Source organism: Pinus tabuliformis, chromosome 2_2, assembly GCF_031772625.1.
Source record: "Pinus tabuliformis cultivar Carrire ecotype Pingquan chromosome 2_2, CPIR1, whole genome shotgun sequence".
Classification (NCBI taxonomy): Eukaryota; Viridiplantae; Streptophyta; class Pinopsida; order Pinales; family Pinaceae; genus Pinus; species Pinus tabuliformis.
In genome coordinates, this window is record NC_142300.1 from 277,781,512 (window position 1) to 277,853,600 (window position 72,089).

The 72,089-nt window shown below is 35.3% G+C and overlaps 2 protein-coding genes and 1 pseudogene across 2 annotated transcripts; 1 reads left to right on the forward strand and 2 right to left on the reverse strand.

The window, feature by feature from the left end:
* Nucleotides 1–19,373: 19,373 nt before the first annotated feature.
* LOC149192382 (uncharacterized) lies at nucleotides 19,374–22,880 on the reverse strand. Its single transcript, XM_089406369.1, has 2 exons — nucleotides 22,314–22,880; nucleotides 19,374–20,585 (listed from the first exon to the last, which is right to left on the reverse strand). Exons 1-2 carry the CDS (start codon nucleotides 22,817–22,819, stop codon nucleotides 19,508–19,510), a joined length of 1,584 nt encoding a protein of 527 aa, XP_089262495.1. The 5' UTR covers nucleotides 22,820–22,880; the 3' UTR covers nucleotides 19,374–19,507.
* A 12,299-nt stretch (nucleotides 22,881–35,179) lies between these two features.
* Nucleotides 35,180–44,578, forward strand: LOC149192383 (uncharacterized). The gene is made up of 2 exons (XM_089406919.1): nucleotides 35,180–35,895; nucleotides 44,512–44,578. The coding sequence occupies exons 1-2, from the start codon at nucleotides 35,180–35,182 to the stop codon at nucleotides 44,576–44,578; spliced, it is 783 nt and encodes a 260-aa protein (XP_089263045.1).
* A 23,002-nt stretch (nucleotides 44,579–67,580) lies between these two features.
* Nucleotides 67,581–68,605, reverse strand: LOC149192384 (ATP synthase delta chain, chloroplastic-like; annotated as a pseudogene).
* Nucleotides 68,606–72,089: the final 3,484 nt, after the last annotated feature.

The window sequence follows — 72,089 nt, forward strand, 5'->3', positions numbered from 1 at the left end:
CCACATAGTTGTTGGTTGCCATATGGTGTCGATAGTCGGGAAGGAATTTGATCTCACCCACGATCCTTTGGACATGCTCACACAGAGCTCTGTCTAGTGTTGGTGCCTAGGACTCAGAGGGGCCCCTGCTGAGCTCTTGTAAGATGTCGAAATGGATGATCTCGTGCCCAATTCCATGCCAAGTTGCCACCACGTTGCACAAGTTGTGGGCCTTTTGGTGATCTAGGAAAATGCTCTCGGTGTGTATGATGTCGAATCCCTTGTCTAGGTTTCGTTCAATTTCTAAAAATTCTCCAAAGCTTCACTCACGTTGAGGTACATTTGTACATTTTACAGTTCAGTTCCTCTCACAAAAATCAAATCCTTCCATGGATGTAAACCATGGTAGTCATATTTGAATTTGAATAAGATTTCAGTTTAAAAGAATGCATAATTTATCCCAAAAAAACAAAACAGACATAAGATTTCATATATAAAAGTATATATGTGATAAATATCGAGATATCTAAATTTGTTCCAAATATGAGAAGAAATTCAACATCAAGATTACTCATAGCTTATATTAAAGGTATAAATTCAACATCAAGATTACTCACGGCTTATATTAAATGTATAAATTTATAATTTTTATATTAAATGTATAAATTCATAATTGTTTATGGATTAGCTTAAATGTATAAATCTAAGTGTATAGTTTAGCTTAAGTTGATTACATATTGTGATTTTTTTTAACAAAGTTAATTGATTATCCTCACTTTTTTTAATAAAATTTCAAAATATTATGACAAAGTTAATTGATTAACTTCTCTTCTCTTAATAGAATTTCAAAATATTCTAGAAATTTACCATATATCAAAAATCCCTTAAATTCCTCTCACATAAATCAAATCCCTCGATGAATCGAAACCGGGGTAGTCATATTTGAATCCGAATACAATTTGGAGAACAAAATTGTATGATTAAAAAAAAACCAATACTATTTCAATATAGAAGTATATATCTAATATATATTAAGATATTTAAATTTGTTTTAAATATGAGAAGAAATTTAATATCAAGATTACTCACGGTTTATATTAAATGTATAAATCTAAAATTATCTATGACTTATATTTAATGTATAAATCAGAATGTATAGCTAAATTTAATTTTATTATAGATTTCGAGAATATTTCATTTTTTAGTCAACTTCCAAAATATTCTAAATATCTTTTGAAATCAATATAAAAGCAACTATGAAATGTTTTTAATAGTTTTATTATTCTATAGAACATGAAAATATTAGAATGGAAGAGCTCTGCAGCTTAGGGTTTCGGGTAAGCTTTACAGCATCTAATTCTCTCTGAACTTCGACAGACCTGCAGAAACTCAACATCTTTGGCAACTGCACAACCTAGCCTTCAAATCCACTGCTATGGATCGCCTTCTGGGGTAGGAAGCAGTGCCTCCCCCAAGAGGCAGTAGCACGATACGGATCCGCAATGAGACTGAAAGGGATTTTGACATGATAGAGCCCATTAGCACTGCAAAGTAGACTGAAACGGCAGAGCAGGGGAAACAAAAAATACCACAGGACACGGAGGCACTGCCTCAAACTCAACAGCAAGACAATCCGACATTGAACAGAGAGGTCCCCAAAGCTACCTCGGCCACCTGCAAACCTATTGCAGCAGAGCGACCCAAGATAGAACTACCTGGTCACCGGATCAATGCTCAAATCCAATTTATGAAGGACCACACTCTCATAGGGAAATTTATCAGCTTCTGGCTGACAGAGAAAGCTTGTGGCCAAATGGAAACCCAAAGGACATGTAACCCTGTAGCTCGGACCTAAAAGGCTTCTTTACGGCTGTCTTCAACTACATAGAAGATCGTAACAGAGTTCTAGACAGTGGCCCCTATTTCTTCAACTCTGCGGGCTTGTATCTTAGAGACTGGATAGAAAGATTCAATCTGGACAGAGAGGATTTCAGTTGGGCGCCTGTTTGGATCCGCCTGTATTCCCTTCCATTAGAGTATTGGGATGAAGAATCTCTAAAAAACATTGGAAATGGTCTGGGTGACTTCATAAAGATAGCCGAAGAAACGAAACTAAGAAGGTATACTTCCTATGCTCGCGTCTGTGTCTACATGCATCTAGACAAGGCACTTCTGGACTCGGTAAGTCTATATCACGATGATTTTGAATGGATTCAGCCTATAGACTATGAACATGTTCCTTTTAGATGTATAAAATGCCATGCACATGGTCATCTTTTCCGTGAATACCCCCTAAACGTAAATCCCAAAACCAATACCACCTCAGAAAAAACTGATGAGGAAGGATTTACCAAAGTCAACACCAGGAAAAAGCACCACAAAAATACCGCTTCAGGATCCAAAAATCCCACAGCCAACTCAACCATACCCTCCACTAGCAACAACTTTGACATCTTAGCTCAATCAGCTTTAAATGACTCTGAACCCTCCACCTGCAACGAAGATATACTCGAGCCATCTTTGGTAATCCAGCCATCAGCCACTAGGAAAGACTCGAAGCCATCTCAGACCCTGACAAGCCCTACATCCAAGCCCACCAAGGAATCCGAATCGAGGAACAATGGAATGGAAATGGATATCTTTCTTCAAAAACTAATGCATTCAAATGACTTAGTAGCAGGAAGCAGTGAGCCTAAACATATGGAAGAGGAACCTAAAAGTATTGACATTGGGGATCTCGACATATTCAGCCTTGCGCAAGTCTGTAGAAGGAAAGAGTTTGATAAAATCTCGAATAGACAACTATAAAGTCTGGAGGTAATCCTTTCTAGAGCACATTAGCAGCGAACTCTAGGGATTCAACCGGGCAGTCAATGGGATGGGAAAAACCTCCCCAAAGATACCAAGAAACGAGGAAGAAAGATAGATTTGCAAAGAGCCATCATCATCGGGGAAATGTTGGTGGAGTTAGGAAGATATTCCAAGTTAACAAAGTACTACAGGCCACTACCCAATCTTGAACCATGAAGCTCACATCTTGGAACTTAAGAGGGCTAAATAGCCCTGTGAAGTACAGAATGATCAAAAACATAATACAGCAGGAGAAACCTCACATTTTCTTCATGCAATAGACAAAATGAAACAATAATACCCTCGGAACCATTCTCTCAAAATCCTAGCCAGGAAGCCAGTCAGTAGCAGTGGACGCTTCGGGAGCTTCAGGGGGACTGGCAATAGCATGGGCTACACAAGCTATTTCGCTCACTGATCACTAAGCTTGAAGAAAAGAATGGAGGTCGGGTCATACTAGATATGGAAAGCAGCCACTTCAAGGATTTCATTCAAAATAACTGGCTAATCGATCTGCCTTTTAACAATGGAATGTACACCTGGAACAATAAAAGATCAGGCTCGCATTAAATAGCCTCGCGGCTGGATCACTTCTTGTTATCTGGCAATGCAATTCATGTAGGAGGAGATTTTACTGCCTCAATCTTGCCACTTTCAGGGTCAGATCACTGGACCATACCATTGCAATGGCAAAGACCTGTCAACTCCACAAGGAGACCCTTCCGCTTTGAAGCATTTTGGCTTACCCACCCGAATTTTAGTACTATGGTCATCTCCATTTGGAAAAGTTTCATACCTCCAGAAGAATAAAAAACGTATCAACTTCAACAACGACTTAAACATCTCAAAGCACATATCAAGCAATTGAATCAAATGCCCTTTGGAAATATCTTTCAAGCCCAAAGAGCTCTAGCACAAGAAATGATGGAAATTCAACAACAAATAATTACTGACGGAAGGACAGAAACTTTGGTCGAAAAAGAACAAAACATTCAAAAGCAACTAGATGAAAGAAGAAAGCAAGAATAGATCCTCTAGAGGTAGAAATCTAGAGTAAAATGGCTAAAAGAGGGAGAGAGGAACACAAAATTCTTTCACCTCACCACCATTCAAAGAAGAATGCACAATAACATCACTCAAATTCAGAATTAGTAGGGAGAAAGGATGGAACAATACGCTGATATTGAAAGAGAGTTACTCCAGCATTTCAAAAACGTTCATCAGGAACCACAAATCAACAGACAACCAACAATAGAACAAATTCTCCAACATATCCCTAAAATCATCACAGAAGAACATAATCAATTACTCCTTAGACCAGTTACTCTATTGGAAGTTGAAACAACAATGAATCAACTCAAAGAGGGGAAAGCTCCTGGACTAGATGGATTCACCTCCAACTTCTTTTATAAATTCTGGGATCTCATCAAAGTGGATGTTTGGTAGGTTGAGGAAGAATCTCGAACTTTGCATTGGTTGCTTCCATCTCTAAATGCCACCTTTATTGCACTCATACCTAAGAAGATAATTCTATAACTCTGGACAAATTTAGGCCAATAGCTCTCTGCAATGTTATCTACAAAGTCATATCCAAAGTCATAGCCTCCTGCCTGAAACCGCTGCTTCCCATGCTAATATCGCCAGAACAATCGGGATATGTAGAAGGACGACAAATCATTGACGATATCATCCTCACACATGAGATCATTCATTCTTTAAAGCACAGCAAAAAAGCAGGTATGCTTCTCAAAATTGATCTCTCAAAAGATTTTGACAAATTAAGCTAGATATACATGCAAAGAATGCTTACTGCCTTTGGTTTCTCTCCTACCTGGGTCAGATGGGTAATGAATCTTGTCTCCTCCACATTTTTCTCTATTTTAGTAAATGGTATTCCCTCTCGTCCTTTCCACCCCTCAAGAGGCATTCGCCAAGGAGACCCTGTCTCTCCCTTTCTTTTTGTGTTAATGGTTGAAGGGCTAGGATGTCTAATAAAGAATGCTCTTCATACTCAGCAGATCAGAGGCATCTCTATCCATGATTCCCCAGCCATCACTCATCAACAGTTTGTAGATGACAACATGCTGTTTGGGCATCCTTCAGTTCAAGAAGCTTTTAAATTTAAATCTCTGCTTGATGAATATTCGGAAGCATCTGGAGCTAGCATCAACACTGTAAATCCCAATCTTATCTTTTCACACTCCCCACTCCACTCAATCCTCTATATCTCGCATCCTTGGATTCTCTAAAGCATCCCTTCCCTCAAAGTATTTAGGCGCCCCATTAACTGATTCAACTATTAAACATGCCTCATGGCATTTGCTCCTGGAAAAGTTTGAAGCCCGCCTTTCTTCCTAGACATATAGAGCCCTTAATATGGCCAGTCGTATGGCGCTAGTTACAGTCGTTTTACAATCGATGCCTCTATATCTTTTCTCTGTGTTAGCAGCACCAAAATGGGTGCTTAAAAGAATCAAAAATTTGCAATGTAACTTTCTATGGGGATCCTCAGGCCAAAATAGAAAATGGGCATTGGTTAAATGGACGACAGTTTTCCTCCCTAAAAAATATGGAGGGGCAGGTCTCCGTGATCCTCAACATAGCAATGTTGTTATGGGAGCAAGGATATGGTGGAAATGTCTATCAACTCCACACACACCTTGGGCAACACTATGGACTGCCAAATATGCAAATAACAGGCGCCAGATGAATTAATCAGACTTCTTCCCACTCAAAAGGGCTCCCTAATTTGGAATGCATCAAAACAACATAGCAACATGATACAGAAGCACAGTTTCTGGGAAATCAGAGATGGCAGTAATGCTCAGTTCTGGGTTGACTCTTGCATCAAAGACCACGACTCAGCTATTTATTTAAACCTCCACATACAGAGGATTGGGAAATGCAACAGGAGGAAAAAGTCAATCAGCATTGGACTCCAGCCCTCAATCAAGGATATAGGCAATGGCTAAATGCAACACAAATAATCTGATAAGGAACAGAGAAAATCCATAATGAGCTTGACACAGAACTCATGAACAGGAAAATCTGATTCTCAGATAAGAAGGATATCTTGAGATGGGGATATACACCATGTGAGACTCCCACTACAAAGGAGGCGTAAAATCTCTTTATTGGCGATCAGGATGGAAAAGACCCAATTTGGGACAAAATCTGGTCTCCAGTTATTTGGCCCAAGATCTCAACGTTTCTCTAGCTGCTATGTCAAAATAGGATTCTCACCTGGGACAATCTGAGGAATAAAAGCTTCCATGGGCCCTCTCGATGCCCTAATTGCAACCAACATGAAGAGACAATCCAGCATCTCATGGACACATGCCACCTTGCCAATAAAATATGGGAAAAATTGAATTCAGATGTCAAAAGAGGGGTAGAGTACCAGAGGATATTACAAACACGATTCAAAACTGGATAATCGATCCTTACAAGAGCAGATTGCTTAACTCTCTCTGGAAAATTATTCCAGGCCTACTTGTATGGACTTTATGGAAAGAAAGAAACAGGCTCATTTTTAAGAATCAATGCACTCCTCTAGATACCATATGGAATAATTTTTGCAACAATCTATAGGAGACCTTGGCTCTTCAAAATTGGCATGAAGAGAACTTACCTACCTTACCTCAGGAGAAGAACATATGGGAGAATTGACATCTTTGCATCTCCCAAACCCATGAGCACTCCAGCAACCTCTATCAAAATTCCAACGCTCCAAGTCAATGGAAACCTCCTTCCCAAGGAATGCTACAATTAAATTTTGATGGAGCCTCCAAAGGCAACCCAAGTAAGGCAGGCTATGGAGGAATCTTCAGGGATCATGAAGGCATACCTCTCTTGATATTCTATGGATCAATAGGATGGGACACAAACAACTCAGCAGAATTAGAAGGACTATGGCAGGGACTATGCTTGGCTCAGCAACATGGTTTTTTCCTATAATAATTGAAGGAGACTCACAAATCCTTATCACCATATCCAATCAAATTCTTCAAGGTACACCTGTCCACAAAGTAGCCAGCAGCTGAAGATTAGCGGCATGTTTAGAGATCATAGAAAAATGGCTCTTAACCAATAGAACGATCACATTTCAACATATCAAACGAGAAAGCAATAAAGTGGCGGATCTCCTAGCAAATCTAGGGGTGGATAGTGAACGAGTTTTAAATGATGGCTCACTTAACATTTTAAATGACAGCTCTCATTTACAGGAATGCATCAATCTGGTGCGGAGAGATGCAGAACTCCCGGATGTGGGTGATTAATCGTGCTGGTACAGCGCAGCTAATCTGGGCTGGCAAGTGGCATGGCCACATGGCCACCCACGCTTCCACCCAGAAGCCCACTGCCATAATTAATGGTGTTTTAATGTTGTGTGAAAGCCAAAAAAATTTAATGTTGTGTGAAGGTCGAGGATACCTCACACTGATCCATAAGATGGCAATTTCGGATCGCCTTCCCCCCGTCCTGCCTCCTTTGGCCTGTAACTACCTCCCCGCTGCTGCAGAGCCGAGCTCTCGCACGACTACGGGGAGAAGGTGCCAGATCCTCTGTTGCATTGAAATGGTTGAAGGTGCCCACTTCTCGCATAACCTGATTTGTTGTTTCAAAACTGCTGCTTCGGCCCTGAATTCTACTTCTGATAATCGAATTCCCCATTCTCCTGCCTCCACTGGCCATTCCATCCCTCATCCTGCTCCTCCAAGCACCCGTCGAACCAATTCCAACCAGACCACTATGCCTCATTTGTGGCACAGGATGAGATGTAGAAGGGGTAGCAGCAGAGGCAGAGCACCTCAGCCTCCCTCGCTGTCCCTCTCTGCTTCCACTCCTGTGGATTCCTCCTCGCCCTCGACAGCTGCTCACTTCACAGGTCGGTATCCCACCACCCGCAGTGGTAGGGGGCGTGCCCAGACGACCGACTATAGGCGTGCTACGAATGCCCAACAACCTCATGATGACTCTGACACGATGATGCATCCCTGCATTCTAGTCAGTTCCAGTTTCACTGTATGTTGGAGTGCCCGTGCATTATAGCTACCATTTATGTTGCCTTCAGAGAGGAGCCACAGAGATTTGTCAGCCTGGAATGCCTCATTCAGGAAAGGACCGGCACCAGTACACGGAAACCTCCTGGTAGCAGCTCAGGGACTCGCAGAACTCATGGTGAAGCTCTGAACTGGACGGACACAGCTCAGGTACACAATACTCCAGGCGGAAATGCAAAGATGGAAGCCACAACGAACGAGAAACAACACGATGAAGAAGATATGGATGCCTACAGGTGTCTCGTTGTGGAGGAACCTCTGCCACCTACTGACACCTAGCAAGTTAAGGTCTTGTTCTGGTCCGTTTTGAAGTTTTGTTAAAATTGATGTCAATTTTGTTGTTTTGGTCAAAAAAATCTACTACAATATTATTAAAGGTTGGTTCCCCTGCGTGGGAAGCTCAATCCTTGAATTTTGGACTAGTTTCCCCTTTGAGGGCAGTGATTTTCAGTTACTGTTGGTTTAAACATGGTAAAATTTGAGACAGGATCTGCAGAGGACAGTACCTCCATGTATTATTATTTTTTGTTTCATTAATAGATTTAGTCATATTCAGAAAAAAAATATAAAAACAACTATATATATATAAAATCTATTTTATAGTTCAGTTCTTGTCACAGAAATCAAAAATCTATTTTACAGTTCGGTTCCTATCACATAAATCAAATCAAATCCCTTAATAAGTCTAACTGGTTTGAGTTTAAAACAATAAAATAAGAAAAAATAATATATATATATATATATATATATATATATATATATATATATAAAGTATTCCAAAAAAAATTCAACAACAAGATTACTCACATTTTATTAAATGTATAAATTCAAGATTAATTATAATGTATATTAAATGTATAGTTGAATTTAATTTAATTGTAGATTTTGTGAATAATTTTTATTTTTTTTTAACAAGAACGGTTAATGTATTTATTGCCAAAAGTAGAGCATGCTCCTATTAAAATCGACAATAGCTTTTAGAAACTGAGCAATGAGAAAGAGTTGATGACGTAGTCCCTTCTCCTATGCTTATATTCAAAAATTCAGTGATTTCTTTGGCTATTCTTGTTTTCTGTCTTACATATTATCTTTGGAAGAGCAATTTCTACGACCTTTTCCTTGTGTTTTTCTTTTTGTTGTTCCTTAAATTGTCGTTCCTTCTGCTATTATTCATTTTGCTTGCTGTTCCTTCGGCCTGTTGTTCCTTCGGGTGTTGTTCCTTTGGCCTGCTGTTCCTTCGGATGTTATTCCTTCTGTTGCTGTTCTTTCGGCCTGATGTTCCTTCTACTTGTTGTTCCTTCTGTTGTTGTTTCTTCAGCCTACTGTTCCTTCGGATTCTGTTCCTTCTGCTGCTGTTCCTTCTACTTGTTGTTCCTTCTGGTGTTGTTCCTTCTAGTGTTGTTCCTTCTAGTTGTTTTTCTTTCTGCTGTTGTTCCTTAATATGCTTGTTGTTCCTTCTGCTATTGTTGTTCCTTCGACCTACTGTTCCTTCTGATGATGTTCCTTCTTCTGTTGTTCCTTCTGGTGTTGTTCCTTCTGATATTGTTCCTTCTGGTTATTGTTCCTTCTTCCATCTGCTGTTATACATTCTGGTGCTATTCCTTCTGTTTGATAATCCTTGTGCTTGTTGTTCCATCTGCTTGCTACTTGGCGATCCTGACTTGTTGAGAATGCAACAAGATGATGGATCTTAGTGGAAAGGAGTCGCCTTCACTAAGTGGGCCCGCAGGCTATTTTTGGCGCAAAGTCTATTTTTAGACTATGTCTATTTTTAGACATATGGATCATGGTCTATGAGTTGCAGGATGCTTTTTATGGATGATTGGTCATGTTGGGAAAAATAGATGGACTTCTATTTTTGGTTCATAGCGGAGTGATCAGAGTCTATTTTTAGATTGCCAGGCTAAAAATAGAAACAGTCAAATATTATTAGCCCTTAGTAATATTTGGACTCTAAACATTATCTTATTCTCTTGGAGCACTTCAGTTCGAGCTACAGATGTGGCACATGCAGCTAACAAAAGGAATCATGTGGTTTCTTATGTGTTAGTTGAGCTATTGCATGGAGGACTTCAATTAGAACTCATGCATGTGAGTTTTGTGGAGTTGGATGTGGAGTTGATGGAGTTGTGTTCAGTTTGACTTGGTTAAACTAGTTGTATTTATTCTAAATGAAAATAGACTAATGATGAGTGATGTGAATTAATTGTTAAACTAATTCACTAATTATTAACTCATAAAGCAACTAAAAAATACATCAGTTAACTCAGTGCATGGACAGTTCAATAGAGACAATTGTTAGAGGTAAGTGAAAGGGTGAGTTGTGACTATCAATTGTGCATGAGATTTTCACATGCATGGAATTGAGTTATGCCAATGAGGACTGCATAGTGTGGGCCAACATCAAAGCAATTGTAACCTGTGCTCACGTGATTTTCACTTGGCATTGTGCAGTAGAGGCAGGCAAAGCAGCGGAGGAGATTTGAACCTGTGACTTGTTCGGATCTGAGCTAGTTTTGTGTGTAACAGGTGGAGATAGTACTGAGTACTTGTGAGGAGTATTGTACTATGTATTGTTACATGTTTTCAATCATTATAATATACAGATAGTGTGGGGTTTTCAGCTGTATGCTTTCCCCGGGTTACACATTGTGTTAATGTGCGCATGTGATTGATGTTTCATTGTTTTTAATGCTGCTAAATTGATGATCAACATAGAGGAGGTTATGTATTATGCATGTATTCCACAATAGTGTATAATCGGGATAATCTCTGTGAATAAGTGTTTATTATTCAAAATTTCTACATGACTGTGACTTTCAAGGTTCCAATTAGCACTCTCACTCTAAATATTGGGGCCAGTGAGTGCGGATCTGCCTTCTGTAGATTGTCTAAGGCAAAGGATGAATTGAGCAGGGTCCTCCATTAAGGCTAAGATTACCTTGAGACAACAGGCAGCCTTTATTTGCCAGCGAGTCTGCTTGCTTGTTTAAATCCTGCAGAATATGATATGAGTCAACTGTGTCGAAGTCTTTCAATGTGCTTCGAATTTTCTACAAGGTTTTGTTTAAAGCTAGGTTAGTAAAATAATCTTCGGAGTTTAACATCTTAATCAGAAGCTCCGAGTCTCCGAATATTTGGATTATTTTATATCCTAACTCCTTCGCAATATGGAAAGCTTTTAGGAGGTTGTAACTCTCTGCTTGATTGTTCGAACTTATGCCTAGGCCCCAGCTGTAGCTAATTTTATTTGATCTATCTGGGTAAAGAATCAATCCCCCTGCGCCTGCAGTGCCTGGATTACCCTTGGATGCTCCATCAAAGAAGATAGTGGCTTTTGGGGTTCCCTGCCACCACGTACGAAAATCACCTTCAGAGAGACACAGGCGCCAAGTAGGAGCTTTCATCGGTTTGTTGATTGAATCTTTCATTTCTCCTATCATGCACGGTCCTATCCACGCAGAGACTTCTGCAGATAAAATAAATGCAAAAGTTGATTTGTCTATTATTTCCAACAAGAGAGCTTTTACTTTGGTAGCCACTTCCACTGATTTCGGGATCTTGTTGTTAAAAACACACTCATTTCGAGCCAACCACACTTTCCACCAAAGGCATTTTGGAATAGCTTGCCAAATGTTTTTCCAGCCTGTGTTTTTAGTTTTTTTCTTTGGGTTTTGATCTGCCCAGATGGTGTATAGAGACACGACTGAAATCTGGGAGGGGGTGGGTACGCTAAGTTCGTAGAGGACCATCTTCCAGACTTCTTGTGTGAAAACCCAGTCAACCAATAAATGGTCAAAGGTTTCAATAGCGGAAGTGCATAGGTAGCATCTAAAGGGGCCGTGGAAGCCTCTTTTGTTCAATTTTCTCATTTTAGTGCATTTTTATGCATGAGTAACCAAGTGAAGAAGTTCACCTTTGGTAGGCAAAAGGGAGACCAAACGGATTTCCAGAGCTTTTGTGTTAGCAAAGATGCATGTGTGACTTGTAGAGAGGAGAATCCTTGAGTTGTTGTATAAATTACGGTTTTTCCCCACCCCCATTTATCTTTGGTTGTACGATGGACAGGGGCGAGGCCAGAGAGTGTTGCACATAGCAAGTTTTTTTTGTGCTTTCAGAGGGTCAGGAATCCCTGGAAAAGTCCATCCTGCCCAATTCCCTTTACTGTCCCAAGAACATATGTCTACAAGCCGGAGGAGTCCTTTGTTCACTAGCCAGATCTTTAAATCGTTACAGGAATTTAGGGTGGCCAATGGGGCATTCCCTTGAATGGTGTCCTCCCATACTAATGTTCTCTATCCATTACCCGATATTCTGTATAAATGCTGCTGAATATGGTCGATACTTCTTCTAACTAAATTCCATATTGCTATTCTTGTTGGAGTAGAAGCAGTTGTGAGGTTTCTCAGGGAGCCTCCCTTTAGGTATTTCTTCCAAAGGATGTTCCTCACAAGATGATTTTTATCTGCATACAATTTCCATATGATTTTTCCACCGAGAGCCAGATTTGCTGAGCCTGGGTCTTGTATCTGTAACCCACCTTACTGGAAAGGTCTATTCAGCATATCCCATCTTACCAGATGTAACTTGCTTTGATTGCCCTTGCCCCTGTTCCATAGGAAGTCCCATAGGAGTTTGGAAATCTGTTCCGTGGTAGACTTAGGAGCTAGTAGGAGGGAAGACTGGAAGATGGGAAGGGCGGAGAGGACTGCCTTTATCAAAACTAACTTTCCAGCCATTGTTAGCCATTGGCCTCCCCAATAAGCTATTTTTTATTTTATCTTGCTAATTACTTCAGTCCATAGGGAGGGAGGGCTTGGTCCCAAGGTTAAGGGAAGGCCTAGATCTTTGATCTTTTCCCACTTGTCATACCTAGGGAATCCCAATATGCAGGCAATTCGAAGAATAGTTGGGTGATCTACATTCCAGCCATAAACCACACTTTTTCTTTTATTGATCAAGGCTCCTATGATTAGATAAAAGTGTTGAAGGATTTCTTTGAATGCCTTTGCTATCTTTATCGAGGCCCCTCCCAAAAGGAGAGAGTCATCCGCAAAGAGTGCGTGGTTTATAGGATCCACCCCTCTTGCTACCTTGCTACCTGGAATAGTGCCAACTTCCATTTCCGCTGTCAGCTTTCTACTTAAGGATTCTTCCAACAAGATATAAAGAAAGGGTGACAATGGGCATCCTTGGCGGAGCGCTCTAGAAGCTTGGAAGAAGTCAGAAGTTCTGCCATTGACCAGGGGGGCTATCCAAGGTCTGAGTGTGTAGCCTTTTATCAAGTTGACAAATTCAACACTAAAACTGAAGGAGAGGAGGATTTTATAGAGAAATGAAAGTTTAACTCGGTTAAACGCATTTGACATATCCAACTTGATGAGCATGCCTTTTTCTTTCCGAGAGTGGCTAGAGTTGAGGGCTTCTTGCACTTGGATCACATTGTCTATGAGGTGCCTTCCTTTAACGAAACCGCCCTGCAGAGGGGAGATCAAGTTTCCTAACAGAGGCTTGAGTCTATTGGCTAAGAGTTTGGCAAGGATCTTGTAGGAGGCATTACACGGAACCTGTCAAAAGATTCAGGGTTAACTTCTTTCGGGATAAGGGCAAGGAAGGTGGAGTTGGTGCACCCTCCCACTTTGGCTTTCTTTTGGAAGGCTTTTACCATTATGAGAAGATCGAGTTTTATTACATTCCAGCAAGCTCTGTAGAAATGAATGGTGAAGCCATCCAACCCAGGTGCTTTGTTCGGCTGCATTGACCAAATGACTTCAACTATCTCTTTTTCAGAAAAAGGTAACATTAACCCAATGTTTAAATCTACAGTGACAAGAGAGGGGATGTTTGACAAAAAGTCAACAGCCAGGTCGTCATCAGAAGAACCATCCTCCTGGAACTGGTGCTGAAAATGGGTTGTGGGTGCCTGTTTTATGAGAGACTATCCTTTGATAACTTCCCCCTCCATGTTGGATATTTCGGCAATGTGATTTCAAGAGAGACATTCTCTGCAAATGTGTCTGTGAAAGAATGTTGTGTTTCTGTCTCCAACTTGGAGCTAGAGGCTGCGGGACTTAAGGCGCCAGTATTCCTCTTCTTGTCGAAAGGAAAGAAGGGAGTTGAACTGGGCGTTATGCTCGATGAGCAGCTGAGCTTTGGTAATTTCAGATCCTTCCATGCCTAACTGAATCTCAGCTAAAGCCTGAATTGTCTATTGTCTATGGCTCGTTGGAGTGGAAAGGGTTTTTTTTTTTGCCCAGGCTTTTAATGTAGACTTAGTGTATTTGAGTTTCTGTTCCCACACAAAGGTGGGGGATCATTTAACTGGTTGCGACCAAACGTGAGCCACTATGTCCATAAAGCCCTCTCTTGATACCCAAAGAGGGTTGAATCTAAAGGGAATAGGGCCCAAGTCCTCCTCTTTCTCTATCAGTAGCGAGATGGGATTATGATCAGATGTTATTTTGGGCAGAATTTTTGAAGAGATTAAATGCTTCCCCTCTAGCAGAGTACTTTGAACTAGGAACCGGTCTAAATGGGCAGCAATGTTGGCATTACCAACTCTATTGTTGGTCCAGGTATAACGGCCTTTCTTAGGTTTGAGATCTAGAAGGTCCCATGCGAGAATCAGTGACTCCACCGAGGCATGGAAGGGATCTTTACCCCATACTCCGCCTTTTTTCTCGTTTGGGTCTAGAGTGATGTTGAGATCCCCCACTAGAATGATGTTTGCGGGGGCATAGATTTCTAGGAAGTCTAAGAGAGAATTCCAGCAGTCCTTCTTTTCTAGGAAGTTAACAGGAACATAAAGATTGAAAAGAGCTAAAGAAATCTTACTTGGGAGGTGTAGAATATTTGTATATATCCAGTGTTGGGTTGCAAAATAACTTTTAAGCTGGAACATATCCTCCGACCATAAGGTTGCAAGGCCCCCTGAAGTACCTCGGGCGCTGACCGCTTTTCCTGAGTTCTTTTTCCATTTGGTTCGACTTAAAGATAGAAGAGCATCTTCTTCTATCTTTGTCTCTTGGAGCAGGAGAATGTCTGAGGTTTCCATTCTTAATAGATCTTTTACTGCTTCAGCTTTCAGAGGATTTCCCAGACCCCTGCAATTCCAAGAGACAATCTGCATTATTTACTAGAGAGGGGCGGTGCAGACCCACCCTTTGGGGGTCTGGTCCTTGTGTTTCTGCCTAGTGACATTTCGATAGTGGACTGACTACCCTGCATCTTTAGTCGCTCCGCCTCTTCTTCTCTGATCTCCTTGCGAGACTTCCTTCCTGCCTTTTTGTTGGATTGCTCAAGAGGTTCATCTTCGGAAGAACCAGGACTGTCTATCAGATTTTTCTTTTTGGTCATTTCTGCATAAGAGAGTGGGGAAGTGGCGCCTACTGGAGGGCCGTGATTTTCCTGTTGGATTGCATCTAGACAAGGGGTTTCTGCAATGGCTTCTGCAGGTTGTTCTTGAGATCTTGAGTTTATTTTTGTGTCTGCTATCTGTTCAATATTATGTTGCACCTCTTCCTCTTCAAGTCCTGGTTGGTCTTCTGGAGGGTTTAGGGCAGCAAAAGGATTTGTTGAGATGGTGGCATTTGCTGCGCCTTGATCTTCGGTTAAACTCTTCCTAGCAGAGGGTCCTCCGGTCTCCGAATTCCCTCATTTCCTTTTCACTCTGTTGGTCTGTTTGGTTGTGCCTGTTTTTCTGGCTTGTGTCCACTGTTCGCCCTTTTCTTTTTCAGATTCTTCCTTAGTTTTCTTTTTGTAGTTTCGAGCGAAATGACCATAGCCGTGACAGTGTTGGCACTTGGAGGGGAGTTGTTCATAATCTAGTTCCTGGATGTGAGACTAGCCAGCTATGGTCAACTTGATCGCCTCAGGCAATCCTATCTCCAGATTGACTTCAACACATATTCTGGCACATGAATATTTTTCTCTCCTTTCAGCCCTATCAATGTATTTTCCTAATTTGTTCCCGATTGTTTCCATAGATTCTGAGTTCCAGCAATGAAGAGGAAGATGGGGTAACCTTACCCAGACAGGGACAGCTGAAGGAGTGTCATGGGAAGGATCAAAGTCCGGCATCCATTTATTCAGATAGAGCCCTTGGGACCCATGAAATATGGATCGTTTCAGAAAATGAGATCTCGATCTTCTGCTAATTCGAAAACAAAAACATAATAACCTCTGTCTACCATGTGGTTTCGTATTCCTTCAGAGAGAAAGGGCCTCCAGTTTCGCTGGATCCATCCGTCAATAGGTTTGGGAGAGGGCCAGAGGCCCGTGAATTGTCCAATGAGCCCTCGTTCTGCCAGGTTCAACGCAGTTCGACACGGGTGTTCCGCATGTAGTTCTACCAAAGGGATGGCTTCGACTTTCTTAACAAATTTCTGCTGGTTCGAGTTTGCTTTCCTCTTGCCACAGGAGGCTACCAATTGTTTGAAGGCAACAATCTCAAGAGGGAGGGGACCCCTTCGACATCCATACTGGTTAGGCTCAAGTTTTTTATGAAGAGTCTCACCGCGCAAAGCTATCCCACTCTTGCTGGTTGGTCTCCGTAGCAGGAGGTTGTCGAGAGAGCTCTGTAGGAGCAACGATAGCTAGACGTTGAGCATGCTCCAGAGCCAAACCCTACTCAAATGGCCTAGAAACCGGATCAATCAACATTATTGACCGATTTTGTGAATATTTTGAATATAAGTAAAGTAGTTGAATTTAATTTGATTGTATATTTTGAGAATATTTTTATATTAGCAAAGTCAATTGATTAACTTTACTTAAATTCTCACTCCAAATTACAATCTATATAAAAATTAATCCTCTTACTCTAAATCCAAAATATTCCCTAAATCTATAATCCATTTAAAAATAAAAATAACAGTAAACTAAAATATTCCTAAAATCTACCATCGATATAAAAATAACTTTATAATTTCTATTAAAAAAATAACCAAATCTATGAAAATGGGAAATTTCACCAAATTTCATACAACTGCAGAATTTTCATATAAGAAATATCAGTACAGCCTGATATTGTTACTATAATCTAAACTCGTGTTAACATTTTACCTATCAGTCCAGTGAAAGTGCGTACACTTGTCTTCGACCTTGGACCCTGCAATGAACACATGCACAACATGGCCTCGCCAGGCGAGGGCCCGGTGCAAAGTCTGAGCATGGCGTTCCAGCACCCCAGCCATGTCCTTGGCCGGCCATTTCTTCACAAACAGGCCGATATTGAGGCGCTTTTGAGGTGGGTTGGGGTCAAAACTGAGCTCGTTCCATGAAGTTTCTAGCAGACGAATATCCCCAGAGTAGGGAGCTAAAATGTGGGATCCTCGTTTTGGGCTACTAGAGATGTTGTTCATTGCAGACTCCCTGCATTTGACATTGTGATTATGAAGATCCGAGATAGAGAATAACAGTGAGATGTACATGATTACTGAAGAGATGAGCAAAAATATCTAGAGGAAGTACTTAACATTCATCTATCCATAGATACTGAATTATTGGTGTAAATTTCTTTCATATGGTTTATATTTATTTTATTTTTATCTTAGTATATTTGAGTGGAGAAGTTTGTTTTATATCTCAATATAAAAGGATGTGTAAGTATGTGAGTCCATCTATCCCATTACAATAAAATTAAAAGTTAAAAAATTATGTTTTAAATAGAAAAGTAATATGGGTTATACTAAAAATAATAATAATAATATAATATAAAATAAGTAGAAGCAAAAAAAATGTGTATATTATATCAACTTCATATATATTTATATATAGATTTTTTTTTGTTAAAATAAAATAGTTAAAATAAATTATTTTAATGTTGTATATAAAAAATTATTTAATGTGGTTTATCAATAAAACACTTAAATAAGAATTAATATTGACATATACTTAAAAAGACATTAATAATTAAAAAAAACTATTTTAATTTGTATGATATTATTGATGAAAAGTCTTGATGTACATGTTATGTAAAATATTTTAATATCAATTTTTTATGTATTATACACACACACACATATATATCATGAAAAAATTAAATTTTTATAGTTAAATTTTTAATTTGACCTAGCATTCAAAAATACAATTTAAACAATGAAAAATAACATTGTATTTTGTATTCTAAAAAAATTGCAAATAAAAAAATTTGATCTTTCTTGATTCATATTATATGGATATTTAATATAAATATATGCTCACACCAGATTTACTCAAAAAAACATTAATCTTTCTCAGATCATATTAAATTTGTACTTCAATGAATCAATCCCAGTGGTATGACATCACACTATGTTTGCATTGTTGTTGTTTTTTATAAGGCTGGCAGGACATCACAATATGTTTACATTCTTCATCTAGGGAGGATTTTAACATAGAATTTTGGGAACTAAAGTTTTTGCTCACAAGGCCATTGTTGTGCCTAATATTTAGTGATTTTATTTTAAGCTATTTACTAGTATAGTGAAAAATAAAAATAAGTTAATTTTTATTTCAATATTTTTAAAATATAGGACTTTAGGTATTCGCATGTATATGAATTTGAATGTAGTAGAAGTAATTTTATATATTTATTTTTTTTTGAAATTGTTTTTGGGTTGTAGAATAAAATTTAAATTTATTTTTGATATAATTGATTAAGGATTTGTTTTTAGGTATTTAATAGAAGTGAAAGTTTGTTTTTTTATATTTTTATTATTAGTTATTTCATGTGGTGTGGTTTTCTCTTAGTATGTATATTTTTGGATAGCAAGTTGTCATTACAAATTGACAATTGAGAATTAAACTAATAGAGCCATATAAATTAAATGGTTGATAAACTTTTATATGCATCAAAACACTTACTTTATAATACATCTCACATTAACATGATTTAAAAAAGAAAAATCATAAAAATTAAGTAAGTTATTACTTTATTCTACATTATTGTTATTGTTATTAATTATAAAAAGAATTTGGTATCATTAAATATATGAGTGGATGGGTTTAGAGCAAAAATGGTCTATGTAGTTTTAAGGCTAAAGAACCAAATATTTGTAAACACTTCACTTGTTTGAACATTGCAAAATTAAATACTAACAAAAATTCAATTAATTCTATTTTATTATTAGTTCTAGGTTCTAATCAAACTAAAAGGAAAAATGTGAAGCTAAGAAAAAAGGAAAAATAAAATTTGAAGCTAAGGAAAAAAGTGTAATAGTTATTTAGATAAAAAATAACTCATACTACTCATGCAACTCATACAACTCCAATATGATTTGGTTCCATTAAAAAAAATTCAAACCTTCTAAATATCTATCTTAAACTTTTGTATTAAGTTTCTTCATTATCGTTTGTATTGTGCGTACCACTTATAACATATTTTAACTACGACTATGAAATATGATTCTATGCGTAACCAAATATGCCAAAAGAACAAGCTTGAAAAGTGCTTCAACAGTGAGGTTTTATAATTCATTTGATAGTTTAAACTGTACAATGAATTATCTTAAACTATTCTACCTTATAAAAAGATTATTAAATAAAGGAAATTGAGAACCAAATAAGAACACGCAGAAGGAATATGGACAAGGCTTCAAATATTTTATGGTTCCCTTCTTCGAGACCTTAGGTTGTCACTGGTCAATAGAACCCCGAGGAAGAGTTACAGAAAAGGAATCAGAATCAAGAGGATACTTGCAAAAATCCACAGTCTGATCAACACCACACTTGCTCGAAATACAAAGAAACAATCGCTCATAAGCAGAAGCCATCTTGTGACCAGTGAACAGCCTCGAAGCTCTCTGATAACAAGCCAAACCCTTCTCCCTCAGGACCTCCTTCCCATCCTCAACAACTCTCTGCAGCGCCCTCTTCAACGATTCAATCTTCGGACTGAACGTATAACCAAATTCAGAACTCACGATCTCACTCTTCCGAATACTATCAAAATGAGTAGCCAACAATGGCTTCCCACACAGCATGGCCTCTATGAGGGTATGGTCAAGCCCCTGAGACCTCAGCATAGGGTTCACAAATATATCCAAAGCATTATAGAAATCCCCGAGCTGAGCCAAGCTCAGAGAACCCAAGACCTTAACATTAGGCCCCAGCTCTTTGTACATGGCCGCCCAGGGTCCATTCCCCGCAATCAAAACGTATATATCTTCATTTTCTTTGGTGGCCAAAAGCTCCTGAAGAACCCTAAAAGCCAGCGGGTGGCCCTTGTCCTTGACCAGCCTTCCGGCCATTCCCAGAACGAGTTTCGCCTCCAGAGGCACATTGTATCGCAGACGAAACCCTCGGCCCCTGTCGCTGTCAGGCCTGAATCGGGCCTCATCCACACCGTTGAGTATGATATGAACATTTTCCAAGGGTAACATGTAGACGGTCCTCAGCACTTCCCCCACATAGTCGCTGGTTGCCACATGGTGTCGATAGTCGGGAAAGAATTTGATCTCCTTCACAACTCTCACCATCCGCTCCCGCAGAGCCCTGTCTAGTGTCGGTGTCCGGGGCTCGTAGGGCCCCCTGCTGGGCTCCTGCAAGATGTCGGAGTGGGCGATCTCGTACTCAATTCCATGCCACGTCGATACCACGTTGCACAAGTTGTGGGCCTTGCGGTGATCCAGGCAAACGCTCTCGGTGTGTATGATGTCGAATCCCTTGTCTAGGCTCGCGTTGACTTTGTGAAAATGTTCCCAAGCTTCGCTCCTGTTGAGATACATTTGTACATTTTACAGTTCAGTTTTAAAAAAACGCAGTAAGATTTCAATATACAAGAAGTATACATTCTATATATATCAAGAATTCCACATTAAGATTATTTACGTTAAATTTAAGATTATTTATGGTGTATATTTTGAGAATATTTTAGATATGAGCAAAGTCAATTGATTAAGTTGGTTTTTTATTTTATTCTAAAATATTCTTGAAATCTATCATATATAGAAAGATAACAATATATTAAAATCAATTTTTCTCACAAAATCAAGTCCCTAAACAGTTTTAATAATCATGTTCAATTTAAATACTATTTAAGTAAAAACCATTCATAATGAAAAATACCTAAAAAAATTCTAATATAAAAATATCCATTATTCATTGCTTATTTAAACATATAAATAAACCAATATAGATCTATCTTAAATACAGATCAAATATGGGTTGAGAGGGATCCGATTTCTTCAAATATAATTTTTTTAATAAACATATATTATTTAGATATTTTATATAGTTATTTATTTATTTTTATTTTTTTGAAAAAAATATAAGTAAAATTTCAACTTTCACTTGATAAAAACAAAATTACACATCATATTAAATTATACCATAAAAAACAGCTTTATATCAAAAATTCGTTTTACAATTTAGTTCAGTTCAGTTTCTCACATAATACAATAAAAAAACAGCTTTATACCAAAAATTTATTTTACAATTTAGTTCAGTTCAATTTCTCTCATAGAAATCAAATCCCTCACCGAATCAACGGATGTAAACAATTGTAGACATATTGGAATTTGAATATGATTTGAGAAAAAATATATACATAATTGAAAAAAAGAAACCAAAAAGTAAGATTTTTATATAAAAGTATATATCTGATAGACGTCATTTCATGGAGAAGTATATATCTGATCAATATCAAGATATATTAATTTGTTTCAAATACGAAAAGAAATTCAACATCGAGATTGTTCGGGGCTTAATCTATGAATTTATATGAGATGTATAATTTATAATTATTTAAATAGGCTATATTAAATGTATAAAAAGTCAAAAGTCTAGTTGAATTTAATTTGATTATAAATTTGAGAAATATTGTAAAAACATTAAAGTTTTTAATTTATTATTTTTAAATATTTCCAAAATTTATAATAAAAATAATAATAGCCATACACTAAAATTAAACTAAATTAATAGCCATACACTAAAATTAAACTAAATTAATAGTTATTTATGGTAATGTATAAATCAATATTTTGAACAGCAAAGTTTTCATTTTTTATTATGTTTTAAAGTATTCTCAAAATTGACTATCAATTCAAAATATTTCCAAATTTTGTAATCAATGTAATAATAATCATATTCCTAAAAGTTAAAATACTTAATAAAGGAAATGATTATTTTAAGAATATTTTTTTCTAAATAATTTTGCAAAAAATTTAGTAGAGATTTATAAAATCATAAATTTAAGTGATTCAATTGACAAAAAATAATTTACTTAAATTATTTTTAATAGTGCCAAACCTATTTATACATTTCTTCTATAAATTAGACTAATATATCAAAATATTCCTCAAATCTATAATCAATATAATATACCAAAATATTCCTAAAATCTACTATCAATATTAATAATAAAAATTAAAATGAAAAATCAGAAAATATCAATACAACCTGATCTTGTTACTGCAATCTAAATTGTTGTTAAAATTTTACCTATCGCTCCAGTAAAAGTGCATACACTCGTCTTCTTTCTCGTCCTCGACCATGGACCCTGCAGTGAACACATGCACAACATGGCCTCGCTTGGCCAGGGCCCGGTGCAAAGTCTGAGCATGGCGTTCCAGGTCCCCAGCCATGCCCTTGGCCGGCCATTTCTTCACAAATAAGGCGATGTTGAGGCGCTTTTGAGGTGGGTTGGGGTCAAAACTGAGCTCGTTCCATGAAGTTTCCAGCAGACGAATATCGCCAGAGTAGGGAGCTAAAATGTGGGATCCTGGTTTTGGGCTACTAGATATGCTGTTTAGTGCGGAGTCCCTGCATTTGACACTCTGATTATGAAGATCCGAGATAGAGAATAGCAGTGGGGTGTAGAAGATTACTGAAGAGATAAGCAAACATATCCAGAGGAAGTACCAGGAACACCAGAGTTTCTTCAACAGCCATCGATCCATGGATATTGCTAACCCACTGGTGCAAATTTCTTCCATATTATTGTTCATATCTACCCCATCTCCATCTTCGCATATTAATAATTCGAGTCATTCACGGCATTGGTTTCGAAGATGATGCCAACCTAAAAACTACTTGTTTGTATTTGATTCGGCCATGCGCAGAAGTCTCGTTTGCCATGCTGTGTGTACCTTCTTACTGTTCACTGATTTGTTTTGTATCCATTCTTGCCGTCATGTGGTCACGTTCTCTCACGCACAGTCTGCCTTCGATTTATCTCCCGTGTTTACCATGACACCAAACAAAATTCTGATTTTGACTTTTGTGCTTCACCGTCCAACTAGCTTCGAGATAACGTGCAGTGGAAACTAGGTTAATTTTTATTTCAGAATTTTCAATTTGCTAAAAAAAAAATTTAAAAAAAGGTTAATTTGAAAAAAAAAAACAGGTGTTTAATAAGATTGTGTTTTTTCCCTGAAAATTATGGAAATTCTGGTCATATTTTGATAAAATTTCGCAGGAATTTATCTAAATCCAAATTATAGCTGTCAAACTTCAATATTTTGGGTGCCTTAGAAGTTTGTGATGGTATGAATCCATTTCCACCCTCAAAAACAAGATTCAAACACTCTCACTGCAAGATCTTTTGAATTTTTTTTGCCCAGATTCCGGTCACTTTTTGCTGTCTAGGCAATTCCTCCGCCTCCATAGACCACTCAAAGAAAAAATAATAATAGGATTTGATCTATACAAATATATTTGAATTGGTTTTATACTGATAATGTTTATTGTAGAATAACGTTTTGAAATTTTAATTTAAGTATTATTATAGATTCATCTTAAATAAGAATCTAACATGGGGAGATATCAAATTTTTTCAAGTGAAAACATTTTTAGAGTGTAAAATACAATATGTTATTTTTCATTGTTTAAAATTTTATTTTTGAATGATAAAGAGAATATATATATGACCAAATAATTTTTTTAACCATAAAAATGCATTTTTAATAATATATACATAATTTTTTTAAATGATATATAATATATACTTAATTTATATTAAAATGTTTTTTTATTAGTAATATATTTTTTATATGAAATTAATAACAACATAAATTAGTTATCATAGATCTTCAAATCTTCAAATAGTTTATTGAAATCTCTTGTTGAAATATTTTCGGAATGTATAAGATTTAAACATCTTACTCATATATTTTTTTATTATAATAGACATTATTTTTCTATTTAGAACATAAATTTTTTTAGGGAACAGACAGGCCGACAAACTTAAACTTAATCATTCGTTCATACTTTGTTGTAGAATGAGTCTGTCCGCTCAATTAATAATTATTGGGTGGATGATTAATTTGATAGAATATTTTAAAAATAATTCAAGATTGAGATTTATTTTAAAATAATTATACTAAATCAAATAAAATGTTATACGAATATGATTTATGGTGTTTTTAGCATTATAAGTGGGAGTGAATATCCATAGTTAACTAGCACAACCACATTAGTAAATGTGGTTGATATAAGGCATATATCATTAGTAACTAGGAATTGCCCCTAAAGGTGCAAAGATACACAAAAGGAATAGAAGATTTGAGAATGCATGCTAATAACTAAAGTTTATAATTGAAAATTAGCTACATAAGTGAAAACACATATCTTGCTTTGCTCATTGAAGGTATTAGAAATGGACCCAGGAGATCACTATGTACAAGCTCCAAAGGTGAAGAGGCTCTCCATGCATGCCCCTTCTCGGACTTGTCTTGTGGATGCTTTCCAAGAGCATATCCATTACAAATGCCATTTGAAAATTCAATGGTCGGCAATCCTTTAACCGTCCCTTGCTTGCTAATTTGCTGCATATATATGAAATTCAAGTGCCCAAATCTCTCGTGCCAAATCCTACTTTCTTCATTTGCATGCGTAAGTAGCAAAATAGAATATGACTGAGGAAGAAAACCAGAAAATGTATACAAACAAGATTGATCATTTACCTTGCCAGATGCAATCTTCAAGTTGGTTTGCATATTATAAATGCTCACGGAATCGGGGGTAAATTCCACTTTCCTTCTAGTGCCAGAGTGTGTCATCTGATACACTGAAAGAAGATTCATAGAAAGCCTTGAAATATGCAAGACATTCTCACCACTTCTATTTTTGAATCACACTCTTCCTTGTCCAGTTGCTTCAACTGCAGAATTGTCCCCCATGAGAATAAGAGGTCCCGAGTATGCATGTAGAGAAGAAAAGGTTTCCTTTGAAGAAACCATATGGTGCGAAGCTCTTGAATCGATGATAATTCTTGCAATGTAGAATGAAGGGCAATCAAATCATGACCATTGCCCCTTGTTTCGAATGGGGTTTCTTCCATCTTCTGCTTAGCACTTTCTGGAGTGTGATTACCAAGATTATTTTGGTGAAGAGACTTTGCCATCAGATCAATAGTCTTCTACATGCAAGAGGATTCAGGATGATAACCTCTGTTACAATAAGGACACTTGGAGTTTCCTTTCTTTCCCTTCTTACCCTTGGAGCTAGAAGAGTCATATGGAGGTTTTGTATTTCCTCCTTTTCTTGGATCTGGATCTCTTGTCTTTCCTTTGCCTTTGGATTGCTGATTTGGTTTCGAGTTGGAATTTCCTTTCTCATGCATAGCAAGTGCATGTGCATTTGAAGACTTTAATGAACCCATTTTTATGAGCTTATCCTGCTCATGAATGAGAGACTCAATAAATGCATCAATTTTGGACATTTTCCATTTATCTCCAGTTGCAAGTCTAACTGTATGAAATGTAGAAACAAAAACAACATATTCAAGACCTAATTTAAACAAAATAGAAAGGATCTATTGAACTTCCTATTTGGATTCATCGATCCAATAATCAAGTAATTGTAGAAGCAATGATTTGAATTTCGTAAGGAAATTGTGATTTTTCTCAAAGTTGTTTGGATCTAAGGAATTTAACTCATTTTCAAGAATATGAGCCTGCATCTCATCTTGCTTTCCAAATAAGTTCTCCAAGGTTGTCCAAACTTCATTCAGAGTGCTACATGTGTCCACATGGAAACACAATGTTGGAGATATGGTCAACAATAGAAGACCAAAAGCCTTGTCTATCCCGTTGAAGTATTTGGATATTTCAATGGTGGAATTAGGTTCAACTTCCATATTCATAACTATCTGATACAAGCCTTTGCCTCCGAGGGGAAGAAAAATCTATGGCTTCCATTGGAAGTAGTTATACGGAGTAAGAATAGCCAAAGATGGGAATTCCATTCGTTCACCTTGTAGCTGTAGCAACACTTGTGGCAATTCTATAATATTCTAATATGGAAATCAAATCTCCAAACAATTTCCAATTCTTAATCTTCAAACCTACAAAATATTGTTCATGCATCTTCTCCAGACCCCTATAGCTTCGATACCATGTAAAATTATTAGAGCACAAATGAGGGTCTAGTTGAATAATAATTGAACAAACTCGCAGGAATTGAAAAAGAAAAGTGGAACAAATAATGAATTCAATTATACAATATTGGTTACCCCCGATTGGGATGCAAAAGGCAGGGTGGAATAAACGAGGGAAAGGAAGGTCAGCGACCATGGTGGGCCGAGGGGGGATCAGATGCCCAACTGGCATAGAGGGTAGAGGGAGAAGACGCTGGCCACGAGAGTAGGAAAATGGCAGTGGGGCAATGGGCAGTACAAGGAAGAGACAGCTGCTCAAGCGGGCAGAGGTAAGAGAGGATGGCCAGGTGTCAAGATTGGTAGAGGGAGGAAGGCAACGACAGAGGGCAAGTGGCGAGGTAGCTGGAGTAAATTCGTGGCAAGAGCAACGAGCGGTACTAGAGAATTAATGCAGGGAAATTATGGGGAAGTCAGGAACCCCATCTTGAGATAATCATGCGGGAGAATGGGCAGCGGATGGAGGAAGAAGGCACATGGTGAGTCCTTCGGGCGGTAGGTGAGGCAGGTGGACAGAAAGACAAAAACTTAAGAAAGCTAGGCTAAGAGGAATTTGTATGCAGCAAGACAAGGCTGAACGTGTAGCTGAAGGTGGTCAAGAATGAGGTTTGGAGGACATTGAGCAGCGTTCAGTTTTCGCCTGCAAGAACTAGTATGTCCTCTCAACTCTCACTCGCGATTGTTTGGAAAATATGATTTTAGAAGCAGAACACTGGTTAATGGTAATGATGCCCCTGAATGTGTTCACTATTGAGTTCAGTCGTTTCTCTTGAGGTTTTGGCCTGTTATCCTGGGGAGAATTCAATAATATTTTCACCCAGGGAAGGGGGTTTGGGAACCCTGGTCTTTGCCTTAGGGTAGATAGGTCCCGAGGTAAGGGCAGAAAGCCGAGTCGTAATGTGGCCTGCTAGGATATACATAGGGGTTTCCACAGTGGCTTTAGGAACATTCCTAACGCGTTGCTTTGGTTGAGAATGTGGCTCAAGAAGGAAGGTGTATTAGTAATGTGCGGAGGGTTAGAAGGATCCTTAGAATTGTTAACAAGGCTGATATTCCTCAATCCAGAGTCGAGCTTGGACCTGGAAAAGGTCCGTGGGAATAGAGGCCGTAACTGGGGTTGCAATTGGGGGAGAGAAATCGCTCTGAGAAAGCTTTTGCTTAGCTCCTTCGAGGGGACCCAATGTCGAAGGATAACTCTCTCGTGGATTGGTATGAGATTTGAAGCCTGGTGGGAGATTGAGAAGAAATCCCTTGCTTGTTGGGGTGGCGATACCTAGGGTAGGGTTGCAATTATAGTAGGGAGGAGGTGCAGGGAAGCCTCGAGGAAGCCAGGTAACTGGGCTCTTCAAATTCCTATGGGAAGCTATCGGAACAAAGGGTAGGTCATTATCCTCCAATTCTTAGACGAGGGAGGGGGGAATTAGGTTGTTAATGAGGTTTATCATAGTTCTTAAGGCACAAAGTGATTAAAAATGCTCACTCCAGAGAAGTCGCACTTGGAATGGGGGACGCCTGAGGCCACTCTAATTAATCTGTTGATGACTTACAATGTTGTATTTTTTATTTCTGTTTTAGGTAATATAAAAAGTAGAGTGCAGAGAACTCTAGAGCCTCGGCAATCAAACCATGCTCCAGCTCAGATACAGGCGCGCTTCTCGGAAAGGGAGGACAAAAGGTGAAAGGAGAATATGATGGCGAAGGAAGGTAACCAACTGTGAAAGAGAGGAAACATAGGAATGGGAAAGGTCAGAAAAAATATGAAAGGTTTGGAACCAACTTCTAGCAAAGGACCGAACAAAAGAGGCAGGAAAACAGGGAAGGAGAGTATGCAGAACCCGATCAATGCATACGTCGTAGGAACACTGCTTGAGGTGAAAGCAGTAATGTCCAAATGGGAAAGAGAACTAAACAATAACATAGAAAATCAAGAGATCAAGGCGGATGAATGGGAAACAATAGTTAAAGACCCCGGGAATACCAGGGGACGCTAAACGTTGTTCTGCCAAACCATCCAACAATATTTGGTCATGAAAAACATCCTGACCCGCGCAATGACAACCTATAAGGAAAGAGAAGACCCGGATGAATATAGACCAGTTGAGCCAAGTAGGAAGGACCTACAAAGGGAGATACAATCTGTCCAATTGCAGTTGTATCACAACAACTTCACTGTGAACAGGATTGAATAGAGCCTTCAGGATATGAAGAGAAGTGAAATCCCGGGCTCAAGCGTGAAAGCCCCAACCCCTGTGAACTCATCAGATGACTGAAGCAGCCCTGTCAGTATAATTTTGTCTATATGACGGTTAGCATTTACTGTTTTAATAAGAATTATATAGTAGATAAAGTTGCCAATGTAACATGGATGGTAAGGAAAACTCTTTTTAAATTTTGGACAATGTTCGATGCAGACAGGTGGCCAATAGAGTTGGTTTCCTGCAGGTAGGTTGAGGCCACCTGCAATTTTGTATAAAGTATATTTATTTTCATGAAATATCAATAGAAAAAGGATCCTACCAAGCTTACACTGAGAATCAATACATAAAGCATCGAAGTTAAGCTTAGTTGTACATGCAATAAATATGTACAATTAAAGCTCACTGAAGTTAAGTGTGCTTTATGTTATGTTAATGTGCACATGCACATGAAAGAAGTAGAGTTAACTAACTAAAGCCAAGTGCATACCACATATAAGCACTCGAGTTAACTAACTAAATTTAAGTGCACATCACATGTAAGCACTCAAGTTAACTAACTAAATCCAAGTGCACATCACATGCGAGAACTAGAATTGAACTGAAACTAATTAAGGCTAAGTAGGTGCATGTACATATGTGAACATTCTCCAAGGATAACATGTACATGGTCCTCAACACTTCCCGCACATAGTTGTTGGTTGCCACATGGTGTCAATAGTCGGGAAAGAATTTGATCTCACCCACGATACTCTAGACCCGCTCACACAGAGCTTTGTCTCGTGTCGGTGCCTGGGACTTGGAGGGGCCCTTGCTGAGTTCTTGCAAAATGTCGAAATGGCTGATCTTGTACCCAATTCCATGCCAAGTCGCCACCACGTTGAACAAGTTATGGGCCTTGTGGTGATCCAGGCAAACTCTCTCGGTGTGTATGATGTCAAATCCCTTATCTAGGCTCTCGTTCACTTTCTGAAAATGCTCCAAAGATTCACTCATGTTGAGGTACATTTGTTCATTTTAGAGTTCAGTTCCTATCACATAAATCAAATCCTTCCATGGATGTAAACCATGATAGTGATATTTGAATTTGAATATAATTTGAGTTTAAAAGATTGCATAATTTATCCCAAAAAATCAAAACACATAAGATTTCATATATAAAAGTATAATCAAATCGTTCCATGGATGTCAACCATGGTAGTGATATATGAATTTGAATACGATTTGAGTTTAAAAGAATGCATAATTTATCCCAAAAAAAACAAAATAGACATAAGATTTCATATATAAAAGTATATATGTGATAAATATCCAGATATCTAAATTTGTTTCAAATATGAGAAGAAATTCAACATCAAGATTACTGACAACTAAGTATCATTCATAATTGTTATATTAAATGTATAAATTCATAATTGTTTAGAGATTAGCCTAAATGTATTAAATCAAAGTGTATAGTTTAATTTAAATTGATTACATATTGTGAGAATTTTTTTGAACAAAGTTAATTGATTAACTTCTCTTCTTTTAATATAAAAAAATTTACTATATAAAGACAACAAATTTACTATATAAAGACAATAGTGTATCAAAAATCCCTTCAATTCCTCTCACATAAATCAAATCCCTCAATGAATCGAAAACAAGGTAGTCATATTCGAATCTGAATACAATTTAGAAAAAAAAAATTGCATGATTAAAAAAAAACCAATACCATTTCAATATAGAAGTATATATCTAATAGATATTAAAATATTAAAATTTGTTTTAAATATGAGAAGAAATTTAATATCAAGATTGCTCATTGTTTATATTAAATGTATAAATCTAAAATTATTTATTACTTATATGTATGTGTAAATCAAAATATATAACTAAATTTAATTTCAATGTAGATTTTGAAAATATTTCATTTTTTTAAGTCAAATTCCAAAATATTCTAAATATAATCAATATAAAACAACCATATATAAAAAAAATTGTCCTGTCACAGAAATCAAATCCCTTAATGAATCTAACAAGTGTGAGTTAAAATATAATGCATAATAAAAAACCTATAAAATTTCCAATATAAAAGTAAGTATATATGTTTCAAATATTCTAAAAAAATCAACATCAAAATTACTCACAGTTTATATTAAATGTATAAATTCAAAATTAATCATAATATATAGTTGAATTTAATTTAATTGTAGATTTAATTTAATTTAATTGTAGATTTTATGAATATTTTGAATATGAACAAAGTAATTAAATTTAATTTAATTGTATATTTTGGAAATATTTTTGATATTTTTTTTTGTAAGCTAGGGAGAGACCTTCTTTTTCTATTATCGCAAATTGAAATCACTACATGCTCGTGGTGATCTCAACCCGCCCCGAGGGGAAACCGGGTTTATTGACCACCTTAAGTTTTTGATAGCTATCCAAAAATAAAAGGTTCTCATTCTGTCTCTCCATGCTTTATACACATCACCCTTATGGCTATTAAAACTGTTTTTAGTCTGCATACTAGAATAACAAAAAGTCTTACAGATAACTAACTATAACTAGAAAGAGATTTTATAAAAACCTCTAATTATCATGCTTTCTCTACTGGTTCGTTGTGCCTGCCTGTTGCTCCTTCTCCTTTTTGAGACCCGATCCACTCTCTTGTAACTGCTGTTGAATTTTGTCCATCTTCTTATCCTGCATGAACAAGGTGATTTGGATGTTCCTTAGCTTCTTTTTCAGATTTGGTATCCCTTGGGATAATTCTGCCATTTCCATGGCTACTTGTTCCATAGCCTTGGCAAGCAGTCTCTTCATAACCCAGTAGACATGAAGAGATTGTTTGTATAGTGTCATGCGACCACGCGTATTGCCCGGATCCGGGAGAAGATATTCCCAGTCCTCTAATTTCGACTCCGACTGACCCTGAATTGCCTCCTCTTCCAGCTGCTTGATAATCCTTCTGATGTTTGGATTGGTATTTTCGCAATAAGCCCTTTCAGCGAACTGCACTTTCCTGCCTATAGATTTCCTCACCCTCCTGACATTCCCTGTTACGCTGTCCTCTCCGATTCTTGCCGTTCCTCCTCTTCCTCTTCTTCCTTGCCCGCTTCTCCCTCCAGCTCCTCCTCTTCTCCTATATCCTCCCCTGCCTCGCCTTCTTCTCCCTCCTGTCGGACTTCCGCATTCTCCTCCTTCCTCATGTTCCTGGTAGCCCCCTGCGTCATCTTTTCCTCTTTCCAGAACCTTGGCCCTTCCTAACCTTCCCGTCCTGCCGAAACTCTCACTCCCTGGTTCTCCTTTCTCTCTATCAGAGTCGAACATCTCAACGTCGTCCTCTGAATCATCATGGATTGAGAGAATTTCCTTCTCTGTATCCACCTCCATTATTCCTTTACCTTTTTCTTCTCGGTCCCCTCGGCCTTGGTTTCCTCCCTCTGTCTTACTCCTCGTCCATCTTCTTGAGGTCATTCTGCTCCCCTCAGCCATATTTTCCTTGCGCTCTGACTTCCTCCTCTGAATTACTGCTCTCTCTTCCAGATCCCTAATCGTCCTCCTTCTTCGTTCTGTGTTCGTCGTTGCTTTGCCAATTTTCCTCGTTCTTCTGCATGCACCTTTCCTGTTCCTTCGTTTCTGCCACCTCTTCTCGCTTATACCTCCCCTCCTCCTTCGCCTCTTGTGGTCTGCCTCCCTTTTCATCTTTCTACCCATTTTCTCCGTGCTATCATGTCTCTGTCTAGTCCCTGACACCCTGACAAATCTCCCCTCCTCCATCGGTACTCTACCATCTCCTCGCCTTGAGATGATATCCCTTACCACGATCCACTTGTCCTTGCTCATCATGACCTGATCACCGCCTGCTCGGTCCTGCTTGCTAACCTGCCGAGCATTTATTATCCTATGCGCTGCCGTTCTCATCCCGATCAGGAGGAAATATTTTTGATATTAACCAAATCAATTGATTGACTTTATTTCTCTTCTCATTTTAAATTACAATCTATAAAAAAAAAAAAAAAAATATTTAAATACATAATATTCCCTCATGCTACCATCCATTTAAAAATAAAAATAAAAATAAACTAAAATATTCCTAAAATCTACCATTCTATAAAATCCATTTAAAAATAAAAATAAAAATAAACTAAAATATTCCTAAAATCTACCATTCTATAAAAATAAATATAAAAGTAGCCATATGAATTTTATATAAGAATAACCCTATTATAAAAAAATCTATGGAAATGGAAAATTTCACCAAATTTCATATAGCTGCAGAATTTTCAGATAAGAAATATCAGTACAGCCTGATCTTGTTACTACAATCTAAACTCGTGTTATCATTTTATCACTCCAGTGAAAGTGCATACACTCGTCTTCGACCTTGAACCCTGCAGTGAACACATGCAAAGTCTGGGCATGGCGTTCCAGCCCCCAGCCATGTCCTTGGCCGGCCATTTCTTCACAAGTAAGGCGACATTGAGGCGCTTTTGAGGTGGGTTGGGGCCAAAAATGAGCTCGTTCCATGAAGTTTCCAACAGACGAATATCCCCAGAGTAGGGAGCTAATCTGTGGGATCCTGGTTTTGGGCTATTAGATATGCTTTTCATTGCAGCACCTGCATTTGACACTGTGATTATGAAGATCCGAGATGGAGAAAAGCAGTGGCGTGTAGATGATTACCAAAGAGATGAGCAAAAATCTCTCGAGGAAGTACTCAACATCCATCCATCCATCCATAGATACTGAATCACGAGTGCAAATTTTTTCCATATTGTTTATATTTATTTTATTTATTTCCATATTGTTTATATTTATTTTATTTTCATTTTAGTATATTTGAGCCTAAAGACTTATTCTACAAAGTACAACGGAATGTGTAAGCATGTCATTCCGTCCATCCCATTAAAATAAAATTAAAATTTAAAAATTATGTTTTAACTAGAAAAATAATTTGAATTATAATAAAAAAATGAAAAAATAATATAATGTAAAGTAAATAGAAATAAAAAAGAATTGTATATGTTATATCAACTTCATATATATTTATATATAGAAAAAAATTGTTAAAATAAAATATTTTAATATTGTATATAAAAAATATTAAATATGGCTTATCAAGAAAATATTTTAATAAGAATTAATATTGACATATACTTCACAATACATTAATAATAAAAAAACCATTTTAATTTGTGTGATACTATTGATAAAAAGTCTCAATGTACATGTAAAATATCAATTAGATATATCATGAAAAAAATAAATTTTTATTTGATTTTAGCATTCAAAAATACAATTTAAACCATAAAAAATAACATTGTATTTTATATTTTAAAAAATTTAATCTCTCGACTTATATGAAATAGGTACTTTCTATAAATAAATCTATGTTAGTAATAATTAAATTTATAAATTTATTTTGAAAAAAAAAAAATCTCTCAGATCATATTATATCCGTATTTAAATGAATCTATATATACTGGTACTAATTAAACTGATGACCTAGGTTTTTTGTTGTTGTTGTGAAGATAAGGCAAAATCCGCAAACTACTTGTTTGTAGTTTGATTCATCCCTTCGCAGAAGTCTCTTTTGAGCTGCTTTGTGTACCTTCTTACTGTTCCCTGATTTGTTTTGTCGGTTCTTGGTGTCATGTGATCACGTTCTCTCACGCACAGTCTGTTGTTCCGGGCCTCCATTTATTTCCGTGCCCGTGAGTTGAGACCAAACAAAGTCCCGATTTGACTTTTCTGTTTTACTAACACGATCAGTTTTTTTATTATTAGTGTAAAACATAATCAGTTTTTTTATTATTAGTTATTTCATGTGGTGTGGTTTTTTTTAATATGTATATTTTTGGATAGTAAGTTGTCATTACAAATTGATAATTGAGAACTAAATTAATGAAGCTATATAAATTAAATGGTTGATAAATATCTATATGCATCAAAACACTTATCTCATTATACATTTCACATTAACATGATTTAAAAAGGAAAAATCATAAAAAATAAGTAAATTATTATTTTATTTTAAATTATTGCTATTGTTATTAATTATAGAAAAGAATTGGTATCACTAAATATATGAGTGGAGGGATTGGAGCCAAAATGGTCTATGTAGTTCTAAGGCTCTAAGGAACCAACCAATAACCACTAAAAAATCACCAAATATTTGTAAACACTTCATTTGCTTGGCCATTACAGAGTTAAAGACTAGCAACAACTCAATTAATTCTACTTTATTATTAATTCTAGACCCTAGCTAGGCTAAAAAAGAAAGTGTGATGATTATTTAGATAAAATGTAACTCATACTCCACATACATCTGCAATATAACTTTACATAAAAAACTAAAATCTTTTAAATCCCTATCTTAAACTTTTATGCTAAATTTCTTCATTATCGTTTTTAATGTGTGTACCACCTCTAATATATTTGGACCATGACTATGAAATATGGTTCTATGTGTAACTATATATGCCAAAAGACAAAACTTGAAAAGTTACTAAAGTTCTCCAACACTCACGTTTTATAATTCATTTGATAGTTTAACCTGTACAGTGAATTATCTTAAATTATTTTACCTTATAAAAATATTATTAAACAAGTGAAATTCTAAGGGGCTAATATTCGTAGATGGGTTGTTATCACGCGCTGCTGCTGCTAACGGATTTGCATGGCCCTAGCCAGAGAACGCAGCACGCAGCTGTCCCTCAGCTGCCTCCCGATGTTGAGGTTTGAGCAAGATGGATTCACCAGAGGACAGGGATCCTCTCTCTGATCACCAACAAGAAAACGAAGGAACAATAAAAGCATTTGCCTCTCTCATTTCTGCAATGGGTTCGGCAAAGAATCAACCGCTAGTAACTAAGTTTGTTAAAAGATTGGAAGACATCCCTGAAATCTCTCTCCCCCTCACTCTCCCCCGTAGAGCAGCTCTATCCCTGGCGGAGCGTGGATTAGTTGGGAAGTTTACTCAGTTATGGCCCTCACCTAAGACCACCCAAAAATGGGTAGAAAGGATCTGGACTGTGTCAATAAATGAGAAAATTTCAATCCGGTTCTGTGGAAGAGGTTACTACACCTTCCACTTTGAAACTAAGAAGGATCGCAATTTGATATTTAAGAATGGCCCATACTTCACAGATACAGGACGACTGTACCTAAACAGATGGACACCAGATTTTGATCCAGAAATGGATGTACCCAGCGTTGTCCCAGTTTGGGTCAAGTTGCCACACCTTCCCCTCCACTGCTGGGGAGACAATTCAGCTAAAGCTATAGGAAATGAAGTTGAGAAATACATAGACAGGTGTGAACCAAAGGAAAATATGCATGCATGCGCCAGAATCTACGTAGAAGTGGATCTAGGGAAAGGGCTTCCAGAAGCGATCAAAATCAAAGTGGATCAGTGGATGCATATTCAACAATTGGATTATGAAAAATTCCCTTTAAATGCAAGGTATGTCATGAATATGGTCATTTTGCTAATAGATGTACAAAAAAAAGAGAAAATGAAAATGAAAAGGTTGAAGATCCGAAAAACAAATGGGAATAGGCTAAAATAAAGAAGACAACCAACAAACAACCCACTCATCCTTCTTCGCAGCCCTTCGCATCTTCTGACCTCCTCCCTCTACCACCAAAAGCAGACAACAATCCTCTCATTAGCCTAAATCCTTTTGGGCCACTAGACCCCTCAGCCCCCCATCCCCTAGACACAGATCCAGATCCAAATCCACTCCCATACTCTCAATCCCCCCAGCATCCCCTCCGATCTCAAACACTCAATCTCCTCCCCCTCCCTCAGTAGACTAAATTATAACAAGAAATCAGTCAAAGGAAACACTTCAAAATGTAGAACAACAAAAAAAAGCAGGAAGAAAGCCAAACAAAGAACTAAGGGATGAAGCGGCAATAAAGGAAATGGCATTAGGAACACAACAACCAATGGAATCCTTCCTGGGAAGAAGCACAGGAAACAATGATAAAAGCGAACAAAGAGGGAAAGGTCCCTTGCACCACCCAACAAGCAAATAGTGATAGTGGACTCCTGGAATTGTCGAGGAATGGGATCACCCTTTAAAGAAAATGCCACAAGAGACATTCTGGCAAAAGAAAATCCAGACATTCTTATGATTCAAGAGACCAAAACAAATATCCATGAAACGGAAAATATAAAAAATAAAAAATAAAAAATTATGAAGGGGAAGCAATACAGGCAACAAAAGCGTTAGGAGGAATCTGCACAATATGGAAGAAAGGGTTCAAGGAATTGATACAAAAAAAAGAAGATCAACACTAGATACAAATAGACCTAAAGCAAATAAGCACAAAAGAGAAGTACAATGTCATAAACATATATGCCCCCAACCATTGTAAGGAAAAAGAGCAATGTTGGGACACCATAAAGGAAGCACTAAAATAAATACAAACTAGGAAAATAATTCTCAGAGGGGATTTAAATTTGGTAAGAACTATAGAAGAAAATTTTGGAGGGATATATCACACAGACCCATCTAGGGATGCTCTGGAAGAGATAATGGAACAACACAACTTAAGAGACATTCCCCCAAACAATGGAAAATATACCTGGAGCAACAAAAGAGTGGGAAAAAACAACATTAAAGAAAGGCTGGATAGAATTCTGATTCAAGAAAACATAGCAACAATGCACAACTCTATTAAATCTAAAATTTTACATACCACGACATCTGATCATAAGCCGGTGGCAATAATGATGGGCAAAATGGAAAATCAAGGACCGCTTCCATTTAGATACAACCCAATATGGGACAGCAATACAAAATTCAACGAACTAATCAAGGAAGCATGGGCACCAAGAGTATCAGGATCACCCCAATATATTTGGGAAACAAAATTAAAAAATTTAAGAGCCAAGCTAAAGGAATGGGCAAGAGCAAATGAAAAAAAAAAAAGAAAAAAAAAAAAGGAAAAAAGAGCTGCAACAGAAAATGGACAGCATACAAATTGAAAAAGAAAGCAAAGAAGAAGACAAACAAGATTATCTAAGAGAGAAAGAGATATTTTGGGAAATATACAGGGAAAATAGGAAAGAGGAAGAAGAAGCCAGACTAAAATCTAGAAGCCTATGGCTCAAGGCAGGGGATAAAAACACCTCCTTCTTCCACAATACTATAAAGGTAAGAAGAGCAAGAAATTAGATAGAAAAAATACAAGATGATGGTTAAGAGGTCAAAGGTGCAGAGGAACTAAAAAATGTAGCCCACAAGCACTTTAAAAATTTACTTTCACCCAAAGAAGAAATCGCTGAGTATGAAAAATTCCTACAACATACAAATTTTTTTTTCAAAAAAGACCAAAACTCAGAAATGTGCAAAGAGATAACAGAGGAAGAGGTAGTGACGGCCATATGGAGCCTACATCCAGACAAAACCCCAGGGCCAGATGGTTTTACAATAACATTCTACAGATTCCATTGGAATACAATAAGAAAAGACTTCTTAAGAATGGTGAAGAATGTCCTAAAAAAAAAATAGGAAGCAACACAAAATCCTCCTATCTTGCTTTAATCCCAAAAGAATCCAACCCCTCCACCTTCAATATATTTTGCCCCATTTCCCTTTGTAACTCCTCCTATAAGATCATCACAAAAATAATTGCAAATAGAATCAAGGAATTTCTCCCAACAATCATATCTGAAAATCAAGGACGATTTGTGCCCAACAGGTAAATCATAGATAATGTAATTATTGTACAGGAAGCTATACATTCCAGTACGTAAAGAAAAGAAAAAGGAATCATAATCAAACAGGATATGACAAATGCATTTGACAAGGTCAGCCTCCCATATCAAATGGCAATCCTCAAGAAACTTGAATTTCCAAAAGAAATAATAGAAGTCATTCAGGCTTGCATCACCACTCCTTGGATTGCCCCTCTTATATATGGAACGCCTAGTGAATTCTTTCAAAGCACAAGGGGCCTCAGACAAGGATGCCCTCTCTCTCCCTTCCTATATATTATAATGGCAGAAACTTTAAGCAAAGCCTTGGAAAAACAAATAAAAGAAAGAAACATCACCGGGCTCAGAATAGCAAGAGGAGTAAAGACAATAAACCACTCTCTTTTTGTTGATGACACTCTGTTATTGGGAGGGGCATCAACAATAATTGCAAAAAGGTTCAAAAGAATATTGGATGATTTCTTACAGGTTTCAGGTGGGCTCTTAAATAACACAAAATGTAGAATATATGGATGGAATACACCTCCCAGAATCATGCAAAGGATTTCAAAAATCCTTGAAATCCCCATACAGGAAAAATGGACTCACTTCTTTTACTTGGGACTCCCCATCTCAAAAGAGAACATGAAGGTAGAAATACGGACCAAACAAATTGAAAAAGCGAAAAACAAAACCCAAAGTTGGGGAATGATGTGGCTAAATATGGAAGGAAGGGTAATATTAATTAAAGCACTCCTAGTAGCACTGCTTATCTACCAATATGCAATAATCTTAGCCCTAGCGAGTGCCCACAAACAAATGGAGTTAATCTTAAGAAGATTTTTATGACAGGGAGGGAAGCAAGAAAACAAAAAATCCAATTTGGTCAGGTGGAAGCAAGTAGTATTACCATATGAACAAGGAGGTTTATCAATCTGGCTACCTGGGCTCATGAATGCAGCCCTTGGAATGAAAGTAATATGGAGACTAATCATAGGAAAAGAACGCTGGTGGAAAAAAACACTCATCTCAAAATACATGGACAACTCTAGGAAAAGACTGCTTAATGGAAATATCCCATCAAGACAATGTACTCAAGCCTGAAAGCTAGTAACAAAGAAAATTCCTTTAATAAACAACTAAATCTCTAAAATTCCAAGCAATGGAAAAACAATGTCGATTTGGGAGGATAAAATTATGGGAAAAGAACCACTAAAAACTCACCCAGAAATTGAAGGCATTCAAAAATGGATGAGAGGAAAAGGTCTAAATACTCTTCACTCAATCTCTCTTTGGAATCAAAGAGAATGGCAAGATTGGAAAATCTTAACAATCCTTGCAAATCTGGAGGTGCAATGGAGCAAATTAAGGCAGCTTCTTAAAGGGGCAGTGCCCATAAACTATGATGAAGAAGATGAATTCCTCTAGGATCCAAGTGGTGGAAAATACACATTCAAGACTGGATACAAAATCCTACAAGAACAACCAAATCAACAAGAATGGGGTTTTTGGAAGACAGTTTGGAAATCAGAAAGTTTGCCTAAGATCAAAATGTTTATATGGACTCTCTTAAAAGGGAAGATCTTGACCAATGAAAGCTTAAAAAATAAAGGCTTCCAAGACCCATCACAATGCCCAATGTGTTTGCACGCTGAAGAAACCATTCAACATTTATTTCAAGACTGCATCTTCGCCAAAGAGTGCTGGCAACAGCTCATAAGCCCTCTTGAAATCAATATAAATTTTGAAAAGCCTCTGCCGGATTTTCTCCAAACCTTGGAGAAGGCCTATCCATACACAACAAAGAGGAAATTCACAATACAGAGGATCTGGAAGTGCATCCCAGTAGTTCTTTATTGGAAAATTTGGTTGACAAGAAACAGGTGCATCTTCAAAAACCAAACTCCAAGAATAGGGAAAACTCTCTAAAAAACATGGGAGTTAACTTCTGAAATCCTTAATGTCAAAGGAACAACATCAACAGACTACAACGCTCTTTAACAAGAAGAGAGAGTTTGGCTTAACAAAGCCATAATAAATAACAATGGACAAAAAGGACAAAGGAGGACAACTTCAGAAAATAGCTGGAAAATGAGAATGAAAGAAGAGGAACTCATAACTTGGAAAAAAAATCAGAGAAGATATTGTCTCTACTTTGATGGGGCTTCAAAACATAATCCTGGAAAGGCAGGGGCAACGGTAATTATTCGTGATCCAGATGGGAAAGAAAATGTTACATATGAATGGGGACTTGGAGAAGTCTTAAATGATAAGGCTGAAGCCTACAACTTGTTAATGGGAACAAGAATAATAAAAAAGAGAGTGATGCAAGATCCCATTATAATAGGAGACTCAGCCATAATAATAGAGGCAATGGCCTATCACAAAAATCCAAGCAATGAGTTCATGAACATAATATATAGGAGAATTAGGAAGAATTTAGAAGGCTCGGGAGATGTGATCTTCAGACATGTCTTGCGAACTCACAACCAACAGGCAGACCATTTCGCTAATCAAGCAGTGAAAAGAAATGAAGGGAGCATTCGGGAAAACAAAGAGGAATATGACAACTCTGTCCCATAAGCTCCATCAAAAGATCATAAGTATGAATTCTATCAAAAAAAAAAGAACAAAGGGAATTCCTAAAAAAATTAAAAAAAAAGCAGTCATAACTCAACAAAAAGCATATCTCTGCAATAACAAGCAGAAAGTCACGAGAATTCAGAGGAAACATCATAGAAGATCAAAAAATCTCAATAGTGCTGGCAGCAAGGATGATTGCTATCTTGGTCACAAGAACCACGCAACAATCCATCTCATCGGTGAAAGGCATTGGGCAACCTCTACAAATACACTTGGAAACGCAACATTTCCCGTAACTCCAATCCAAGGCAAAGTTGTATGTATGACTCGCTCCTCATATCCCATGTTCTGTTCCAAGTGCCTCCGCTTTCTTTAAATCCCTCCTCATCCACTCTTCACTGCCCACAAACCCTGCATACCATCATCTCCTCCAAACTTCCATCCAACCACGTTGTGCAAATCCCCAGCTTCCAACCTCACTCCTCCATAAGTGATCATTTCCGCCTCTTAACTTCTGCCCCCTCAATGCCCCTCCTTCCTGACTGTCACACTCATGATTGCCAAGATTTAGCAATTAGTAAAGTTCATAACAAAAGGCAAGTAGGCAGTAACTGTAGAAGAAGAAATATCTCAGGAAAAGCAAGACACAGGAAGCATAACAACACAAGGAACAACAAGAAACACAAGAGGAAGAAGAATAAAACAAATCAAATGGAATTCAACCCCATTGAAAAGGTAGCAAGGAATGATGCATGCCCAACATGCAAAGCGAAAAAATTTATGATCCATCAACTACAACAGTCGCTGAAAGAAACCAGATCTGAAATGAGATTGGAGTATAGCTACCAGAAAAGGAACATGGAAATGCATAAAGAAGAGATCATGGTGCTAAAGACTAAATGCAAGCACTTAGAGGAAGCAGTGACATACTACAAGAACAACACCATGAGCAACTAAGGAGAGAACTCGGTCAACAATGACAAGAAGAAACAACCATCTCAGGAGAAGTCAATCTACAAGCCATGAAAAATTATCAGAGAATCAATGTTATGTAAATTTGCTTTATTAGTAGGTCAATATGTTAGGCAGTACTCAAGAATAGTCATAAAAATATATGAAGTTTCGAGATCATGCATAGGAGAAGGGACTACACTCCCTTCTCATTGCTTAGTTTCTTTCTATGCTACAGTCGATTGTAATAGGAGCTTGCTCCACCACAAATTTTGATAATATATCCACTATCCGATCTTGTTAAAAAAAAAAAAATTGTTAAACAAATGAAATTGAATTTGATGGTTCCTTTCTTCGAGACCTTACGTTCTCAATGTTCAATAGAACATCGAGGAAGAGTTACAGAAAAGGAATTAGAATCAAGAGGATACTTGCAAAAATCCACAATTTGATCAACGCCACACTTGCTCGAAATACAAAGAAACAATTGTTCATAAGCAGAAGCCATCTTGTGAGCAGCGAAGAACAATCCAAACCCATCCCCAACAACTCTCTGCAGCACCCTCTTCAATGATTCAAACGACGGACTGAACGTATAACCCAATTCAGAACTCGCGATCACACTCTTCCGAATACTATCAAAATGAGTGGCCAATAATGGCTTCCCACACAACATGGCCTCTATGAGCGTATGGTCAAGTCCTTGAGACCTCAGTGTAGGGTTCATAAATATATCCAAAGCATTATAGAAATCCTCGAGCTGAGCTGAGCTTAGGGGACCCAACACCTTAACATTAGGCCCCAACTCTTTGTACCTACTGGCCCAGGGTCCATTCCCAACAATCAAAATATATATATCTTCATTTTATTTGGTGGCTAAAAGCTCCTTAAGAACCCTGAAATCTAGTGGGTGGCCCTTGTCCTTGACTAGCCTTCTGGTCATTCCCAGAACAAGTTTGGCCTCCAAAGGCACATTGTATTTCTGATGAAACCCTCGATCCTTGTTGCTGTCAGGCGTGAATGAGGCTTTGTCCACATCATTCACTATGATATGAACATTCTTCAAGGGTAACATGTACGCGGTCCTCAACGCTTCCCCCACATAGTCGCTGGTTTCCACATGGTGTCGATAGTTGGGAAAGAATTTGATCTCCTTCACAACTCTCAGGATCTGCTCCCGCAAAGCCCTGTCTAGTGTTGATGTTTGAGGCTTGTCAGGGCCCCTGCTAAGCTCTTACAAGATGTCGGAGTGGAGGATCTCATACCCAATTCCATGCCACGTTGATACCATGTTGCACAAGTTGCGGGCCTTGTGGTGATGCAAGAAAACGATCTCGGTGTGTATGATGTCGAATCCCTTATCTAGGCTCGCATTCACTTTGTGAAAATATTCCCAAGCTTCGCTCCTATTGAGATACATTTGTACATTTTACAGTTCAGTTCAGCAGAAATATAGTTGAATTTAATTTGATTATAAATTTAAGGAATATTTGGGATATGAGTAAAGTTCTCAATTTTTCTTATTTAAAAATATTTGCAAAATTTATCATTAATTTAAAATATAACAGCCATATACTAAAATTAAATTAAACTAAATTAGTTTTATAATCAAATATAACACTAGCCACACTAAAATTAAATTAAACTAAATTAGTGATTATTGATGGTGTATATTAAATGTATAAATCAAAATATATAGTTGAATTTAATTTGATTATAGATTTGGAAAATATTTTGGACATAGTAAAGTTTTCAAATTTTTTTTTTAGATATTCTCAAAATTTATTATAAATTCAAAATATTCTCAAATTTTGTAATCAATATATAATCATATGCCAAAACACTTAAGGAAGGAAATGATTTTTTTTTCCGAATATTTTTTTCTAACCAATTTTGTTCGTGTCGATTTATTTATACATTCAAAAGTACTTTTTAAAGGATAAAAAATCACAATCTTACTAATTGTGACTAAACACTAATTCTTCTATAAATTAGACTAATATACCAAAATATCCCTCAAATCCACCATCAATATAATATACCAAAATATTCATCAAATCTACGATCAATATAGCTAATAAAAATTCATACAGGAAAAAATCATGAAATATCAATACACCTTGATCTTGCTACTAAAATCTAAACTCGTGTTAAAATTTTACCTATTGCTCTAGTGAAAGTGCATACACTCATCTTCTTTCTCGTCCTCGACCTCGACCTTGGACCTTGCGGTGAACACATGCACAACATGGCCTCGCTTGGTGAGGGCTCGGTGCAAAGTCTAAGCATGGCATTCAAGCCCACTAGCCATGCCCTTGGCTGGCCATTCCTTCACAAATAAGGCAATGTTGAGGCGCTTTTGAGGTGGGTTGGGGTCAAAACTGAGCTTGTTCCATGAAGTTTCCAGCAGACGAATATCCCCAGAGTAAGGAGCTAATCTGTGGGATCCTGAGTTTGGGCTACTGGAGAGGCTTTTCATTGTAGAGTCACTACATTTGACACTGTCATTAAGAAGACCGGAGATGGAGAATAGCAGTGGGGTGTAGACGATTACTGAAAAGATGAGAAAAAATATCCAGAGGAAGTACCAAGAACACTAGAGTTTCTTCAACATCCATCGATCCATGGATCAAATTTCTTCCATATTATTGTTCATATCTACCCCTTGTCCATCTTCACATATTAATAATTCAAGTCATTCACGACATTTGTTTTGAAGAAACTACTTTTTTGTAGTTTGATTCGGCCCTTCATAGAAGTCTCGTTTGCCATGCTTTGTGTACCTTCTGAGTGTCATCTGATAAAGTTCACTGATTTGTTTTGTGTCCATTCTTGCAGTCATGTGGTCACATTCTCGACGCAGTCCGCTGTTCTTGCCTTCGCTATATATCCGTGGTTACCATGACACCAAACAAAATTCTAATTTGACTTTTGTGCTTTGCTATTCTATTAGCTTCAGCATAACGTACATAAACAGATGACAAAGTACGTTCAATGGAAACTAGGTTAGTTTTTATTTCAATAATTTCAATCTCAAGGGTTAAAAATAGGTTAATTTGAATAAAAAATAATAGTAATAGGATTTTATTTATTCAAATTTATTTGAATTGATTTTAGGTTGATAGTGTTTATGGTATATGAAACATATATACAACCACAGTTTCCAATTTCCAATGTGATTAATATACTGAAGCATATATAACCACATTTTCCAATGTGATTGATATAGGCCAATAGACTTATATCAACCACATTAATAGTTATTATGTGTATTTTTTTAAAGAACAACTATTTATGATTATTAATAACTCTATAAATAATAACAACAATATTCTTATATATTTGTATATTTATGATTATTATATTAATATTATATTATATATTAAAATAATATTAAGTTACTCTATAATATTTTGTTTAATATTATTTAATTTTAAATTATTTAATATAATTTAAATATTTAATAATAATATTAACTCATAATAATATTAGTAATATTAATTAACAATAATTATCTTAATAACAATAATTTTTTAGTAAATGTGGTTTCTATACACATAAGACTTCATTTCTATCTATGACACAAACGGTTCATAAACATATAATAAAAATAAAACTACTAATAATTTATTCATTTTTTATAAAATGTAAATAAATAATTACTTATTTTGTTCGAAAAAATTAAATTTAATATTGTTTTTAGAAAAAATATAAATATTTTTATTTTATAAGTTATAATATAAAAATAATAATTTACTAATAATAATTAATAAATAACAAATAATTGTTAAATGGTTAATTATTGTTAAACAATAATAATATTTTTTAATTAAATATTATTAAATAATAATAATATTAATATTAATTAAATAAATAAAATTAATAATAATTAATTCTTTGTCATAATGTGACGTTGGACCATGGTTGATTGTGGTTGGCCATGGTTGATTTTCATATTGAGACAATCTTTGTCACAAAGCAACATTTGAGCATGGTTGACATGGTTGATTATGATTCACCATGTTTGACCCAAAGGAATAACAAACCATTGGGATTAATATTAAAAACCCAAGATTGACCACGATTGACCATGGTTGACAATGTTTGATTCTATGAAAACATGGTTAACCATGATCAACCATGGCTTACCATGATTTTTATACAGAAACATTTTTTGTCATAATGCGACATCCCACCATGGTTGACCATGGTTGATATTATGAACCCAAGGGATTAATACTAAAACCCCAAGGGATTGTGAAACCAAGGGAACAATATTAAACAAAAGGGACTAATATTATAAACCCAATGTATAAAAATCCTAAGATAAATATTAAAAATACTAAAATAAACATGGTTGAGCACGGTTTATTTTCATATTGAGACAATCCTTGTCACAATGCAACATTGGACCATGGTTCACCATGGTTGAACATGGTTGATTATGGTTAACCATTGTTGAATAATATTAAACCCTAGGAATATGAACCCTTAGATCAATAAACCAAAGGGATTGATATTATAAACCCAAGGGAATAATAAACCTAAGGGATAAAAATTATAAATCCAAGGTATATAAACCCTAACATCAATATTATAAACCCTAAAATAAACATGGTTGACCATGGTTGATTTCCATATAGAGACAATCCTTGTCACAATGCAACGTTGGACCATGGTTAACCATGGTTGACCGTGATTTATTTTTGTATTGAAACAATATTTGTGAGAATGCAACGTTAGACCATGGTTGATTTCCATATCCAGCCATGTTTGACCATGGTTGGTCATGATTGACCATGATTGACAATGATTAATGTTATAAACCTAATGGATTGATATTATAAACCCAAGGGATTGATAATAAAACCCCAAGGGATTATGAACCGAAGGGAATAATATTAAAGCCAATGGACTAATATTATAAACCCAACGTATATAAACCCTAAGATAAATATTATAAACACTAAAATAAACATGATTGACCATCATTGATTTTCATATTGAGAAAATCTTTATCCCAATTCCATGTTGGACCATGGTTGAACGAGGAATAATAAACCCAAGCGATTGATAATATAAACCCAAGGAACAATAAACCCCAAGGGATTATGAACCTAAGGGAATAATATTAAACCCAAGTGACTAATATTATAAACCCAAGGTATAATAAACCCAAGGGATAACAATTATAAACCCAATGTATATAAACCCTAACATCAATATTATAAACCCTAAAATAAACATGGTTGACCATGGTTGATTTCCATATAGAGACAATCCTTGTCACAGTGCAACGTTGGACCATGGTTAACCATGGTTGAACATGATTGATTTTCATATCGAGACAATCTTTGTTAGAATGCAACGTTAGACCATTGTTGACCATGGTTGATTTCCATATCCACCCTTGTTTGGCCATGGTTGAACATGGTTGGTTATGATTGACCATGGTTGACAATGATTAATATTATAAATCCAATGTATTGATATTATAAACCCAAGGGAATAATAAACCCAAGGGATTAATATTATGAACCCAAGGGAATAATATTAAAACCAAGGGACTAATATTATAAACCCAAGGGAATAATATTGACCATCATTGATTTTCATATTGAGACAATCCTTATCACAATTCCATGTTGGACCATGGTTAACCATGGTTGATAGGGAATAATAAACCCGACAATTGATATTATAAACCCAAGGGATTAATGCTAAAACCCCAAGGGATTATGAACCTAAGGGAATAATATTAAACCAAAGGGACTAATATTATAAACCCAAGGTATAAAAACCCTAAGAAAAATATTAAAAATATTAAAATAAACATGGTTGAGCACAGTTTGTTTTCATATTGAGACAATCCATGTCACAATGCAACATTGGACCATGGTTGACCATTGTTGAATAATATTAAACCCTAGGAATATGAACCCTTACATCAATAAACCCAAGGGATTGATATTATAAACCCAAGGTAATAATAAACCTAAGGGATACAAATTATAAACTGAAAGTATATAAACCCTAACATGAATTTTATAAATCCTAAAATAAACATGGTTGATTTCCATAGAGAGACATTCCTTGTCACAATGCAATGTTAGACCATGGTTAACCATGGTTGACCATGATTGATTTTCATACAGTGACAATCTTTATCAAAACACAACGTTGGACCATGGTTGATTTCCATATCCATATGGTTTGACCATGGTTGAACATGGTTGGCTATGATTGACCATGGTTTACCATTATTAATATTATAAACCCAGTGGATTGATATTATAAACCCAAGGGATTAATACTAAAACCCCAAGGAATTATGAACCCAATGGAAACATAAACCAAAGGGATTAATACTAAAACCCCAAGGGATTATGAAACCAAGGGAATACTATTAAACCAAAGGGACTAATATTATAAACCCAACATTGGTAAACCCTAATATAAATATTACAAACACTAAAGTAAACATGGTTTATTTTCATGGTGAGACAATCCTTGTCACAATGCGACATTCAATCATGGTTGACTATGATTAATAATGGTTGACCATGATTGATATTATAAACCTAAGGGAACAATAAACCCAAGGGATTGATATTATAAACCCAAAGGAATAATAAACCCAAGGGATTAATATTAAAACCCCAAGGGATTATGAACCCAAGGGAATAATATTAAACCCAAGGGACTATTATTATAAATCCAAGGTATAAAATCCCTTAGATAAATAATAAAAATACTAAAATAAACATGGTTGAGCATGACTGATTTTCATATTGAGACAATCCTTGTCACCATGCGACGTTGGACCACGGTTGAACATGGTTGTTTATTGTTGACCATTGTTGAATAATATTAAACCCTAGGAATATGAACTCTTAGATCAATAAACCCAAGGGATTGATATTATAAACCTAAGGGATATAAATTATAAATCCAACGCATATAAACCTTAAAATGTTTATTATAAACCCTAATATAAACATGCTTGACCATGGTTGATTTCCATATTAGATTAATCTGTTGTGATATTGACACAATCATAAATAGTTGGACTAATATTTAACCCTTAATATTGGGGTTTTATAAAACCAATGGATTATTAATATTATAAATACAAGAGATCAATAAACCCAAGGCATTAATATTATAAAAACAAATGATTAATAAATGCAAGGGATCAATATACCCAAGGAATCAATAAACCCAACAAACTAATATTAAAAACCCAAACGATTAATAAACCTTAGGAATTAATATTTTAAGGTCAATGGATTAATAAACCCAAGGGATTAAATGTTAAACCAAAATAATTATTAATATTAGAAACTTGAAGAATGAAAAAACCCAAGTATTTAATATTATAAACTCAAGGAATGAGTAAACCCAAGGGATAAAAAAATGCAAGGGATCAATATTAAAAACATAAGGGATTAATAAAGCATAGGAATTAATATTTTAAACCCAAAGGATTGATAAAACCACATGACTATGAATATTATAAACCCAAGGGATCAATAAACCCTAGGGATTGTTAATATTATAAACCCAATTGGTTAATAAACTGAAGGGATAAACATTGTAAACCTAAGGGATTAATATTAAACCTTAGGACTATTATTTAACCCTTAATATTTGGGATTAATAAACCCAAGGGATTAGATGATAAACCCAAGGAATTATTAATATTATAAACTTAAAGAACAAAGAAACCTAAGCATTTAATCTTATAAACCCAAGGAAATAGTAAACCCAACAAAATAATATTATAAACACAAAGGATTAATAAATCCAAACAATTAATAAACCCGATGAATCAATAAACCCAACAAACTAATATAAAAATCGAAGAGATTAATAAACCCTAAGAATTAATATTTTAAACTCAAGGGATTAATAAACCAAATGGATTATTAATATTATAAACCCAATGAACTAATAAACCCAACCATTTAATATTATAAACTCAAGGAATTAGTGAACCCAAGGAATAATTATTAATATTATAAACCCAAGGAAATAATAAACCCAATGCCACAGTGAGAGGGTTTCTCTTGTTGCTGCTGAGGGTTTCTCCTGCTTTTATCTTTATTTCCTTTTCCTAAGTGCAAAGAGTGCGGGCTTTTACCCTTTTCTGCAGGATCTGTTTAAGATCAAACTTGGAGCCCTCACGTCTTCTAGATCGGGTGTCTGCTAGGGTTATGAATACATGTTTTATCTAAAGATCGATGCGAGAGCAGGGCGTGCAACTCGAACCCCCGCGCTTTGGGTTGACCATGTACAGGGTTTCAAATCTGTAGGGTTTCTATTTTATTTTCTGACACTGTTGTCATAGTGACCCGCTGTTTGCAAGAGGCAGATCCTGCTCTGCCGTTTGCTTGTTGTGAAAGATATCGAACTTCCGATGCTTGGGTGTGAGAAATTTTTGCAAATCAAATCTCTTTTTATTTAAATCGCATTCTTCTGCAAGGCTTTTTCATTCTTTCTTAGGGACATACATAAGCTTTGGAATCATCGATCGACCTTTATCCAGATGGCTCCCAGCTTCGTGAAGATAGTTACTAGCTCAGTTCCGTCTGCCTCTGGGGGGCAAGCTCCTGCCCATATCGCCAGTGAAGCTCCAACTCCCACTATCCAGGTGGTACAAGCCTCACTCGATGAGGCTTTGAAGTTTTCTGAAAGGTCCCTAATCTGTCGGTTCAATGGTTTTTGCCTGCGGCTGACAGCTCTCCACAATTGGATCTCGGAGGTATGGAAGCCTGTCATTTCTGATGAAATTAATATCTACCCCTGTGCTAGGGGTTTCTTTATAGTGGATTTTGAAAACCCTAAAAGCAGACGATGCATTCTAGATTTCGGCCCTTGGTTTTGTGAAAACTCAAGCCTATTCATGAAGCCATGGAACCCATCATTCGATCCCTCAACAACAGTCATAACCTCAGCACCAGTTTGGGTGAGATTGCCAAACCTACCCTTGCATCTTTGGAATTTCTCCTCGCTAAAAACCATTGGAAATGTATTTGGGAAATTTACTGTAGGTGACTAGAAACAGAGGAATATGCCAGAACCACCTATGCACGCATCTGTGTGGAAATGGACTTTAGCGCTAAATTCCCTGCTAAAATAAACCTAACAAGTAAAGACTATGTGTGGAACCAGAAACTCGATTATGAAATTGTCCTCTTCAGATGTCGATCCTGCTTTGAGACAGGCCATCTAGCCAAAAATTGCCCAAAAACCTCCCAGAAAAATTCTGCTAGAAAGAATCACCATAGATCTACATGGTGGGAAGGAGCACAAAAAGAACATTACACTGTCATCAAGGAAGAATACTCTCCAGAAAACTCTGAATCGCAAGAAATCAGGCAAGAAACAAACAACTCTCAAGACAAGCAGGGGGAAAGCCCCGCCCAACAGTAAAAAAGTGAACTCGACAACCCCTCAAGCATCAAAAGTTATGAGGATTTGAATACCACACAAAATAAATCTTCATTTAACAACATAGTAGATCTCCCGGACCAAACTTCTTCTCCAACTATCTTCAAAATGACGAACATAACAAATCGCGAAGCTAAGACACCAATGTCCCAAGAACCAAAAGAGATGAAGGAGATGCAAGATAAAAAAAAAGAAAGCTACATCACCAATCTCGCCAAGAAATACAAGAAGCCAGGAAATTAAGAACTAAGAAAATTATAGGTCCGATAGACCAATTTGGTCTCAGTGGACGTTAACCACCACCACCACCATCATCATCATCATTATAAACTCAAGGAATTTGTGAACCCAAGGGATAAATATTAAAAACCTAAGGGATCAAGAAGCACAAGGGATCAATATTACAAACACAAGAGATTAATAACACATAGGAATTCATATTCTAAAGGCAAAGGATTGATAAACTTGCATGATTATTAATATTATAAACCCAAGCGATCAATAAACCTTAGAGATTGTTAGTATTATAAACCCAAGGGATTATTTTTACTATAAATGCAAGGGATTATTAATATTTCAAAATACAAGGGATGAATAAACTCAATTCATTATTAATATTATAAACCCACGGAATTAATATTGTAAAAACAAATGATTAATAAACCCAAGCAATCAATAAACCCAAGGAATAAATAAACCCAACAAACTAATATTAAAAACCTAAACGATTAATAAACCCTAGCAATTAATATTTTAAAGTCAAGGGATTAATAAACCCAAGGGATAAAATGATAAACCAAATGAATTATTAATATTATAAACTCAAAGAACAAATAAACCCAAGCGTTTAATATTATAAACCCAAGAGAAAAATATTATAAACCTAAGGGATCAAAAAATGCAAGGGATCAATATTAAAAATGGAAAGGATTGATATTTTAACCCCAATGGATTAATATTATAAACCCAAGTTGTTTAAACCCCAAGATAAATATTATAAATTGAAAAATAAACATCAATGACCATGCTTAACCATCGTTGATTTTCATATTGAGACAATCTTTGTTACAATGTGACGTTGGACCATGGTTGACCATGATTCACCATGGTTGATTATGGTTTTCATCTGAAGACAATCTTTGTTATAACACAACATTCGACAAGGCTCATGATGATTGGTTTTGGGAATGAGAGCATGTATGTCATATTAAATATTTTAAACCCCCCAAGCCCTAAATCCATGGCATCAATATTATAAACGTAAGTAATTCTATAATACAAAACAATAATAATAAACATAAACCACAATCAATATAAGAACCACATTGTAAACCATTAAGACATCGATACAAAAAATTAATATGAACACATTAATAATAATACACTATAAAGCATTAAAACATATAAATCATCAACATATTAATAATAACACATTTATATCACAACATTATAAACAATAAATAAATTTTAAAGCATAAATACATTATATCAATACATGAATATATTAATAGTATAAATCTCAAGAATATTGATATAAACAACAAGAACATGAAGGCCCAACAATAATATTATAAACCTCAATAATATTTTCATTTATGAAAGACATGAACAAAGCTAAGGGGCCCATACAAAAGACCAAAAAAATTAGAAATGCAAGAGAAAAAAATAAAATAGTTGCACCGCTATTGGAGCAAAGGAACATAAATGCAAAAAACACATCTAAATTTCACACATTGGATTTAAAGAAGAACAACATGATAGGACATTTTAAGACCAGAGATATACAATTTTATACATAACAACAACAACAAGAAAAAAAAATCAATTTCACCAGCATGGCAACCACAAAAAGAACATTGAAATTAACATATATTTTTTGTTTTCATTACATCAAATATTTTCACTACAAAATTGAACTTGAAACACTCCATCAAAATTCATCTATGGAATAGCCTCTTCCAAACCACAGCCAAACCGATGACCAAAGCATCACCAATTCAAGTCAATAGGATAATGAGCACGATACTTAACGCTTTCCAACCAATTCCTTCTTGTTCTCCTCCTAGACTCCCTCTGATGCACATGTAACAAGTATTTTAATTTTTTCTTCGTTTCATCTAGCACACGAAGATGCTCATCAATAAAAGCAAGATGGAACCCATGTTTTCTATCAAACTTGTTCCGAATATACGTAAGAAAACTTGTCACTCCAACAATATTGCGCATTGTTTTGGCATAATAGATGACATCATTATTGTCCATATCTGCATTTGAAAGACAAACCAACAAACAAAAAATGAATACGCACATGCACAAACAAATAAGCATACCCATATATAGATATATATACATAAAAAATAACACCCCATTTTTATTTATGTTAAAAAACTTAATCTTATAAAGCACATGCTATAAATTAATATAATGTTACATGGACCAAATGATATAAAAAAAATCTACAAATATAAAGACAGAATAGACCAAGAACTAGATGAAGTGCCACCTGGCAGACGTGACGTGCGCAACGAATTCCTCCATGGCGGGTTCCTCCACAATCGGGCAAGCCCAGTCATCTGGGTTGTCCGACTCAGCATGGCCCACCACCTGTTGAGCTCCTTCCCTGCTATCGGCTTCTAGCGACTAGCCTAACGTGTCCGCCATGCGTCTTTCCCCTGCATGTGTGTCACTCTACAGGCCCAAGTCCTCATGCGAGCTGCCAGCAACGGCCTTACCATGCCTTCTATTCCGACCACCATTACCACCTTGTTCTTCATCGTTGCCTCTGTTCCGACTTGGACCAATTCTGTGCGTCTCCTCCATGGAGATTTTCATAGGGTTGTTCTACTCAGCTTCTTCAATAATGGAGATGGAGATGGTGGTGACAATGACCGGGCAGTGCAGAGAGCTGCGAAACCGAAATTGCATGGTATGGGGGACCTGGTGCAGGGGCAGAGGGAATGGAGCAGTGCACATAGTTGCCTCATCGCAACCAGAGCAGTGGAGGCCTACTCTGCCCCGATCACTTCTGGTGTTCGGATAGTGGGAATTTTCTGCCGAGGAAGTTGGGGAATCCAAAATACTTCGATGTCGAGCCTGAGACCGAGAGCTACCACCTCGCGTGCCGCCACGTCTGCTAAGCATACGGTGGCGAACCATGGTGGAAAGAGGAGCAGAGAATGAGTCAGGGTAAGCGGAAGGGGAATAGACAGGGGAATTTTGCACAGAGGAATCAGAATGCTGGAGAACAGGAGCTGAATTACAGAGAATTGTTTGGGAATGGTGGTAACCATTGCCCAAATCAAGGCAGCAAACAATCTAGCAGTGTCGCCCTGTGCTGGTTCTCTCAGTTGGCTTTGCCGCCTGCGGAGGGCAAGCGCAATGGAACAGGGGTAGAATGCCTAGATTGTGATCAGGTGCCATGGTTAAACAGGGCATGGCTCTGCCTCGACTGTAGCGGGCATTTAATGCCGCCTGCGAGGTGCCCTGAGGATTATTAACTCTAGTCTTGGGAAGATTGCTGAGGGCCAAGTGGCCAGCCTGTCCACCGTTGTCCCATCTCCTCACCATTAACGCATTAATGGTCACCCGCATCTGGGGAACAACTTTCTCAAATATTACTATGAATATGATGAATGTATTCTTCTCATAAATATATGAAAATGATTATTATATTAAAAGTAAATCAAGAGGACAATAAAAGAAATTCAAAAAACATTCTATAAAAAGGTCACAACGTTATTAGTTATTTGTCATAGCGATATGGACTTCAATCGCTCCTCTTATTTCTTCCTAATTGTAACATATGCACTATCTTTCATCTTGGCATAACACTGAAAAGAGAAAGGCGGTGCAATGCATAAACCATCTATAGATTTCACTCTTGATATGGCTGTGAAGGTTAGGCCTTGCTGCTCTTTATTCCCGATATCAACTGATGCTTGTTCTAAAGTCATTCCATGTGACTTGTGGATTGTCAGATCACGTGCCATCTTCAAAGGAATTTTTTTTATTTTTTTTTCCGATTTCCCCTTATCACTGGTGTGATAGGCACAATGTTTAGATTGCTTGCATCAAATGGAACACCAACATACTTATCAAAAACAACAGTTTTGAACATTGGAAGTTGAGGTGGCTTAGTGGTAGGCATATAAAATATATCCTTAACATAACCTAGTGCACCATTCACCAAACCATCTTCAACCCACAAATTACATGTCAACATAACATGCTGACCACGACACAACAAAACTTCACGGTCCAATTGATCATCATCAACACCAATGATTTTTGAATGCCTTGAATGCTCGACAATGCATCATGCAATTGGAGAATTTAATGATTTTAACATATGTCTATTATCGAAGGAGACCAAATTATTTGTTGGAAACATGTGAACTGCTGCATTAAATAAATCCCTTTCTCTAGGATGCAACCTCATATCACCCCATGACATAAGAAACTCCCAATCTTCAAGAACGAATTATGCATTTCTTATGTTATTGAGGACTCTACAAAAACAATATTTTTTCTCATTATTCCCTTGTTGGCGAAAGATTGTGTCAAGAGTGACAAAAATGTTGAATTTGTTTCCCAAGACTTTCCATGTTGTATTACATGCATACAAAGGCTTATCTCTCACAGGAGGCAGTTGGCCAAGGTCGTCCACAAGGATGATGGATCTGCCACCAATAGGAAAATTATTTTTCTTTGGAAATGCTTCTTGTAATCGAGAATCTATTTTCATAAACAACCTTGATCCTAGAAAGTTCATTTCATCAATCAATATATATCTAATATGTCATTTCTTCTTGGAATACTACAAGCGACTTCCCCTATAGTGGTTGCATATCTTTAATTAGAATTTTTAGAGCTAAGTGTATTGTTTTTGCATGTATCTTAAAAGAAGTTATTCATGTTGGGGCAAGAAGAAGCAAAGGGATTCTTCCATTACTTGACAAATTAGAAAGAGATTCAAAAATACAATGGATAAGGAAATACTTCCCAATGCCTGCAATGCCCTGAACAATCATAAGAAGAGCTTCACGAATCTCATATTCAGAAAAGTGCCTCAAAACAATTTCAAAAGAAAGTCGTTGTTTTTACGACAATGAATCTGGAGTGCAAATGTTCTATTTCAAAGGTCAACAATATTGCCCCTTAATTTTCCATTCCTTATAAAATTAATAGCTTCTTTTGCAACATCATCAGAAATAGTTGTACTTTCCCAGTCAAAGGATGTATCAAAGTCCCTTCGAACAAGGGTGTGAAGATCAAAAACATTCACACCATTTGGTGGAACCAAGCGAGAGAAAAGCTACCATTCTTGAAAATCATCTTCAAGATTTATTTATTGGTTAGAAAAATCACCATTTTCTTCATCTTCAATATTCTTGACAATTGCTGGATTTCAATCAACATGCCATGCTCGATATCAGAAATTCCTCCAATTTTCAATAATAATTTTAGCTGAAAGGCCAATTTCTGTAGGAATTTCATGAAATGGCTTGTACGAGAGCAATTTTGTCCAAAAGGTTTCAAATTCATCTAAAGCCTCACCAGGAATAGAATAAAACCGTGATCAAACCCGAAAAATAACATGAACATCTCTAGGCTTCCATGGATCTTGTTTATGCTTACTATCGAATGTTGAAGATCTTGTTGTTTCTATCAAAGATAGATGTTCAAGGAAAATTTAGGTTTGTTTTGATAATGTTGAAAAACATATTTCTCATATGAAAATTGCAAGCCATCCCTTGATATTTTCCTAAAAACCTTTCTTCCAACATTTAAGGAAAAAAAAATTCGGCTACAAACATCAAGAGGTAGCTTAAGCAACATATGGTACGTTTCTTGTGCTCTAGTGTCACGGTCAACAATCATTTCTGCAAGAAACCTTCTTTATGCACATAAATCATGATCCTCAGAGCCAATAGAATTTGAAATTCTATTTAACATATGATGATAACTTTCAGACCTTTTTTCTACTTTTGATGCATACTTAACAATATATTTCAATACATCATAGCAAGAAAGCGCTGGTTGGAAATTAACAATTTCACGCCACATTGTTAGAAGGTCAATGCTATGTACATTGAGCCTATCATCATTTCTCGCTAGATCAATTTTTTTCCTTGATCATCTATGAATAATATTTACTCATCACAAAGATCCCATGGAGCATTGTACTGACATTTTCGAATAGTGCCTTTTTTGCGCAACAAGAATCTACACTACACTTTATGTGCCTTTGGACATGGTTTAAAAATTCTTCATAATAATTGTGAGGATTGCAAGAGAAAATGTGATCAATATTCAATAGTAAAGGGTCATTATTGAGGCTTCATGGAACCATTATGTTGCGACGATGTATGTCACGTGGATTCCATGTAGTTACATACTTGTCAAAGAATCTCTTTGCAAGTTGTACATCAGAACCATTTGAATAATCAAGTCTTTCCACGTCAGGAGTGCCTTGCAACCATAGGAAACAATGGATATGTGTTGAACCTCTATGCTGCCACTCATATCTAAAGAAAATGAAGATATAGTTACTACAAAAAAGATAAATAGAAACATAATAAACAATTGAAAATGTATAGAAAATAAATTCAACAACACAAACATGTACCAGAAGTCTTTAGCTTTAAGATATTTTTGGATAAGTTCCTCTCAAAAAATATTGAATCTATGGTGCATAAATGTGGCAACAATATGAGGGTAGTGGGTAACATTCTCAAATTTCATACGATGCTCATTTAAAGAATGAGAATGTGAAGGTTATGCAACTCTGGGCATGAGGTTATGCAACTCTGGCCACTTTGTGTCAGTTGCACTCAAAGTAAAAAATAAATATGGACATCCCAACTGAGTAATCATGTCAGTCAATTTAGCCCGACACTTAGTACAATATGCCCTTGTGCCTCTTAGATAAGAACCAAACCCCATAAGATGCTCAACCAACTTATTATCTGGTAAATCAGAAAGTTGGTGATGCAACTCTTCAATTGTTGTAGGTGAGTTATCATGTAAATGTTTCTTTACAAAACTGTAGAATTTGCTTGGCCCTAATGCCACATTATCATGTTCAATAAGCAATATTGAAAGCCAAGATGGCTTCCAAATCTCTGATCATAGTACCTAAGAAGATGCAATTCATACTCATGAAGTTCAACACTACAAATATCTGGCTGTAACCAATCAACATCACCAGTGGGGAAAAATGTTAGGAACACTAAATCTAATAACACCTCTGTATTATATTCATTCGCTGGGGAGGTTCCAATATTGGGCCAATCCATGTCTTGAACATGTGAAGAATCAACATTATCAAGAAATGCTCTAATTTCTTCCACTTCTCTTCGTTCATTTGGTAGGTGAGCAATAAAAGAAGAATGATGAGAGGGAAAATGCTCAACAAACAACCCTTCATTATTAGTTGCATTGATCTCAGATTCTTCAATATCACAATCAACAAATGTAAGCCTAAAGGAGACAACTGTTGATCTTTTGGGAAGAGCATTCACTGAATCATAATCAATTACAACATCTCGACAATATTAATCATAAGAAACCATCACTTGAGAACTTTTGACATAACATTCATAATATTTAGACCGAGCAACATGTCTCCTCACAATTAGAAAGTCATTATCTTCAACGTGTCGGGGAAGACTTTGTACAATTGCAAAAATATCTTGAGGAAAGCTAATTGTATGACTGCTATACTTATATTGTCCACCTCGCGCATGTGTCACTTGCAAAATATGATTCGCACATGCTATTAGCATTTCTTCAACTTGAGTAAGAACTCTTAAAATATGAGGTTGCTCACCAGGATCCATGTTATTATATCGACAAAAACGATGGGCACCGCTTTCACTCTTACATCATCTGCAAATAGGTCCTTTAGAATATCTCAAAACTTGGATTCTAGGATATGATTCTTGGCAAATGTGGCACATTTGGACAAGTGACAAGCTATCTATCTTTTCTTGAAATATTTTATGCACTGAAATCATGTTTTCTTCAAAACAACTATGATATCTATCGGTCAGACCATGTTGATAACCATTTGGAAGAGTAAAATTTCTTCTGAAATGTACTTCATCTTCAAGAACATGAGATTCGCTTCCCAAATTTGAATCACGTGGAATGGATCTATGACAGGGCCTTTCCAAATTTATGGTCTACATTTCTCGAACCTTAGAGGATGTAAAGGTGTCTTTGCCATAAAATATTTTAAAATTTAATTTCCAACTAATTATAAATGAAAAAAATGAAAAAAGAATCAAATGCATTCAAAATTTACATTTGTTTCTTGATGTGGATGAGGGTTATGAGATGTTTGCTCTTCGCTTCTAACATCAATGGATGGAACATTTGGGGAGTTAGTTTCTATGCCTCTATTCAAATGAGTTATTTCCTGTTTGAACAAAATAAAACACATTAACATTTTAAAATTAAATGTCCAACAAATAAAGATTCAAAGAAGGAAAACAAATCAAATACATTGAAAATTTACATTAGTTTTACAATTTTATGTTTTGGATTCCAATTCTCCAACCTAATGAGAAAAAATCATGTTTTTTTTCCATAAAAGGTTATAAGATACAATGTCCAACTAACTCTAAATGAAAAATTGAGAAAAATATCAAATGCACTCAACATTTACATTTGTTTGTTGATGTGGACGAACACTATGAGATGGTTCCTCTTCAATTCTAACATTAGTAGATGTAACATCTATGAAGTTAATTAATATGCCTCTATTGAAATGAGTCGTGTCCTCTTCGAAGAAAATAAAATATGTCATAAAATTCAATATCCAACCAAGTATAAATTAAAAAAATGAAAAGCAAATCAAATACATTGAACATTTAAATTAGTTTGGAAATTAGATCGTCGAGAAGAATGCATAGGAAGGTTATGACAAGCTTCATCTTCACTTCTCATATTAGTAGATGGAACACTTTGGGAATTCATTTCTAGACCTCTATTAAAATGAGTTGTATCCTATTCCAAGAGAAGAAAATAGCTTATAAGTTTAGTAAAAAAAAGTTTATAAATAGAGGAATGTAATAAAACAACCACTATTGTAGAAAAGATAAAAATATCATTGTGTTACCTCTATTGTTCCATGCAAAATGCTATTAGGGATGACTGATTCTCTTGGTGGGACCACATTACTTTGAGAAGGGGGATTAGAAGATCCGATGTATCAAGCAACTGGCTCCTTATCAAACAAATGGCCAATTAAACTATCATCCAAATCATCACATACAATGTCATTATTACCTCCACCATGGATGTTTTGCAACCTTTGGCCTTGGTCAAAACATGCAATTGAAAACACAGAAGGGTGAGGGTGGACATTTGCATCCACGTTATTGGTATGATTTTCTTCCCGATTGCAATATGTTTCCCCAATATTATGAACATTTTCAGGAGAGCATTGAACAACAAATTATGCTGACGAGGAGCATATTCTGATAATGAATTATCAACGAGAAATGTTCTTTCTATTATATCATCCATAGTACGATAATTACAAGGAATTATAAAATCATTTTGAAGAGTGGCTTCACTCATTCTTCTATGATATGTATCTCTCCTATGCTCATTTATTGCATCATTATTTTGTTGATACCATAAACAATGACTTTCATTAGACATGTGACGTGATGCCGGTGAAAATTTTCGTTTTCTTGTACGCTTGCTTGTGGCTTTAAATGACATGTCTACAATGAATAATAACATATTCATTATGGAACCATAAACATGGAACATAGCATATATCTAATATAAAAAACACAAAAGAAAGAAAAAGGCACAATTTTTTTTTTTTTGCAATCGTATAAAAACATAAAAGGTGTATATGTTAATTTTTCCAACCATATAAACTTATCAAAATGTATAAGGTTTTTTCCAAATGGATAAAAACAAAAATGAATTTTTCCAAATGACTTAAACAAAAAAGTCTAAATTTTCATGTATCATATTAGAATCAAAATGGAACTCATACAGTTGGGAAACAATACTATAAGAATTATATGACTTGGAAGTATATCTAAAAATTTGGAACTATATACTATCAAAATATAAATGCAAATATTAAAATGTACTTAAAGATATAACATTGTTTGAAAATCAATGAGAAAAACCAATACAAATAACATGTATAACATAACTCATAGAAATTATAATTATACAAACAAAGAAGAATGCATAGCATCCAAACACATTTACATGTAGTTAAGAAAACTTTAGGGGAAACAATGTGAAATATTTTCCAACAAAGTGCAATGGGATTAAATATCCAAAATTTGAAACATACACATATTCCTTAAATTTTAGTAGGAGCCATATAAAGATCGATACAAGCATAATTTTCAAGTATTAGCATAAAGACCCAAAGAATGTATAGAGCCAAAAATGGAAATATTTTCCACAACCATAGAGAGTATATAAAATGAAAATATTTATAAGAACTCCTAACGAGACTAATAGCTTAAGAACCCATATCCATATCCAATGGTGGAATCTCATCAACAGAATCCATACGGGGAGTAATTGTAAAAACATTTCCATACTGAATCAAATCATTGAAATCCTCTAGTGTTGGATACCAAATCCCAAACATCTGTTGATTAGTTGAATTATCAATATCTATTGGAAAACATATGCTAGTCATCATAGTGTTGTTTAGTAAGATATAAAATGAATCCATCACCACATCCATGGTGTTGTGCAGCACCATCAAAAAATGCCCAGGGAGAGATTTTATCTATAGGAGCAGGGGCTTGAGGCCTTCGAGGCCGAGGTCTGTTGGGCTCAGGTAGATCGTGATAAGAAAATATAATCTGGGTTGATATATGCGGCCAGCTAGCAGCTTTGTCGTAAAAAATGATCTGGTTCCGGGCCAGTCATAGATGCCAGCAGATGAGAAGGGGAAGGCATAATTGTTTTGTGCCACAGTGCAGATTGCACCAATTTTCCCAAGCTCGACATATATTATCACCTTCCCATTTCCCAAATAATTCAATCGAGGAGGAGACAATCTACCAGAGATTGCTCAGAGTTTCACATTGAAGGAGAACTAAGTCTTCTGCTTTAGCAGAGCATGTGGAGAAAACTAATCATCATGTCTGCATCGAGGAGGCTAGTGTGATTGCTAGAGTGTCGCAATTCCATCACCGGAAATTTAGGGAAGCCCTGGAGATTGAAAAAAGACCGAACAATCTCAATAGAGAGGATGGCTGGAAGATCAGTAGTTGTTGGATCCCAACCCTCTCTTCCTAGTCGTTTTCTTTCTTTTCCTCCCTTATTTCATCGATTAATTAATTTTTAATATGGTAATTTATTTTTATTTATTTATTTATTTATTTATTTAGTTATTTTTTTGAAAACTCTTTAACTATTAATTTAAACTTAATTTATCTAAGAAAATTAATTTTAAATCTATTTTAATTATTAATTTAAACTATTATTTAATTTTAATATGTTAAAATTATTATTATTAATATTATTAATTTATTATTATTATTTATTTATTTATTTATTAATTTTTTATTTATTAATTTTTTTTAATCAATTTAAACTTAATTTACATAAAGTTAATTTTAAAATACTATTTTTACCATTAAATAGACCTTGAATTAATTTTATATTTCCAGCCCTTGGGTTCTCTAATTTTTTACTAACTAATATTTTTATCTAACAATTTAAAATTAATTTTATTCTTATTAGTTAATATATTTGAAATTATTTATTTATTTATGTTATTATTATTATTATTACTTATTCTATTATGTATTTCAAACAATTTTAAATTAATTTAAATTTATTAATATATTAATTTTGAAATTAATGTATTTTATGATTTACTTATTATATTTTATTAATTTATTCTATATTAATAACCGAATTTTCTAAAAATAAATAAATAAATACACCTTATCAAACTAGCCCTTATCATGGTCAAACTAGCCGTTATAACTAACTACTATTTTTATTTAACAGTTCAAAATTAATTTTATTCTTATTCTTATTAATTAATATATTTGAAATTATTTATTTTTAATAATTTACTTATTATAATATTTTAATTTTACTTATTCTAGTATACATTTCTAACAAATTTAAATTAATGTAAGTTTATTAATATATTTAGAATTAATTTTTTTTTGTAATTAATTCATTTTATGATTTACTTATTATATATTAATTTATTCTATATTAATAACTAAAATTTCTATTATATAAATAAAAAAAAATTAATATAAATTAATATAATACCCCGTATCATGGTCAAGCTAGCCGTTATCAGGGCAAATCGAGCTGTTGCCTTTTTAGCTCTTACCTTATCAAGAAATTTGAGTCATCGGATCTTCTGCCCGGTCTATTTAAAGTGCATAGGCCAGATTTGCTCATTCAACTTGTCCTGACGATGAACCACACTGGTTGGTTCGAAACTCGTCACAAAAATTTCTCCATGTGATTTTCGCCGAAGAATTCTTCAAAAATTTGATATGGATCACAGAAGTCTCAATTCAATAAATGATCAGTCGATTCAGTCGAATTTTTGCATAAAACACGCCAGTGAAGGCCATGAAAAAAGCGGTGTGATAGTGATTCCCCCGTGGGGACTTTGTTCCCGAGGACACACCAAAAGAACAATGTAGTTCTCGGGGGCGAACCAAGCTTCCAGATGCTTAAGCTCCCTGGAGTGCCCACACAATCTTAGTTATACACTTATAACAACGAAAAGTGAGGAAATTCTACCATCATACATTAAGCTCCCCAGAGTGCCCACACAATCTTAGTTATACACTTATAACAACAAAAAGTGAGGAAATTCTACCATCATACATTAAGCTCCCCGAAGTGCGCATGCAACCCACATTTTTTGTGTGGCAATGACCTGCTCAGCCGTCCCGAAGTCTATCAATTCTCTTCCACAGGGATTGCTTACCTCCTCGTCTTGAATTTTTTATTTGCTGGAGTCTTAACTATTTATGTTTTTTGATTAAAAATTTACTTGATATTTGTCAAAATTATAAAATTAAAATATTTTATTCATAAATTTTAGTAGTTTAAAATTTTTAAAATATATGTTTAATTTTCACCATGTAAATGTTCTTATGATTTTTAGAATAGATTTTAAACTATCAAATATCACAATGTGTGGTCCACAATTTGTTTTTAGGGTTGATGACAATTTTATTTTATTTTTCAATATTTGTTAATATAATATATTATTCTTCATCCTTCTAACACAATTTGCAGTGTAAATGTGTTGAATAAGATCAATGACTCAAATGTATGATTATTCATGTTGAAGAATATTTTGTTGTCTAGTTTTGGAATTAAAAGTTACACCAAAGGTTTTGGATAATGTTTTTTTACATGGATAATATATATATAGCGAGAGAGAGAGAGAGAGAGTGAGAGAGAGAGGAGATTTCGTCTCAACGGTATGGTTCATTAACTATGGAATAACAATGAAAATTGAACGTTTTCATGGCATAAATTTGGAGGCACCATGAAATATGGAGGAAAATCGAATGTTTCTTAGGGGCTAAACTAGTTAAAGGGCAACACTCTTGTATTAATGCTAAGGGAAAAACTCTTGTATCTTACATAAATATATTTCATTACATCGATATCTAATCAAAATTTGTTTTTTCTGAATTTCAATTAACATCCCCAAAATTTATAATAGTCAAACAAAGTGGATGTGTAAATATACAATCTTGCTTTGCAACAAAAGCCATTTCCATTACACTTCAAATAACTACCTCTGTATTTCTTTGAATATTTGCAAATCCATTACCATTACATTTCAACCCTATCCGAAACGATATATTAAAAAAATATTTTAAATAGAATACTTATTTGAAAAAATTTGCAGAACAAGAGATTGTGCACCTTTCTTAGCGGATAGACGCCTACAGAAACCCCTTACACCCAAAAATCGCCAACAAATTGTTCCAGGAATTTGACTTAACTTAATTTTATGTGGCTTGGCTTCAACAATTCCAACAAAGCACCCACTGAGAAATGTACATTGATTTGCTTCTACTAAGAGTGAATAATTCAAGGAATTAGACTAAATCTATTTGCATGCAACTTTGAACATTCTACATGCCATTTCAAATCTTGATAGTAACACTAATGCGGCAGGTTATTGACGTTACTATAAACCCGTCTTACAATAAATGGAGTGGTGGATGTTACAATCCTAAATGGAGTGGCAGAATCTCAGTTCCACTACAACTTCATTATAGCTAATTAATTTAACAATATATGAAGTGGCGTGGGTACGTTACAATCCATTAGATGGAGTGGCGAGTTTTACAATCATATTTTGTTATAGCTAATTAATTTAACAATATATGTAGTGGTGTTGGTTACAATGCACATTATAATCCATTAGATGGAGTGGAGGGTGTTACAATCCATATGGTTTATTTATTTTTTTAATTAACATACGTGCATACTAACTAGAACAAACTTTTAATTCATTTTACTTAAATATTTTGTAAATGGACATTTGTTTCATAATGATGTTTGAAACTAAAATTTTCATTTTCATTTTCTCTAATCTCAATACATGGAGATAAATAAGTGGAGCGGTAAATTTTTAATCATGATTTGGTAAAAAATTAATTTAAACAAGGTTTAAACACATGATTTAGATATGCAAGGAAGTTATCACTTTCAATTTCATTCATTCATAGAGTGACAATGACGAGAATGTACTGGCATCTTTCAATTTAGACCATCGATCAAAAAAATTAAATAGAAAAAAGATTGAAGTGGCCAATTCCAATAGGGAATAGAAAAAAGATTAAAGTGTCTAATTTCATAGGGGATGCCTATCTGCGTAAATATATACTTAACTTATATTAAAATGGTTTTTTATTATTAATATATTTTAAGTATATGTCAATATTAATTCTTATATGAAATTGATATCAACATAAATTAGTTAACATAGATCTGTAAATTTTTAATCATGATTTGGTAAAAAATTAATTTAAGCAAGGTTTAAACACATGATTATATATGCAAGGCAATTTCATTCATGCATAGTGACAATGACAAGAATATACTGGCATCTTTCAATTTAGACCATCGATCAAAAAAATTAAATAGAAAAAAGATTAAAGTGGCCAATTCCAATAGGGAATAGAAAAAAGATTAAAGTGGCTAATTCCAATAATGGGATGCCTATCGGTGTAAATATATACTTAACTTATATTAAAATGGTTTTTTATTATTAATATATTTTTAAATATATGTCAATATTAATTTTTATATGAAATTGATATCAACATAAATTAGTTAACATAGATATTCAAATAGTTTATTTAAATTTCTTGTTGAAATATTTTTGAAATGTATAAGATTTAAACATCTTACTCGTATATTTTTATATTTCTATTCATTTTTTTACTATAACAAACACTATTTTCTATTTAGAACATATTTTTTATTTTTATTTTAAAGGAAATAGACATACAGACAAACTTACACATTCGCTCATCGGCTCAATCAATAATTATTGGGTGGATGATTAATTTGATAGAATATTTATTAACAAATGAAGATTAAGATTTATTTTAAAATAATTATACGAAATCAAATAAAATGTTATATGAATATGATTTATGGTGTTTTTAGCATTATAAGTGGGAGTGAATATCCATAGTTAACTAGCACAACCACATTAGTAAATGTGGTTGATATAAAGCATATATCAATCACATATGCACAACCACATTAGTAACTAGCAATTGCCCCTAAAGGTGCAAAGATACACAGAAGGAATAGAAGATTTGAGAATGCATGCTAATAACTAAAGTTTATAATTGAAAATTAGCTACATAATTTCAAAAAACCTTTAATAACACAAATAATCATAATTTTTTATTTATAAAATACAAATAAATCAATAAATTTAATTACATTCAACGTAATGATGACAAAAAATATTAATTTTTACTAAAAATATTCTTATCAAAGCATTTATCATAAATATATCCTAACATTTCAGAAGAGACTACCTTACAACATCCATTAAAACACAAAGATATGAAAAATGTTTGTGAAAAAATAGTCGAATAATTGAATGTGACTTTGATCTTTCTCTTGTTAAATATATCCTAACATTTGAGAATACACAACCTTATTATATAGAGTTATGCGACTTTGATCTTTATCTTGTTGAATATATCCTAATGTTTGAGAATACACAACCTTATTATAAAGATGCGTAAAACATTTATAAATGAAATTAAAGCATCTATTTGAAAAATAAATGGAAATTCTCTTTTATAAAATGAATGAGGTGAAAGTTCACTTTTCAACTTTCTTTTTTGTTATTTTCTCTAAGACAAAGAAAACCATACATTGGATTCATCTTGTGTCAAAGATACACAAACATCTCAGATTCATACATTTTCAATTCTCTCTTTATACCCAATTTGACTTGTCAATTTCTCCAACTCAGTCTTCACACTCATGTCTATAACATTGGACAAAGTCTATCCATATCGGATGGTGAAGCATGGAATGAGAAAGAGATAAATGACTACTTTTAGTCTAACATTATTGGCACCAATTAAACTCAAGAATTTCTTGGCAATTTTAGTTAGATGTTGATTCTCAAAATGTATACTAGAAGTCACAACTGCGAATTGTGTGTTAGTTAGTGTATTGTAGGCCATCTCAAAATCCATGATAATGTCATTAATAATTTCCATAGAGAAAATTCAAAGTGGGAGGATGAAACTTGGGATCATCTGCAATGGCCTTGATAATGCTCTTCTTTTTCTCCTCCTTAATTATTAGGCTAGTGAGGAAGCTATAAAACCCTTTGTAATCTATAAGGTGAGAGAGCTTCTCAATGTCATTATTGACAAGATGTAGTGAAATGGGAGGCTATGTTAGCTTTGCAAGTATTTCAACATATGATCCTATAGTGGTATCTGACATTACAACATTGCCTCTATTGCCACTACCCATTAGAGGAACTTTAGAAGCCAAGGGATTCGTTGTCCTAGACAACTGTATCCTTATAAGGGAAGATTTAAAAAGTGGTCTATGGGAACTTGTTCCATTTCCCACCTTTTAAGCAACTCTCACAAAGGATGCACATTGAACATTTAGGGCCACCAGGACCCTTCAGAGAACCCATCTCTGCATGAGTTCAAATTTGTTGTTAAATATCATTTGGGACTATGAGAAAAGTATGCATGAGTCTCACGTACAAGATCTTCAACTTTTGAAACTGATGGAAACTTGCTTACTATTTTAAATGCAAGATTCATCTTATGAGCCATACAATGAATATTAAGCATATATGGTGAAGTTGATAGTTGTAGCCTAACACAAAGGCCATTCCTTTGTCCTTGCATTACCGATGCTCCATCTGCTCCAATGCATACCAACTTTTTGCAATCATTAAATGATCCATACCAATTTCCTTCAAACCATTAAGAAAAAGTTCATAAATATTTTCAGTTGTACAAGTCTATATCATCTTTTTTAATCCCAAGTAGATAGGAATGCCTAATATGGTCATTAACCATATAAATGCTCACGCAAATCCATGAAGTATTATCTATAGTCGTAACCTCATCCAAAGACAATGCCAAAACCTAGCATTTGAAATCTTCTCTTTCAAATCATCCTTTTCTACTTGAGCTAGATATCTTGCCCATTCCCAACCATTGGTTACAAATCAATGAGAAGATGGAAAGTTTGGAACTTGAAGAAAAGATAGAAATTTCATGTGATTTGGATAATCTGCATATGATGACCTTTAGATAAGATTTGAAATACAATGCTCAATTGTATCGTCTTGGATAACAAAATTCTTTCCATCATCTTTTCAAATAGAGATATGATGGTTCCTCCACTTGCCTCAAGTTTCCTCTTACTTATTAAATATTTTTTATATTAACATGTCGACATTCCTTAGAAGATTTCCATCTAACAATATATTTCTCTTTAGCATTTACAATTTTCTTTTCATACACCTTTCCTGTATGCTTTTGTACTATATCAGATAGCTTCATCTAAAATTTCACTACCTTTTGATTTTTCCAACTACACGCATTACATCTAACTTGTCAGAAAACCTCGTTCTAATTTGTAGGAGGTATTTCTTCAATAAATAGAAAACTTGAGACCTAATTTTCTTGGAATTGTCTCCCTATGGTCCATTGACCTCTTTTCCTTTTCCGCAAATGGATTTTGTCACCTTCCAAGGAAAAATATTTAACATTTGCATCACCAATGTTTGTTGAAACTGCATTTATCTCACCCTGATCACTTGAGGAACCTATTATTTCACCCATCATATGAATATCAAATGCATTTCCACAAGAGTTAACCTCTCTTTCAGTAACAGATTGTTCAAAGGAGCATGAATCATGATGAGAATGTGTATTTTTGGACGGAGCCTTTTGAAAGTATGATAATACATCCATTTGCCTTGATGGTTTCTTCCCACGATTATGTTTTAACATCTCACTGAATATTCCACAAGTAAAATTTGAAATCGAACTGAAAACCTGCATCAACAGTTTCCAAGAGTTGAGATATGCTTCATATAAATTAACTTGTTCATAGAAAATAGAATTGTATTTTGCAAAAGAATTGTTGAGTCAACATTGAAAGAACATATATCAGAAATTGAATTTTGAGGCAAAATGGAATTTCACAAAAATGATTTAACAATGATAATGGGAAACTATTAACTTTTAAGACATAAAATATAATAATTCATTTGTATAACATTGAAACAACATCATCCTTGTAGGTCTATCTTAGTCCTTTTGGTTTACTAGTTTGGCTTGGGTCAATATCCATGCTAGATATCTATGGGTGGGCTTTGAATCATTCCCATTCCATGCAGTCGGCTTTTTGGACAAATTCTATTAGAAAAATTAGTGACTCTTTGAATTCTGTGTAGAAAATAGAATATTAATCCTCATGGATTTGAATGTAGGCGTGATCTAGCATGGAATCCATTGTTAAATGAGTAAATTTCATATGGATTTGTTGTAGAATTTCCTTGTTGTTTTATTGGTAAACACCAACGATTTCATACACTCAATGTGGTACTATTAAACACCAACAATTTCATATACTCAATGTGGAACCAAGAACATTAGCACTAGTTTAAATGCAACATATTTTCTATTTTCTCATCCTCACTATGAGATCTTCTTCAAAATAATTTCAACTAAAAATCCCTAAGAGAAGTAACACATACCTTTCGATCTAGGGATTGCAATTCAAACAAGCCTTAGCAGACTCCCTGAAGACACCTTCACTAGTTTTTTCACTAACTAAAGAATTTCAACTACTTTGGATCATCTTCTGAGATTCTTGAGCCTTGGATCTTTCATCTTAGGTCTTTTAATTGATTTCCCCATATATCAGAGGCAACAAAATGGAGTTCGATACCATATTTTACTTAATCCATGGTCATACTCCAGAGTAAGAAACATAACACTAGTTGTTTTAAAAAATCATACCATTTGTCTCCTTAAACATTGCAATAGTTGGTCAAACTCATGTGATTATATCATATACTACTCAAGTTAGATATTGGATAACACTGAAAACTAAAGCATCTGTTCAATCTTATAAAAGAAATCTTAACTAGCTTTGATTGAGGTATTTGAGATACTTCGAATATTCTGAGGCCATGTATGAGGCTTATTTTCCATCTGTGAAAAAATATAATGCCTTCTCACCCTACTTTAAAAACATTGAGGTTTTTTAGATATATTAGCTGGTCACTGAGGCCCTTAACCAATGCAGATCAATGAAAAGGAATATGAAGATGGGAACAAAGGCCTAGATTGCGATCTTTCCAAACTAAGGAATCCGGTGAGAATGGTGGCAGGAATGCGAGGTTCAACACTGAAAGCCAGTATTATATCTTTGACATGTTAATACATTGTCATAAATGTGAGACCATGCCTCTGCTAGTGTGTAAGACTACACATCCCGTGATACATTAACCTGTAGGAGTTATGTTATATGCGTGTTCTATAGAAGAGACTAAACAATTTCACTAGTTTAAATGTGGAACCAACGATTTCATACACTCAATGTGGAACCAAGGGAATATCCTACCACTAGATTACGTATCTTGTTGCTACAAAAATTTGTAAAAGGTGGAGAGAACGTGTTATATTGTGGAATTGGATCTAGAATCCTTGGGATATTTGCAGCATCAAACATGGGTGTTAGAAGAGTTGTTGCAGTTGATAGTGATCCACTATTCATATCCTATTCATCATGCATATTTTAATTCATTTCGGCTAGATAAAATGCAATTGTATCTCATCCCCAATGATGGAAGAAATGCAGTAGAAAGTGAAGGAACAATGAAGAGGCATACAACTCCCACAACCTCCAATAATGAACCTACTCAATATGACATTATTACTGAAAATATTTTACTAAATCCATTGGTATATCTGAAAGGTCATATTACAAGGTACATTATGCCTATAAGGACTTATTGGATTGTCAAGCATCATACTAGATCATGCACTTCGATTATAAGAATGCTATTACAAGTTTTTAAACAATATATCACTTTATAAAGTTGATGTATGGGCCTACATTATAGGCACATAAATATAATTTGATTTCCCCCTTATATGTTGTTTTGTGGTCCTTATGTCAAATTTGATGGATTTTACAAGCATTGTGTGGCTGAGTTGCTTCCCTAGTTTTTGTAGTTGGCATAATCTTATATTCCAAAGCAATGTTCTTTATGCTTTTTCATATTTCCTGTGAGTAGTGTTCCGTTTCTTTTTAATTGGGCATGTCTGATTTTCACCAATTGGATTATTACATAATTTTCATCAACATTGGAGAGAATACTAAAAGAGGATATAGAAGAATTAAAAGCTAATTTATAAAATGCACAA

What these genes read in the sequence shown, in the direction of transcription:
- LOC149192382 (XM_089406369.1), bottom strand. Translation starts at nt 22,819, where the DNA reads ATGAACAATAATATGGAAGAAATTTGCACCAGTGGGTTAGCAATATCC. An exon ending in CACTTTTACTGGAGCGATAG is followed by an intron (nt 20,586 to 22,313) that starts GTAAAATTTTAA and finishes GTATCTCAACAG; the next exon opens with GAGCGAAGCTTGGGAACATT.
- LOC149192383 (XM_089406919.1), top strand. Translation starts at nt 35,180, where the DNA reads ATGGATTCACCAGAGGACAGGGATCCTCTCTCTGATCACCAACAAGAA. An exon ending in AAATTCCCTTTAAATGCAAG is followed by an intron (nt 35,896 to 44,511) that starts GTATGTCATGAA and finishes CCATTCTTGCAG; the next exon opens with TCATGTGGTCACATTCTCGA.